The sequence below is a fragment of the Hirundo rustica genome, chromosome 1 (genome assembly GCF_015227805.2).
Source record: "Hirundo rustica isolate bHirRus1 chromosome 1, bHirRus1.pri.v3, whole genome shotgun sequence".
Taxonomy (NCBI): Eukaryota; Metazoa; Chordata; class Aves; order Passeriformes; family Hirundinidae; genus Hirundo; species Hirundo rustica.
This window is the reverse complement of record NC_053450.1, coordinates 47,872,364-47,944,452: the sequence shown is the minus strand read 5'-3', so window position 1 is coordinate 47,944,452 and position 72,089 is coordinate 47,872,364. Positions and strand designations below refer to the sequence as shown.

General features: G+C 38.7%; 1 protein-coding gene across 1 annotated transcript; it reads left to right on the top strand.

Moving 5' to 3' along the window:
- The first annotated feature begins 34,118 nt into the window (after positions 1–34,118).
- Positions 34,119–68,336, top strand: RBBP8 (RB binding protein 8, endonuclease). Its single transcript, XM_040062352.1, has 19 exons — positions 34,119–34,361; positions 36,986–37,206; positions 42,312–42,354; positions 44,713–44,808; positions 46,852–46,964; positions 48,490–48,565; positions 51,597–51,766; positions 53,160–53,261; positions 53,970–54,067; positions 54,695–54,822; positions 55,791–56,676; positions 56,761–56,887; positions 58,778–58,878; positions 59,272–59,386; positions 60,271–60,423; positions 61,017–61,086; positions 62,050–62,146; positions 65,737–65,878; positions 67,754–68,336. Exons 2-19 carry the CDS (start codon positions 37,095–37,097, stop codon positions 67,849–67,851), a joined length of 2,727 nt encoding a protein of 908 aa, XP_039918286.1. The 5' UTR covers positions 34,119–34,361; positions 36,986–37,094; the 3' UTR covers positions 67,852–68,336.
- The last annotated feature ends 3,753 nt before the right edge of the window (positions 68,337–72,089 follow it).

Here is a 72,089-nt window from a genome sequence, read left to right as displayed (position 1 = left end):
TAAAGATGCTATAATGAGAAAGATTTTTGATTTGAGTTCCTTGATCTTTTTTTTTTTTTTTTTTTCCTTGGGACTGTTTATCTCATGTCCTATTAGGAAATGTCTAAGTTTATATGCCCATATGCTGAGAGAATGAAATTCCAGCATGCCAGTGGAAAGTTTTTGTTCATGTGGACAATGTTTCAGTGATGGTGGCCTCTGCAGAAGATAGGGTCATATTTTTTTGACATACAATTGCTCAGCTGCCACCAGAGCATGAAACAATAATGAAATATTATATATTATGTATGGCAAAACAGCTTTTAGCCAGACACTGACTGAGTCACATGAAAATTTAGCTTAGAAGCAGTTTAGCATTCATTCTTTTGCCAGTAACATTTGAGAGAAATTAAAATGTTACTAAAAAGCATCAAAATTGTAAATAAGCTTGCAAATTTACACACAAACAAATTTGAGTACTCCCTTTTGTCACTATGAGTTTCTCTTAATCTCAAAAGATTTAATAAACATAAAAATGTGGAGAAAGAAATCACCTTGCCCCTCAATGCAAATATTTAAAGAATGTAAGACCAGGAACAGGATCATCAGTGAGTTTAACTCTTAATTTGAATTATTTTGTGAAGTCTTAGAAATCATATTACAGGAAAAGGCTTAGGAAAATGCTCATATTTTAATCCAGAGTCAAATTTGAATTCAAGTATTTTCACAGCTATGAGTTGCCAATCATTTCTAATAATACTGTCTTCTTTTCTTTTCCTCCTTTTCTGAATACCAAAAAAAAAAAAAAAAAAAAAAAAAAAAAAAAAAAAAAAAAAAAGAGTATTAAATTTGAACATGCCACTGGCAAACAAGGGATATTAACTATCAATTTAAATTTATGGTTCAAAAGTCATGTTTTCTTTTGTATTTTTTACACCCCTTCTACCAGCCTAACTTACATAATTAGCAGACATTAATTGCATGCAGAGTTTCACTACTGAATGTGGACCATTCATTGTTGGCAAACAGCAGATTAAGCGGGCAGATTCATGAAAAAGTTCAATAAATAATTTCAAATCTCCTAGAAGGGAGATGTCAATCTTAAAAACAGGTTTTCTCAAATTGCTTCCTCAGGTACACATGGGGGATTTCAGACAATGACAGCTGAGCACTGTGCTTCCCCTGTCGGTTTCCTATTGCCTTTTTTTGCTTTGATTATCAAGAAAACAGCTCTCAACTGCAAAAGATACAGTGTCTGATGGAGCCCAGCAGGGCACAGTCTTGTTGGACAACATGTAAAAGACACCAACCTTCTCACAGAAGGACCTTGACTTCTGTTCCTTCATGGGCACTTCATGGTAGAAGAACTCACTCCACATCTTCATAGAAACGTCAATGTGTTTATTTTGCTTCATTTCTCACTGACTGGTAATTCAATAAAATTCCATCTGTACATCAAATTGGATGTAATTAGCCAGAAATCCACTGTGTGCATCAAAGAAAGGCAAGTAACTGTAAAGTGCATTAAATTTCAAAGTAATGATTACATGCACTAAACCCAGATCTTCACCAGCAGAGCTCAACTGGTGACAATAATTGTTTGCTTTAAATGAAGATCAGAACCAGACCTGGGCTGATTTAACTCTTCAGGGTTCTGTTCAGTCCTAAAGTGGGTAACTGTGAGCGAGAGGCAAAGTAGACAAAGGGGCCAAGTCAGCTCCCTGTGGAAGTGGTGTAATAAATGTTTTCAACTGCAATGGTGAAAGGGTTAATGTTCCCCTGCTCATGTGCTATCAGTAATTTTATTAACTTGTTTTCATTCCTTTCTAATGTTTTTGTTCACTTTTGGATTCCATGGTTAATATTTTAAATTTAGTTTTAATATTCTCCACAGGAATTTAAAAACAAACTTCTCTTTAAAACTTAATTGTAGCATTTGTTGTGCCATAAAAATACATTTTACATTTTCAGAGCCAATTTTGTGAAGTAATTGGATAATAAATGAATAATAAGAACAACCAGACCCTTATTAAATTTTTAGTCATTTAAGTGACCTACCATTTTAGAAAGAACAATGACTTTTCCAATAATGTTCCAGAACAGTGATTATAATTACAGCGCACCAAAGCAAATGTATAAAATGATGCTGTCTTTCTTGGACGGTAGGATGGAAATTCGTAATTATTTACATTTTCCCCAAACAGCATAAATTACCAGCGTTTCTGTCCCAGAAGAACTGTGCCCCCTCCCTCTGTGAGGAACACAAACAGCCATCTAAACATTAACAAGTCTGATCCCTCAGCAGTGCTTCCAGTCAGTCTCCTTGCAATGAACCCCCTTCTCCTCTCCTGAGCAAGTGGATGAGGCACTGGTCAGTACTCTGGGCGCCTACCCTGGGGTCAGCCTGGGAAGAGCTGGTCAATCCAAACCCCCCACCCATTTCTGCTATTGGAATAAGGGCCCACAAAAGCTCAGGAGATGCCAGCAGCTCGGCTCTCAGCAGCGCCTTAGCGGCACCGCTGCACCAGGCACAAAGGGCAGCCTCCGCAGCTGCTCTGGCGCCAGCCCAGGATAAGAGGAGATGCCCAAAGTGATGCAGGACCTCCTCTAGCGCTTTCCTTCTAACAGAGATCCCCCACGCAGGGGCTTGGCCTGAGCAGGGTGCCTCAGAGGGCTGAGGCATGGCTGGGCTCAGCCGATACCGCGGGACGCCCGCGCCCCCTCCCACACACACCCCGGCGATCACACACCCTCGGGACCTCCCACACCTATTAGTACAGTTTGTTGTGATGGGTTTGGTGCTGGCTGGGGTCAGGAGAGCCTCACCCGGAGCAGAACAGAGCAGCCCTGCCTGGCAGTGGCTGTGCCACCGCATGTACCTGCAGAATGGCCGCATGTGATACCGGAGAACGTACTGCTGCGCGGTAAAGCCCAGCCTCAACACTGTGCAAAGCATCACTTTGGCACCTCACACTGCTTTACAGCTTATTCAGACCTGTCACTCCATCATCCCAATCACATAATGCTCTCTCCCTAATTAAAAATATCCAGGTGAAATCTGGAGAGCAAGAGACTTGAGCAGCTCTGTGGAGCCCCCAAATTATTCATAGCACCTTACAACCAAACATAAGTGGGTACTCTGACAAAGTGTTGACTAAACTTTTCCTGTCACCTAATCAGCTGGAAGTCTCCCAGTACAAAATATCTTCTGTCTGAGTAAGAGCTGTTTTTCAGTCCTCTCAAGCAGTCCATGAGGACTGGACTTCAGCCTGGTTTCTCATCCCAGTTCTCATCCTTCATGCTGCCAATGCAGTTCAGGAGGAGACTTTTAATGCATGCTAACCCTTAATCACGCCAGCAGAGCCTTTGAAGTCACAGAGGACTTAATTTCAAACACTTCTCTCCCACAGTTCTAAAATAGCCACTGATACAATAAGCAATGAATGACCACGGCGTTTCTCGAGCAGCACTGAGTACAGGGGTCGTGTCTCAGGCAACACAAACTTTGGAGAAGTTTGTTTTCAATGGGAGAAAGAGCACTGGCAAGAACAGCAGGACTTTGTTTTTTAGGATCAAGTAAATACAGTTCATCTCTTTCTTCGAAAAACAAAACAAAACAAACCCCACCAAAACAAACAAACAAACAAAAGCAGCAGTCATCCACGGGCTTTCCTTTTCATACTTAGGTACAGTAGGTTGAAAAGAGACAAAAAAGGACAGGTGACAACAATCTCAGCCCAGGACTATTGTGTTGGGCCCAGCTCTGCTGCCCTAGCCACAACACTTGGAGGAAGTGCCACACAAACAGAGGAAGCAGGACTCGGGCTGAGAAGGATTTAGTAACTGCATTACTACGCTCTCAGCACTGATGCCTGTAAAAGATAAAACCTGGGAAAAGACCTCGGGTTCCCACTCCTTATTGTTGCTGCCTGGGATTTAACTTGTATGTCTGAACTATGTACATATTTCACCGATTTAGGTGGGGCGCCATGAACATATTTATACGGGCTGAGACACTGACAGGACTGCTGATGTTTACAGTAACAGGTTAGAGAGGCTTTGCCAAAGCATTCTTAGTTTTTAAAAGGGTTGGTCCGACCCAGCCCCCTTCCCCCTCTCCATTGTTATTTTGTCTGCTGGATTTACGGAAGAAGGAAATGGTAAATTACAAGAAAAAAATAGCATTTATCTTGCCAGGACGTGTTGCTTTGAACTTGGATGATATTAACATATCAATCAGATTCAGTGATATGTTAAACAAGGTTGTCCCTGGTTTATGGTTCTCCAAAGCTGGGAGTTCAACCATAGCTTTGTCTGCATGGTGGGTAGGGAGCTTAACTGCACCCATCCAAATCCTTCATGCGGACGCACAGCACTGACACTGGGCACCGGGCACCATTTATTTCATCTGAGTTATGCTGACCCAAAATAAAGTCCAGTTCACTATTTAATTTGGACTGAAAATTTGCCCAGATGAAGCAATTACATAGCCATAAACGCAGTGACTATGGCTAAAACTCCTTGAAGGATAAAAACACAGAACATAATATAATGTTCTGGGAATAAAAAACTGGGAATGTAATGACAGACTACAATCACTCTGTTTAGAGTAGTCGTGTAAGAGGAAATATTTTTGGATGACATTTCCAGTTCCCAATCAGAGCTTGGCCAATTAGATGGAAAATTAATTCAGAAAGGAAACATTAATTAGGTCTTGATACAGATGCTAATTCCAACATTTTGTGAGGCTTCAAAGATTCATCTTCTCCCCTCCACCATTTCCTTACTATGGAATATTCATTATTTTATAATAACTCTTCAGGCTGGGGACAGCTTAATTTAACTACATTGCTTCCTTTGGGGACAACTAAGGACTTGCTATTTAAGTGTTAAGTGGCAGTACTGAACTGGATGCTGATTTGAACTGGACTGAATTGGATTTACCACACAAAGAAGCATGCCGAAGCAGCAACCAACCGACTACACGGAATTCACAAGAGAAGAAAGAACAAATTAAGCAATTCATACAATTAATAGCTTAAAGAAAGAAGTCTTACCCTCTCCTTTATTGCCTCTTGTAGAAAATAACAGACACTGAAATAAAGAAATATATATAAACAGTATTTAATCTTACTTGTTCCTGGTTTTCTGCCCATATGTAAGCCAAGAGCGAAAACAGATCTCAATAAATAAATGCTATAAGCCGAATAAATAATTTTATAAACAGTAAAAATGCTCCCAAAGTAAATTAAACCTCAGGGATTTAAATAAATACAGACAATTTAACTCAAATGTACAATTTTTTTTTCCTCAAGGAATTGTAAACCAAGAGCTATAGCAAAATCTTGATGTAACCATAACCATAGCATCTACTGTAAATAAGTTGCACACACACTATTGTTTGGAAAATTAAATCAGACCTTGGAAAAGTACTTTTACTTACTATGTTTACAGGCAGTAAAACTCTTCAGTTAATCAGCAGACAGACATCACAAATACATTTTGAATACTCAGACTTACTATCCACACTTTCACAATTAACTTTTACATTCATTAAGTATTACAAACTAATAGAAAAAGAGCTGCAGTTAAAAACATGAAAATGCTGTAAGTTCAATGCCCAGGATCATAGCACAGTAGTAATTCGTTGGAAGTGGAGAGAAGGGGAAACCCCAAATATTCTGATTTTAGAAAACAACTAGCTACAGAAAATGAAGTCCGATTTCCTGTGGCTTTGTGTCTTGTGGTTGAACTACCTTGCACCTAATAAGATGCAAACTCTGACTGAAACTTTTTCTGAGGTAGAGGCATCTAACAGCTCCTTTTCTCTCCCATGGAGATTTTTTTGATGTCCAGTAATAACATTTGGCTCATGATGAAGTCTTTCCCTCAGCAGAAAAATAAGTCAGGCCTCTCAACTCTGGTTGCCCACTAATTTTCACTTAACACAGAAGAAATTATTGTCAACTTCCCTACATCAAATAAACAGAAATTAGTCAGCACATTCAAGGATTGCACCAGGAGAGGCTCAGATTAGATATTAGTAAAAAAATTTCTCTGCAAGAACAGCTAGGCATTGGAATACACTGTCCAGGGAGGTGGCAGAGTCACCAGGTCCAGAAATGTTCAAGAGGCATCTGGATGTAGCCCCTGGGGATATAGCTTAGGGTTGATTATATCCCCCCTAGGGATATGGTTTGATTTTGATTATAGCTGTATCACCTTGATGGTTGGATTAGATGAATTTGAGGATCTCTTCCAACCTTGACAATTCTGTGATTCTGTGAGATTCAAATGTTACAGAGGCCTGAAAGGTAAGCACCTGAGCAGCATGACAATAATGCACCTCTTTAGGAAGCAGACTGAAAGTGAAAGTAATTTGGGTGCATTTGCTTTTGCCTCAGATCAAGCTTCCTCTCTATAAGTACTAAGTTTTTCCTCATATGACAATTTTATATAAACAAGGTGTAAGTTCTTTTTGTAAGTAAGAAAAACCACAGTAATAGTGAGAGAAAGGAATCCAGCAGAGGTACATCAAGAAAGGAGAGTAAAAGATCTGTGAAAATGCTACTCAGTACAGGTAATTCTGGTAATGAGGCTAAGAAAACATTTTTTAGAACATATTCTGATGTGGTTTAATACCATCAAAAATCAGGGCTCAAATAAGTAAATCTTAATTCTACACTCTTCCGCTCTTTTGTGCTTAAAGTAAACTCTCTTTAAGTGGAGAAAAAGGTTTCTAGGGCAATGCAAAAAAGGATAAAGGAGGACATTTAGCTTCAGCCTTCCTTATCTCTGTATTCAAAGCATCACTTTGGCATATTTGACTTGGAAAAAACTTCTTGCTCAGCTTTTGCCTAAAATGTAGTTGCATCCTTTATTGAGAAGAGCATGCAGAAAGATGAATGGCTATATTCAATTCTGAGAATGCTTTAATAAAACATCTCTACAGTAGGGGTAAAGACTGCACAGCCAAACTTTGCCAACAGCTCCTCTGCTGTTGCAGGGCAGCAGTGGCACTGCCCCTCCTGCCAGATCACCCAGAGGGTGAATATCAATTTACAGTTAAGTGTGGATGAGGCCTCAAAGACCTTCCATGACAAGTCAAAGCAACACCAGGGACTTATTTGCCTACTCAAAGAATAATTTAGTGTGTGCTTTTAAAACTAAAGTCATCTGATGAATTTAAAGATGTATTTCATCTGGTGAGACAAATTTTACAACAGGGCAGGATTAGCAAACTTGTAAGGATATCTCTTTGTCACAAAAATTTCCACTCTTGTCTAAGTCTGGCAGATTTTGGCTACGTTCCCCCAGAAAAAGCACCAGAGGTCATACATATTGCAACTATGGTTTACCTCAGCCAGTAAAACTAATTATTCTTTGCATCTCTCTCTTCACTTTTTCCTAGGGAGATCATTCCTTCTGGGACTGTTCACTCATGGCATCTGGCTGGGTTCTACAGATATATTTGGAAATTCTTTATATGAATCCTCAAGTCAGAATTAACTTACCCAGGGATGCAGAGGTAACCCACCAGATACAAAAAGCTTTAGTCATCAGCTCAGCTCTGTTGACAACACTTTTCCATCCAGCTTTCTTTGAGAAGAAGGAATCTGATGAGTTAAAGCACAAGTTTGAGATGAAGCTGCCACAACTTTGAGACCCAGGGTCCCAAAGTTGTACTCTGTTCCTGAATATGAGAAGCATACACAGGAACATACATTTAGGCATACAAGTCTTCTCTCTGATGAATCTCAGGTGGCACTTGGGTCTCCATTCAGGAACCTCTAAAACACATCTGTTACGGCATTTGATCCTTCCTGAGGCAACTACATCAGGTACCTTCAGTAGCGAAGACCAAATGGGATATTCTAAATACCACCTACTTAAATCTACTTGGCCTCAGTGGCACAGAAAGGTCATGAGTAAAACTTAAACCCTTCATATAATTTTTGTTTAGGTTTTGAAACCAGTTGTTGGAAATGGGCACCTGGAGGACTGTGCTTTTTATACGCAGTCTGCAAAGAACCAGCAAGTACCAATGACAACCTCCATAGTCTTTGATGGCTCTCATCTGACTGGAAGCCACCTCTTGGTCCACCTGGACTACCTAAACCATGAGAGGAATCAGCCAGCACAGATTCTCCATGTAATTCACCCAAGATTTTAATTACCAGCCAAACCAAACAGCGGAGGGTGCAGGAATCACACAATCCACTTGGGAATTCTCCACCTGCCTGGTTCAAAAAGCACACACACAAAACCACATTGTTTTATAGGTTTCAAAAAGAGAAGGAGGATGAAAAATAGTAAGCATTTGATTGCTTTTCTTCCAGAAAATCTCCTTTTCCAGAAAATTTCTCTTGTAGCTGGATTTTGACAGAACTACCATAGCAAAGTGAAACTGTTCAGTGGCCCAGACTCTAACTTTGGGTCCATCCTCTGCATTTTCCCAGAGATAAGACTGACAGAAACTTGATTTTTTTTTTTTTTCCCTGAGAATATAGTCCACACTGTGCAATTAAGGACTCTATGGGGAAAAAAAAACCAAAAACAAACATGTAAATGTCATGAACATGGAAGAGACAATGTAACAGAGACAACTTATTTCTGATATTTTGTTACTTTGTAGTGCTTGACTTGCAAGCTGAATAATGTAGGTTTTACATGCAATTCCATTAAAGGGAAAAAAAAAAAAAAAAAAAAGAGGGACAGAGTACTGGAAAACTTCATGAGTAGTCATCAGGTCCCAAAAGCTTAGATCCACAGCACAGCCTATGACTGTCCTAATCTGCTTGAGCATTTGGTGACACAGTAGAAGACTATTGTCTATGCCCAGCCACGGGAGGGAGATGAGACAGAACTTTAATGAGTATATTTCAAAGCTATTTGTTAGACAGCAAATGAAAGATGAAAGTTGGGAAAGCACAATTCAATCACAAAAGAAAAATGTATTTTCTTTTTGGAAAACTCTGCTGTTCTTTTTCTCCCTGGCTCCTCTCTCCATCCCCACATCTGTTCCCACTTACTCTGCGCCCATTTTCTCGCTGGGAAGCATCAGACAATCTTTACTGCAGGCACAAATATCCGTTCCAAGTGTCTTCGAGGGAATACATTCTTAGTCATGCTTCTACTCTACTGGGTGTCCTTACTTTACATGCAAGTCTGGGTCCACATGTGTCCCAGGCTTGGACTCAGCAAAATACTTATTCAGGGATCTCACAGTACAGAAGTGCTTAACCCCCCAAATGTCCAGCTTGCATTTAATTCTGAGAATTTGTTCCACTGAAGCTGGCAGAATGCAGTGTTTGTCACCGTCCTCTCCTAAACTGGAGCTTGAGACTTGCATATTGCACTTACTGTCAGTGACACTGACAGCCAAAAATGCATATTAATTATATGGCAAATGTAGTATTTCTGCCTTTTTTTTTTTTTTTTTTAAATGCAAGTTGGCAAGAAAGACTGTTATTTCCCCCACGCTTTCTCCGTATGAGTTCATAATTTTCTCCCTTATTTTGTTACACACTCAAAACACAGAGCAAGACTTTACTTGTCTGACCTGTGACACTGCTGTGAATTCTCTTGTGTCTCTTGTGTGTCTCCCCAAAAGAACCAACAAGCCTGTGGGGGGCTCCTTCTCACTCCTTCACTGACTTTCTCCCGCGGAAGGCTCCTTACCCTCAGCCCTCTAGGTGGCTCAGGTGTCCTTTACAGACAAAGCAGACCACAAACACTTGGAGGAAGGGCAGAAAGATGCCCCAAACCACAACACTCTTATTTGCCTGTTGCTTGTGGATAAACGATTGTGATCCACGGGAGGAATAGAGAACTGGCATGGACAGGGAAACAACATCGTAAGGCCAACAGGTTGCTATGCAAAATAATGACTAAATAGGCAATGTCTGTAAGCATTTGTTGTATTAAATAATTGCAATCAGCCTGTTTCAGCTACTAGGAAGATTTTAATTCAGTTAGAAATGCAAGTGTTCAGCATGCAGTGAAACCACTAAACATAGAAAATCATTGCTCAGAAAACCGTATCACTGCAGGAAAAGAACATTGTTGCCAGATCTTTTTTTAAATTTTTATTTTTATTATTTTTATTTTCACCAAGGAGAAAAGCAGCTGATACAACAGGGCAGGACATTTTCCACTCAGAAAACATGCATGCTCAGGCAGGCTGGAAGACTGTGTAAAACAGGCAGCTGTGGAGAGATGAGTAAGTCCCATCCATTCAGAGATAAAACAATTTTTTTTTTTTTTTTTTAACATAGGATAGTGTAATGTGGAAACTGCCAATCCTTCTCCTCTCACTACTTCTTTGATGTTCATTTGCTTTAAAATTTTTCCCTGTGATGAACAACAGAGATTGCCAGCAAGTATTTGCAAGCTCAGCAGCAAAGCAGAAGGAACTGAAGATTTGTTGCTCCAAATGAATCCTTGAAAACGACTGTCTACAGTCATTCTCCTCTGTTTGCTTCACTCACTAGTTATGGGATAAAAGGAAGCAAACAAAGTATGATGGCAATAGCTATAATGATAATAACAACTCAGTACTGTTTGTAAAACCCCTGTTGGAGGCATGTACGTGTGCAAAGTATCATTCTGATAGGGATGCTGAAGAAGGCATATTTATTTCCTCACAGGCTGCCTCTTTTTACTAATACATTTTGGGTTTTGATACCAGCACTGATTTTCGATAGCAAATTTCAATGCCATTAAAAAATACCACAAGAACAGTGAAAAGTGTACCTAAAGCATTACAGTGTCCTTGAGGGTGGGATGCTTTGGGAGGAGTGCAAGAACAGAGTTAGAATATTGGAAGGCGGCAAGTGTTTCCTCCAGACAGACTCTCCATCACAAACCATCCCTTCTGTCGCACACGATGAGCACAGAGAGCACAGCCTGCTCCTTCGGAAATCGGCCATTCTGGGAGCTCCCCTTGCCCGGTTTGTCTCTTGCCCGAAGCAGGAGGGTGGCTGGCGGCACTAGGTGGCACCGGCCGCCCTGCGGTTAAGGCAATTTTCGTGTTCTTTTGGGCTCTAAGCGCCATCTGGCGTTATTGGCGGCTTTTGCTTGAAAAGGCTGGTTATGGGACCCTGACACTGGCAACCTCCGCTTTTCATGCTTCACAATAAAAATACATAACTAGATATTAAAATATAGTACCGGCAAGGTGTTTTGTTTGGTTTTTTTTTGGTTTTTTTTTTTTTTTTTTTTTTTCTGAATGGATTAGTATTTCCCCTCCTTTCTTGTAATACTTTTGGAAAGGAGTTTCAATGTTCAATGCACTTATCAATTCTGATTTTTAGCCAAAAACATTTAATCAGAGAAGTTTTGGCTCTAAAGGCATGAACGTGCTGCCAGATGCACTCCTGCTTCTGGATGCAAGAGCGTTTCAATGCCCTTTCCTTCACAGCTCCTTGGCTTCTCCTCCTCTAGGCTTCCTCTTGAAAACTAAATCAAACAGGGAAGACAAATCAGAGAGGCTGCCATGGGAGGCAAGAGCACAAAGATCAAAAAGACAAAATCACACATCCGTTCCTCCAACTCCCATCCACCCTGCCCCCCTCACAAAAAGAAACACCGAACCAAAATAATGACAAAGGACTCGTCATTCACAAAGATCCCCAAAGCCTGGAATGTATCTAATCATCAGTCAAAATGCTGCACATGAATGCCAACCATCTAGTAAGGATTTTCTTCCATGCAAGTTTGTTGTAAATCTTCTCACTCCTGTCTCCATTCTTTACTTGTTTGGCCCGAAATGCTTTAGTAAAAATGCTTTAGTAACAACTCATTTTATATTCCCTAGAATATTCTTGCTGGATAGAAGAGTGTGTCATTTGTGTATGTAAAACCCGAGATTCTGCTTTGCCATTTCCTGGACAACATACAACCTATGCTGAAGGCAGTGTGCAACAGGTACACAATGAACTTCCAAAAGCAGGCATCTGTTTCACATTTTGAAAGACTCCTGCACTTTTGTAAAGGCTGGGTGGGCAGGGGGAGGCTGCTTCTCAGTCTTGCTCACGTTGAGGCTAACAAAGTTCCTTTCCATTTTTAGGAGCATACAGTGGATTTTGTCTTTTGCCACTACCTTGTAAACTGATGCTGTAAGAAGAAATTGCTGACACAGTGTGACAAGGAGAAAGAGCTCTGGCTCTAGGAGCTGGTGGGTGACAGACGCTGGGGTAGCAGCTGACGAAACCACTCCAGACGCTGTCTGCAGACAGGGCAGGGGACTCCACGGGCTCCACCTTGAAAGGCAGAAGGGCTAACTTGTTCTTCCTGGGATCACCAACACTGGCACACTAAAGCCAAAACTCAGATTACCTTTGTGTAACTTGCCAATAATTCATTGGCCCTGTTACTATCCAACATCCCATCACCTGGGGGCAAGGATGGAAGGGGGGTGGCAGGTAAACACCGGGGCATAGGGTGGGCACTTCTGCAAAGTGCCAGACCAAGCAGGTTAGCCAGGGGAATTCAGAAAGGAGCGTGAAAACAGTTGACCTACCTAAAAATGAATCCTCTCACAGACATAATGAAGACAGGATTTGCATTAGAAATTCATACAGCTGTTTGGAGAGGGGAATGTTGCCCTCAGGGACAAATCCACTCCCTAACACCCAGCCTCAGCGTCTCCCTCATGCCTGGCCAAGGTCCTCCCCCTCATGAGGAAGAATCCTGCCCCCGAGGCACCTAAGCAAAAGTGGAGCAATCCTGAGGAGGCTGCTTTATTAAATTAAATGTCCTCGTGGGAGGATGCAATTCAGGGATTTTTTTTTTAATTTTTTTTTTTTTTTCCCCTCAAATGAAGTTCCCTTCTCAGAGAAGAGAGTTTCATTGGGAAAAATGAATTCTTTGTGGCATGATTCAAACTGAACGTTGTCTCTTTGTTCCTTTTTTAAGGTCAAGTTGCATTAAAAGTAATACATTTCCAAAATCAGATTGTCTCCAACTCCAGATCTGATTACTTACTCCAAGTTCATCATTAGGATAGTGTAATGTGGACCCATGCTTTAAGCAGGACTCTCCGGTAAAAACAATGAGTGGTCTGCCTTCTGCCTAAATTAATAACACAACATGTCCCATAGAAAATAACTAAAAGATACATCAAGGGAAGTTAGTTTCATTTAGGCCAAATGCTGGAGTTTTGCTTTGAAGTAAGAACGTAGCAACTTGGTCTTGTTCTGTTCTAAAAGAAATTAATTCGAGAAATATATCCTAAATAATCAAGACAGGCAAGAATTTTGTATATAAATAACCAGGACTACATCCCTGAAATACAAATGAGGATTCTTTGCAGCTGTAATATCAGGTTTTCCATACAAAATACTCAGCATAAACTCTCAAATCCAATATTCCTCTTTGCTTTTCATAACCAGCTTTTTTTTTTTTTTTTTTTTTTTTAAATTTTAGTCAGTGTAACTCCTTAAGAACACACTCCTTTTGTTTATTTTGTACCATTCTGCTCATGACAGAAATAAAACAACATACAATATACAACATACAATATAAAACAATTGTGTAGAAGAAGCCTTGGAGGTCTGTACTTTTGTTAAGTATGTGCTTTACTTGGTGTATCTGTACCACAAATAAACAAAAGCAGGAGGTCACATCACTGTGCCCCTGTGTGGCTCCAGTAACAGGAGTTTGGACCACAGCCTACACAGGTGTGGGCACCACAATGGTCACTTTTAGGCTGCATTTCAAGCTGGTGCCCCAGCACATGTTTAAGCTCAAACTTGTTTCGTGTCCAAACGATTTCAATATTAACACTCAAAAGAGAGCTTCAAACAGAGATTTGGAGTCATACTACTCTTTAGTCCAGATTCAAACATGTTAACATGCAGCAAAATTACACAAGGCAGACAAGGCAGTGTGGGTGCCTTCTAAAAAGGCTGGTATCTGCCCCAGGGATAGGTAGGCTGCTGAACTGTGCTCCAGGGCCAGATGAGAAAGGGCATTTTGTTTCACAAAGCTTTCTGCCTTATGCTCTGTCCACAAGGGAAAGGGAGATGCAGCCCAATGTGGCCCACAATTTCCTGATTCTTCTTAGAAAAAAACCCAATTTGTTAAGTAAGTTCTGTTTTAACCTAATGGCCACCCCCACCTCTGCAAGACAGTCCCCATACTGAGATTCTCTTCACAGGACAGAAAAGACAATCAGGCTGTCAGAAGGGCTTTTCAGCTTACATTTGTTCATTGTATCTTTTCAGCTCTTGAAGGTGCTGAGCAATGTCTGTTGTGAGAAGAGAGAGTGTATAAAAATCAATGTGAACTTCTCTTCCTACCAGTCTGTTCTCACTACCTGTGTTCCACCGTCTTGCATTTATATTGTTCAGACATTTTACTCTTACCAGGGGATTTGTGTTGTTTTCATCTAATAATCTGCAAGACTTTCTGTATAGAACAACTTCACTTAGAGAAACTTCACCCAGCTGAGAGAGAGAGGCTCACAAATAAAATTTTCACTGCACTGTAGACTGGAAGAATGAAGGGAGGTAATGCCTCAACTACCCATGCTGTACTAAGTTCTTATTCAAGTAGGTATGGTCACTGACGTAGAGTGGGCTTTAAACAACTTGTTAAGAAGAAAATTAGTATCAGAAAAATAAAAATTACAAATTTCTTGACTCCAGCTTTGCTGAGACCCGCAACCCCTTTCTCATGCCCTTCTCCAAACAAAAAAGGTATCTTAACATTCTTTGTCGTGCAAAAATTTCATTTGTGTGACTCCAGTGACTTGTCTCACTGGCCTTTTAGGGCATAAATACCTCTTCTAAAAAGAAGAAAAAGGTCAGATTCGTTAAAGACTTCGGTCTACTCATGACTACCAGGCTATTGCAATGTAATGACTCCAGGAGATAGGTCTTCAGTCCTAGTGTTAAGGAATGCGATTTGAGCCCTTGCCGGTACAGACATGTCACTGATGCTACTAAAACAAAACTTGAGCTAAAATTTGTTTCAAGTCTTTACTTGCTTGCAATGGAAAGTTTGCTGGCAGCTGTTGTCATCATTAGCCTTGTGGCGATGTTTTTTTTCTGAAGTGTCTTGTGTCTTATTGAAGCTTAACGCTTGTTAAGTTGGGAGGGGACTTTGGGTGATCTGCCAGCAGCAGACAATAAAGTGCTCTTTTCTCCTGTTGTAACAGAGTCGTAAGTTTTGGGTTATGGATAATGGCAACTACACACAGCAAATTAAAACACACACAAAAGAGAGGAAAACATGAGGGCTTCTCTCTAAGTAGTCTATTTAGCCTATTACAGGCTCCCCTAGGGTTTTAAATGCAACCATAAAAACACTCTGATTTTTCACCATTAACTATTTTCTTTTATTAGTCAGCTAGGAGCAGGCATTTTTACAGCAATATCCCTCTCCAGGGAACCTAGCTTTACAAGCTTTGAGCTGTGGCTCCCTAGACATGCAGGGAAAGGTGTTGTGGAGAACACCCCTTTTTTCCTGCACAGCTCCATGGGAAGGAGCTGAAATTCATCTCCTGCTAGTACGCTGTCCTCTGGTTTTGGCTTCGCACTATGGATTGCTGGGTGGTCTAATTTTTAAATATGGATCAACTACATCGTCTTTATCCCTTAAACTGACACAGGGCTGTATCTCAGTTCATGCCAGGAAGCCCAGTAAAGAACAACTGAAGGAAACTGTGCAGCCCAAAGCAGACTCAAGTACATTGGTTCTATGCACTGAAGCCTCACATATGGCTTAGGGATGTCTGTCAGGGTCATGGGATCCACTGCAGGACATCTGGTAATTTGTTGGTATAAAACACCAAATGCACCAGAACCCCTTAACTTCACCAGCGTCAGTGCAGAGGCCCTGCAATGTGTTCTGCAAGCAGATGGGGAGGTATTATATCACTCTACAGAAACACACAGCAGCCTCAGACTGTTAGGTTCAAGTTTAGGTTCATTATTCTAAAACAGGTCCAGTGAAAGCGAATCAGATTAGGATAATTAAAAAAGCAACCAGGCACCTTCAGCAGAAAAAACAAGACTAGAAGTCCAAGCAAGGAGCAGCATGTTTTTGCCCATTGGTTGTGGTTTTCCTTGTTTGCTCAAGTTACCAGAGTCCTTGAAGTTACATGGAGCAAGCTTGGCCAGGTACCGGCATTGTTTTAGCAGTATGATGAAATTAAACTGGAAAGAAATCTCTAAGGTTTGTGCGATTTAACAGAGAGCTCTGTGGATAGGGCCTGGGCTGGAGACAGAGATTACGCGGGGAATTCGATTCCTTACAGTAACTCCAGCTCCTCGGGGCAACCTTGGACTTGTCACTTCAACCCTCTGTGTCTTTTCTCCTCCTTCACATTACGGCCACAACGATGACGCACAGCTGCCTTACCCTTTCCTGCCTCACCTCCTGGAGCAGGAGCTCCTCGGGAAGCAAATGGCTGGCGGCCGCTTGCAGGAGCACGGCCTGGCACAGCGGGGCCACCAGCGCGGATCTTCACGGCTCCACCAGCAGCAGGAGGGCGTGTGGCACTCGTGTGTCACCTCCAGAGCGCTCACAGCAAGGGTCACTGTCCCTGCCTCAGCGCGGGCACAAAGACAGCAGGCAATAACCACTCCCCGCACACTTCATAATTTAAAGGAGGTAATTGCCATACAGAACTTAAACCTTATGGGTAATTCAGGGAAGTGGAATTAATTAACTGTCTTGGCACTCGGTCTTGATTCTACTGCTAGGATGTATTATAAAACACATAAACATCGTGGAAGTGTAGTTCTATTTGTCATGCTGCGTAACAAACTGGGGGAAATACTACTGAATAGAAAGCCAACATCTTTCCTCACTGCCTTAAGTAATCATCTCTTCCAGCACAGATCTGAGGCAATAGCATTCCTGCCATTAGACATCTTCCAGTTACACAGGAATATGAAGTACAGCAATAAAATTCCACTTGTATTACATCTGCCTTTCCTGAGTGGCCAGTGCATATGTCTTGCCCAATTTAATTCTGAAATCTCAGATCCGGCCAGAAGCCAGCCTCCTCGAGGTCACTCACCTGGCAGTTTTTTGCCAAGTTCTTCACACTTACGTATTTTCCTAATTTTCTTTCATGGTGTTTGTGTATCTTTTGATCTTTCTGAATGATAAAAAAAGGTAAACAAAAAAAAAAAAAAAAAAAAAAAAAAAAAAAGAAAGGAAGAGAAAAGCCATTTTAATTTCTCTGGAAGGTTTGTAGTCTGATCTTGTAGAGGCAAACACCTCAGGTTGAGTCCTTTTTTTTTGTTGACCCAAACATTTGCAAAAAAATGGGCAGTTTTATCCCTTTTTTCCTCATAGAATCTAGATTTTTCAAAAAGAATATTTCACACATCAGTTTTCACTTAGGTATTGAGACAGCTGGCTGCCCAGATGGAAATGCAGGGATCCCAGCTGAGCTGAGTGTCCCCTCAAAGTAAAAGTAAGGTAATGGCTGCTCAAAATTAGGCAAGTGCCATGTTCTCAGTGGCAAAACTTTATAAAGAGACCAAACTAAACAGCTGTGCCGAGAGAGATGTTACGTCCTTTCACTTTTGAAGTGACCCTAAAGCTCAGGTTTAGGGACCAGGGTTTTTCTCAGGTGCTAGAGCTCTGTAAGCAGCAGCAGCATATGTATTTCAAACATCAGCCACTGCTGAAAGACAATGAACAAAGGGCATGCAAAGGGAGGAAAGAACTCTGAGCCAGATTCTCTCAGGTCACATACCAGGTGAGATGACACTAGTTTAGGCTGCTCACTTGTCCAAACGAGGCCCCACTGCCATCTGCCCACATATTTCTATCTTTCCGGTGTTGTTGCCACAGCAAGTCCTTCATTCTTTTGAAACAAAACAAAGGGAAAAAGGCCACCTGAACTATTGTATGTGTATTGATTTGGTTGATTTGCTGCCTGTGTAACTCAGAGCATCATTAATCTGATACAGAGAGCACAGTTTGAAAGGCTCTGACTACGTACAATATCAAGTGTCACCCTGGGCTTTAGAGTACAAAAAGTACAGATAGCACAAACAAAAGGGCCATATTCACCCTGGTTTAACTCTTCCAGCCCTGCTAGCAATTGCCATAATGTGGTTATTCTGGAGTTGAATCAAAGGAAAATCTGAGCCAGAATAGAAATGGGAGAAAGTTGCTTGGATAAAGATGTTTTCTTGATTTGTTAGGATGTTGCTTGATTGATATCACCGAAAATGCCATATGATTGGAAACATTCAGGTTACTGTTTTTCAGATGTTGGAATTGTCTGGCTTTTTGGATAGCAATATGCTTATCAAAGGTGCTAATGACTTCCTCCACATAAATAAGATTAATTTCTCTCCAGAAAATTAATATGCAGGTAGCCTCTGACGGGGACTGGTAAGCAGTTGGGAACACTAAAAACCCCTGCGAGTATATTTAGACAAAGTAGTAGCAGGCATTTTTTTTCACAAGAAGAAACCTTTCAAACTCAAATACACCTTGTGTTCTTGTCCAAATTCCTTCCCCTCACCTGGATTCTGGTCCATCCTTCTATTGCTGTGTCAGCTATCATCCTTGCTGTTCCCAAGTCCTCCTTCTCTTATTCTCAACAATTGCTCTCAGCTGCTGCCTTCTCCAACAAGACTTCACAACCACAGCACACAGGGCTGCTGTACAGGCTTCAGGTCACCAGCCAAGCACCCCTGGAGTATGCTCTGTGATCCCACAGGGATTTTCAGTATATTTCCCCTGTTCCTACAACCACATATATGCATCCAGAAGAGGAGGTAGACTATTTCATTATGCTACCTGGGAAAAAAAAAAACAAAAAACAAAAAACAAAAGAAGCCAAATCTCCAGTGCAATAGGGCTGTCATAAGCCTGAAGCAAAACAAAACTCAGCACCCTGTCCAGCCCTCCTGCCTTGATCATTCACGATATTACTCACCCTTGGGGTTTCAGTCTAACCTTTATGTCATGCCTGTGGCAGACAGAAACTCCTACAGTTTTACTGAAGCTAAGTATTATTTGAATTTTCAGTCATTCAGGTGTTCCCTAAAAGAAATTTTGCAACGCAATTCAATGACTTGGCCTTTGTCCTACCAATACCATCCTTTTTATGTTGAAAAGGGTATTTTGCTGTGAATGACAGAGGCGGATCCTGCTTTGTTTTCAAGCCAACAAGGTGGTGGAGGCCAGGGCACACCTCAGCTTCCAGGTTCTTGTACAGTCCAGAAATGGGCAAAACATGATCCAGAAACTTTAAATAAGGTGAGAGGGGCAAACCAAAGCAACTGCGTGCAGTTTTTAAACCAGCTCTAGTACCAGTTCCAGTACCAGCCTTGAAATTCACTGAGACCAGAACGTCTTCTTTTTTGTGTGTGTGTGTGTGAGCTGTTCCTCTGGCTTAGTGCTGCGAAAACGTAAAAAAGAAAAAAATTATTTTCTAAAGAAACTGATGTTGTTGCTGACCGGGGTAGAGTACCTATGACAAAAAACCAACTTCTCTCTGTCACTGAATTATTGTTTCTCACTGACGTTAAGAAAACAAGCTGGAGATAAGCCATTGATAAATGGTTTCTATTTCCCCCAAGGTAAGTGTCCCGTTTTACGCTGCAGCGTAGACAATCGAGCCTATGTCAGCTTGTCAGTAACGCGTGACAGTGGTTTCCTGTAACAAACAGGCCATGCTCCACTCTGCACATTCCAAGTCCATTAATCCTTGTGCTACTTTGTGTTTAAAATATAAGCAGCACGATTGGAAAAACAATAAAGATATAATCTGAGAAGTAACTATTATATAAGGGAGCAGAATTCTTAGAAAACAGCATTGCTGACACTGGACTGTCCCTGGGCTTCTCAGCACCTAGGGGAGGTGAGATCTTGACACCCTAAGAACAGGTAATTCACATGTGCTGACAAAACTCAGGAACTGAGGGTTTAACCCCTGCTGCTGCAGTGAAGAAAGCAGAAGCAACAGATGATTACTCCTGCAAAGAGCAATCACCCCTCCTTCCACTCTGCCCTCACCCCGGCACAGTCACCATTCATCTTTTTGGCCAGCCTTTTACCGAGGAGCAGCTGGATAGCTGGCTGCACAGAGGATGCAGATGTCAGCACAGGCATTCAGGCAGCAGAATCCTTGCTAGCCCAGTTTATGGAACAGGGGAACTCCTTTCATTTCTTGGTTCTGTGTGCCCCCACAGACTTAAATAGAGACAAGTCTTTGAAGAGTCCTAAAACACAAAACCTAAAGAGCAGCAAATTAGTGAAAGGAGAAAGCACGACTGGACGATTTACTCGCTCACTCACACTGAGATCATCCGTTTCAGGATGAAAAATTACATTTTGCACTCCCTTAATGAAATAACAATCCCTTAATTTCTAACACGGAAGCCTGCTTTAACAGAAGCAGAGCCTAGATCAATATCTTAGATGTGGTTTAACACTTTCTGCTTTTGTTTCGCTGCCTTTTAAAGCATAACTCAAAAACAAGTCCTTGATATTTGTTCTTAGAATTAATTCTAGTCCTGTGTTTGCTTGAATGCAAGCCAGAAAGCAATGAACTACAGACCTGAGTGTCAGAAAAAATATATGATCGAAGGTACAGATACACTATGCACTATTCCATACATTCTTTAAATTGCTGGCGTGGGTAAAAGTGCTCTCCCATTTAGCTCACACATTTTCATTTACTGAATTAAAGAGGCATTTGTTGGTCAGTATTCTTTGCTTTCTTTTAGGTTCCTAGTTGCTGCCATTTTACAGAGCAACTGTCTGGTCCTGACTGCATATGAGTCAGCCCAGTTTTCAGAAGGTAGGTGGAGAATTAGTGTTTGGGCCAGGTGAGGAGAGTGATAGCTGTTTCCCAGGTAGTTTTGACTAGAAGTAGTTTGTTGGGGAGCATGGGGTGGGCGTCCTCAGAAATGGAATTGTGTTAATTCTAGAGGGTGCATCAGAGGGATTTTTCTAGGTGTTTTCTAGGTGTTGTGACCAGGAAAGAATGGTTTCACCACTGTGTTCTGATTTTGCATTTCTGGATGCTTGCATAAGAAAACCACCTTGCTGATTTGCAAACAGAAACATTCAAGGCCTCCTCACTGTACGAGTAAGTAGGGTTTTTTTAACTCTAGATCAAATTCCAATTATTTTACTTTCAAAAAAGCATCTGTTGAAATGAAAATGAAAAGCATTCATTTCCTAAAGAAGACCATACTGCAAGAACCTGCACAAAGGATGATCAGGACAATTCCTTTTAGAAAACTGAATTACACAGCACCCAATTAAATTACATGCTTTACCTGTACAAGCACCAATTCAGATGACATGCTCCAGGTCAGCCTTACTGACTTTGCTGCCCACTTTTTGCCAGTCATGGGGGAATACAAACTAATCTCATGAGTGGGAGATGAGCAAGCTTCAGTAGATTAAGTACCAGCTATAAAAGGTAACCACTGCCAAAACAACTAGGGAACAACATCAGAATTCAGTAGGATTTTGACAGTAGGATACACTGACACTTGCTACAAGTGCTGTTAAGAAGGGACTAGGGCAAGGTAGCCAGTGTGTAAATTCACAGCTTACTTCTGCCTAATCTCCTTATGTCAGACACAGTGATGAAATACAAGATTTTAAACTGATTACACTGAGCAAATCCAAAAAGTTGTCTAATCACTGAAGTTCACATTCAAACCCAGACCTCCTGTCTTAGCTTAGCTGATTTGGAATAGAAGTCAAAGTAGCTGCAGACGAACTCAGTCTAGTTAAGTGAATCATCCGAAAAACTCTTCTGCACTAAAATCCTGTAGTATCTGTTTTCTCAGACAACATGACTCAATCCTGAGCTATCAGCTGGATTCTGAGCTTGCCTTAGGTGGAGGCTTGGATAAAGGTGACCTGTGCCATCAGTCCTGACAATCCTGCCTTCTGTCAGGAGCTTATGGAAGCACGAGAAAAAATACACTTTCCTTAAGGCAAATTACCATTTCCCTTGGAATTTTCAGCAGCTCACCAGTACTTAAGGAAACAACAATACTTAGATTGTGTCTATATTATACAGCGCTTTTTTTTTTTTTTTTTTTTTTAATCACTAGAGCATTGAAAAAGCTGTGGTGTTATGCACAGCTCAGTAAACATAGAGCAAAACAAAATTTGACTGGCATCATGTAACAAAGAATCACTTCAAAGTTTATATCTTTCCTGTGCAGGTGAAGAGTTTATGTTTTAGCCATGCAGTTTTCCTGAGGGAAGAAAATAACTAATACAAAAGACACTGTTAAATCACAATTACTTTTTCTGTGTTTGTTTGTGTTTTTTCAGTTGATCCCATCTCTTTAGTGATAAAGCAGTTGGAAATGAGGAAAATGTATAGTATCATTTCTAAACTTGGTCCAGTAATATGCTCACACTGTACTTGTCAATTCATTATACAGTTTCCTCATGAAATTTTAAGGCCCTTAACAGCATTCATATTGTATTAAGTAAAGTTTTGGTCACTGTGCATATGCCAGTTTCCCAAAAGTTTGATCTCTTTCATATGTTGAAAAGTCTGGAGCATGTACCCCTCAGACACGCTACCACTGCTTTGTTTCAAAATGAAACACATTTGGTTTTAAAAAATAATCCTGTGAGCCCACCACTTTTGCCTGCCAAGGTTTGCTGGTACCTCAGCTATCCTGATACGGATTTTGTGGGGCTGTGCTATTATATTTATTTAATAATTACGGTTTAAAAAAATCTTTTTGCTTAAGCATAAATTTTTTAAACCAGAGTATTTCACTGATACCCTCCACCAAGAAAGCCCACCAATACTTTAATCAGAATATTTTGGAGACAATGGCAAAGTTGGCTTCTGGATCAATCAAGAAGGTGAGTGACAGCCTCTTTGCCATTTGTGAATGTCAGGGCTTCAGATGTGTGTCTCAGAGGAAGGTGGACAGAAGCTCTGCAGAGAGCTGTGCTAGGGAAAGGCACTGCCACACATTTCCCACTTCTCACTGCCCTTCCCCTCCTTCTGCCACAAGACACCTACTCCTGGGATTTCCCAGAGGTAGCTAATCTGAAACCGGATAAAGAAATACTGAATGAGGCATAAAACAAGCCACTCTGTCCATCCAATTTCCATAATGCTGCAAGACTGGTGTGAACTTTTTCCTTTTAAAGTCCTAAGAGAGCTGACAACAGGTTAAACAGTGTGACTGTTGTAGCTGCTGAATATTAACAACTGTTCATAGATGACAGAAGTTGAGGTGAGAGAGGGAGAGGATGTAGAGCTAGTGATCTGCTGGGTGATGCCCTGAACTGATACCAGCATACTTATGGTTTAAGTCACAGGCTGAAGGTCAAAGGTGGTGGTCAAAGGTCTTGATTTTCTGTTTTTATCATGCATGGCCAGGAAGGGAATCTTGAGTCACAATAAAGCATGGTTCTGCATACTGTGTATGGACTAGCACCATAGAGAAATGGCTGCCTAAGTTTATCTTTCCCCCTAGCTTCGAAAAGTGAGTAGCTCCCCTAATAGCTCAAGCCAGAAACAAATACTGGAACAATAATTTTTTTCCAAATTATTTTGTCATACAAGAAAGATAACATAAGAGAATTAAAAATCTGGCTTTGGTAAAGTCATTAGCAAAGCTCCTTCTAAGTTTAGAAGCTGGGAATTTTCTGTGAAAGACATTAATTGCAAAAGTCAAAAGCTTTGCTTTTGAAAAGTTGGAACACACATTTACATCCATCTCTCATTTTCCCAATACCCTCTTCCTCTTGCCGTTTCTAAGTACAAGAACCAGGAGAAACCAATGAAGCTTTAGGTACTGGAAGAGAAAATTCTGCAACAGGACTGCTGAATGAAGTAATGGAATGTAAGAGTGGTTGGATTTCCTTTAATGCTCTGAATTCTGAAAATGCTTAATACCAATGTGGCATTTTAAGTTTCTAACAAAAGATATTGTCTCACTAACATTAGATTTCAAAACAAAAATATATTTTCTCACTGATACTCAATGAACCAGAAAGCAACAAATAATACATTCTTTTTAAAAAACAGACTTATTGAAAATTTTAGTGAGTCTTTCTTCAGTAATAGCTTGATTTAACAATTATTTCATTTTTCAATATGAGACACAAAGAGAAATCCAATGTGCTAAGAATAGCACGTTAGAATGTGCTACAATAGAAAACTGTAAATCCTTAACAAAACTATCTGGTGTATTAGTAAAACAGAGGACAAATGAGTAGTAGAAAATCTACTCAGATTTTTTAAGGTCTGACCAAGGCCCGCAGAGAATACTATAAGTACAGATTAAGGGATGGGAAAGTAGTCCTCATATTTAAAATAACTGAAGGCCTAGATGATAAAACAGAAAAATAAAGTATCTAATTTCAGCATGTGAAAAGAAAACTGTGAGGTCCATGATATCCCATGCTTCCATGTCTTCATACAGAAAGCCTGTTCCTTAATACAGTTTCATCTGAAAAAGAAGACAAATAACAAAAGAAGTATTTATTATTCAGACACCCAATGACAGCAATGACTCTTCTGCTTCCTGCTTTATAACTCTCTTTACAGCAAATACTCATTCTTCTCTAATGATTAATCTCCATGAAAAAAAAAGGCAAAGCAACCCTAAATGTCAGTAAGACACCAAAAAATAATAGCATTTCAAGGTTTTTTCCTCTCACAGAAAAATAGCAAGCTTTTGTATCAGGCTTACTTTTATAGTAAGAATAGTGATAATTCTCTTGTAATTACTTTTTTATATTCTGCTGTCTCAGACAAGGTAAAGGAGAAACTGTTGTCATCAACAAATTAGCTGCAACAAGTTCTAAACCTGTTTTTGCTCACGAAAACATCAAAAATGCTTTAGGTTGCATCCCCTGGCTCACTTCAAGGCATTTTTCTCTAGTTAGCCTCTAGGTCAGAAATTAACTGCTGCTACCTCTCTTCCTTTTCCAAGGTCGGATTTGGTGAACTTTTCATTATGCCTTTTATGAACCAACAGTCTCCTGCCCTTAGACTGCCACACGAATTGTCAAGGGGAAAGAAATGTTGCCTAACTGTGATAGGGGGTGGGGGCATGTGTGTTATCTGAATTTGATTGTGAATGTGCTGAACAGCTTTTGATAGCTACGGGGAGGTATGTTGTAAACTCTCTGTAATGAATACTTGTAGACATGAATGTTTGTGCATACCTTCACTATAAGAACAAGTTGAAGCCTGCACCATTTACATTGTCTTACTTTTCAGAATTGCACCTCTCTGAGACTTCTCTCCTGAAGAAGATTTTATGGGATCACTGTATAAATTGGTAGAGTTCACAGATAAGCATTACAGAGATGACAAACAACTTATACCTTATTCTCAGCTGGAAAAGCGTGCAACAGTAGGTTTGATTTTGAAGAGAATTCATTTGTGAAATCTATTTAATGCAAATTATATTTGAAATAAGAGAGAAATAGTTCCTTCAGATAATTATACTGCTTTTTACAGGAGGAAAAAGGCTCTCTCTCCCAGAGAATTCCAAGCAAGCCTGATACTACAATATTTGTCTGTGGTAAGTCTACATTTAGAACTGTTATGAGTTATGAGGCTGAGGACAAGAGTAAAATGATGTCAAAACATGTGCTGATACATACAATAACTTCTGTGTCTTATACTTTCACCTTTTACTTATGAAAAATTAAATTTCTGTAACTTGTGGAAATTAATATAAAAGTATAACTTAAAATCTCAATCCTGACAGCAGCTCTGTACGAGAAGCTCTAACTAAGGAAAAGCCTCTGCTGAATCTCTAAGGTGTGTACATGGTGGGTTTTCTTTGGGGGGAACAAGAGTCTGGAAAGAACAAGCTCCTTTAAGCTCTGAAGTGAAAGGAAGAGGTAGTAAACATCCATTTTATACCTAGGCTTGTCAGAGTCCAGTAAAGAGTTCAATGGCAAGTATAATGCCTTCAAAGACCCACCATCAGGCTCACTATAAGACTCCAAGTTTAATGATGAGCTCAGGATGCAGAAAGGAACATTTCAGACAGTATCTTTTAAGAGACCTGCTGACATAGTTGGAAGTAGACCAGCTTTGAAGCACACCAGCCCTCCTTAAGTCTAGTACATGAGTAGAACCTTTGCCACATTGCACAGTCTTACAGCTATTTTGGGTGGTAATTTACTTGCGTTAATCAGTTGCACAGTTCATCTAATTAAGCGACACTCATAAAACTCAAATCGTAGGCAGACACGGTACATTCACATTGGATAGGGATTTACAGTTCAAGATTAAGTGCTTGTGGAAAGGGCTCTGGAGTCCTTAAAAACTTCCATTTAATATGGCACCAAGACTGGGGCATACCCAGAACCCAATGTCTCCATCACACTTGGCAGGGATGCCCGATTATTCAGGATAGCCTCCTGAATCACCAAAGCCACTTCCTGCAGCAGACTTTCTGTAAATGCCTTATCCAAGTACTGACCTAGCCCAGCCCTGCTTAGCCACATGCAATCATAGCCTAAGGTGGTGTGACTGCAAGCACAAACAGCATACATCTGGCATTTCAGCTCAGTTAGCTGTCTTCTTCAGAAAAGAGCCTTCCTTTCAATGCAGTTTTATAGGAAGGGTTACTTTCCTGTAGTAAAATCATCTGAGTATATTCAAATATTAGCTTGTCTTTCATATTCAGGTCAATGGCAAAAACACTGCCTATGCCACACGACACCGTTTGAATTTGGTGTTAACTTCCTGTTCTGTTCACAGGTTGTCTAGTAACTATTATTAAAATTGGTAAGTAAGAAAAGATTATCTAAAAAATTATAAATATCACTGTAGGATCATTTTATGAACAAACACAGCTTTCTATAGTTACTCACAGGCTTTGACATCATTCAATACAGCAAAACTTTTCAAGCCCGAGTGTTTAAATTTTAAGTGCCTAAACAAAAAAATAAGCACAGGTTTAGCAGACTGATTGTATATGTACCCATAATTACATTTCAAAAAGTGTTAATTACAGCTTTTACTGATTTTACTCAACATCTCCGAGAATCACAGCAGGAGATCTGAAAATTATGGCCTATATTTGTATCTGGGGAAAAAAGAAAAAAAGAAAAAAAAAAAAGTAAAAGAAAAAAAAAAGTACTAAGTTTACACAGATGCAGGCTTCTGTTGGGGCATATGCTGATCTCTGCCTACAGCCTGAATAACTATGCAATATGCAGGACTGCTCTGCAACTATTCTTGCCCCACAGCTACGAACAAGAAGCAGCGCAGCTGCCATTGCAGCCCATATGCTATTGCAGCAGGGCAACTGCTGCGGTTCCTCACAGTTATGGAAGCATGGCCTACGTTCTCTGACCTGTTTCACCTTGAAACAGGCTGTGCAGTAATTCAGGGTCAGCTTGCACAGACCTAGGGCTCCACCAAAGTCACAAGGTGGATATTCCACGCGCAAGCTCCCAGTGTGCTGTCACTCGTGTGGTAACAAAGACATTCTGAATCCTATGCACACAGTAAATATACTTTGCGCTGGAAAAAAATCTGAATTAGTGCATAATTTCAGGGGCTTTTAGCTGGTCACACTAAAGATTTGGTGTCACTCCATTATAATAAGTCTGTACTGTTAGCGTTCTTAAAAAAACGCATTTTCTTCTCTGTTTCTCTTTGCACTTACGCTGGGCAGACCTCTAGCCCAGTTCATCTGCATAAAAAAAAAATGAAACAACATTTACGACAATAAGATCTTGCTACACTTCACAAGGATGTGTCACTCCCCCACCCCTCGGCGAATTATTTTGCCCCGAGGCTACATCATTCTCTCGGAGCAGTGTATTGGGAGTTGACAGAGGCGTGAATAATTCGCGGCGTAGAAGCCTCGGCAGCCGAGCTGAGCTGCAGCATGTTGGGCCGGCCTTTGATGCAGACTGGTTGGGCAGGTTCCTGGGTGCCCCGGGAACCGGTCTGACGGGCCTGTTGTGCCAACAAATTCTGGTATGATTCCATGCTCGCCAGAATGCAGAAACCTGCCCAGCCAGTTAAATGAAAGGCATATTAGGTTATCCATTGCACATTGTATATATCTTAGGTGCAGCAGATCTCCTCTCGGCATTCTCTAGTGTGGTCCACGGTGGCTTCCTCATCTCACTTACACTTGAGGTTTATAGCTGGAGGGGAAGCCAATAGTAAATATTTATCACCCCGACCAAGAACAGAACTTTTCACAATTCAAACAGAAGGGTGAGTTTTGACAATCTTTCTTTAAAATTAATTTAAGATAACCTTAAGCAAAAAATTTTCTCTGATGCTTGAAGTGGTATAGTGGCTATGTCCTTAATATGTGTGAGCACTGCCAGTCTCTATGGCACTTGTTGAGAGGATTTTGATAATTGCAGCTGTTTGAGCCTTCTGTGTGCAGCTCATCATCTGCTCTGTCTGCAGAGTATTTACTGCAGAGACAGTTCAATGAACCTAGCACGGGAGGGAGAGACAGAAACTCCACAGCCAATGACTTGGTATTTTGAGCAGTTCACTTAAGTATTGCTTATTGGTCTTCTCTTTTATACAGTGTTTTTATAAGCCCTGTCACATAACAGCAGTGTTGTTATAAAGCATAGTGCCATTACAGTAAGATGTGTGGTTACTAATTCTTGCCAGACTAAATTTTCAATTGTTCAGTTTTACAGAGTGAGCCTCTTAAGTCTAGATTTACCTATTTCATGGTAAGATAGGAAACTTACTTGTCATTCTTACTGCTTTCTTTCTACATACTAATTAGAAATTTATCTGTTTAGAATGAGTAATGGTGGTGGTCATGGCAATAAAAAACAGTGGTAATCATAAAGACTATGACCTGAAAGTTGTACCTGTATCTGCAGCTGAATCCATTCACAGGTTCTGTGTCAAATAAGAAAAATTAAACAGTGTAAAAACAAAAGCTGTGGAATCTGGTAACTGATTAACTACTGGAGCACAGAACTACTTGCTGAGCTGAACAGAAAGGAATGAAGACAGGTTTTGTCATGCCTGTTAGGACAAAATAACTCTTTAACTTAAGTAAATGTGAATCTTTTCAATATCTGTGTAGCTACATTTTTAAAAACCACCACATAGCTACTTCCGTCTCCCAGGAACTCCTGATTTTGTCTATCTTTAAGCAAAACAACTACCATTCTCTTTTGTGATGTGAAAAAAACCTGTATCAGAATCAGTGGATACAAACCACTAGATACAAAATATCTATGCAGGATTATGTAAGACTTTATGGTAGTCACACAACAGGAAGCTTCAATTATGTTTACTGCCAGCTATTTCCAGGTTGATACTAAAATTAATATTATTCTTTTGTAGAGTGCCAAGAAAAAGGCCTCCCGACTCTCTTAAAAAAAAAAAAATCAATGAAGTCGAATCACCTTCTCATTAGCAGCATTGTATCTGTGTGTAAATTTTTTTCTTCGAAGTGTGGATAAATGGAAGAGAACATAGGAAAAATTTGTCAGAAGTTGATAATATCCATCAGGAAAAAAAGTTTAATTTTCTTATATTCTCAGTTGATTCTGCTATCAAATATGTAAGGAAAAATTGCTAAGGGATAAACCATTCTCCAAAGAAAAATTACAGCTGGCTGAACTGTAGGGTTTGCACAAGAACTTTGTGTAGAGCCTATAAAATGCTGCAAAAGAGCTTTGATTTCTAAAGCTATAGGATTTTAATACAGAATGTGTTGAATATATTTAAAATTCAAACTAAATAAACCATTTTTTCAAAATGCTGCTTGCATCCTCTCTACAGTTTATGTGTTCTGTTTTCCTCATCTGCCTTTCTTTTTTAGGGGGCTGGAAGCACAGGGGCTATTGTTTGGGGATTTCTCTTTCCCAAATGGTAAGTAAAATATTACTTCCTATTTGTTGTTTCTTTTCTGTCCCTGAATTCATGTTGTTCACTACAGTAAAAAGTAGGTGGCACAATTTTTTTGCACAGATCTGTTAACTTTTACTTCAGCCTTCCAAAGCTGAGATAAACATGCGTAACTACTCAAACTGGTCATGTTACCCTGAGAAACACCAGTACGAGCAAAACATTTCCGTATGCAGCTAACACAAATAGGTGCTGCCGATTAGAGCCGGAAGACCAGGAACGCTGCACTGGGGACCTGCAACAGCATCCCTCATGTTCTTTTTTTGTTTTTTCCCCCCTCCAACAAGACTTCCTAAGAGCCCTGCCAGTTTCTGACTATAGACAAGGAGCAGTGAAAGCACTTCAAAGAAGAGGGTTTCTTAAAATGAACAGTGTTACTGGCATCGGGGAGTTTGAGCTTGGCTCACTTTCAAACGTGGCTACGCAAGCAGCTTGAGAAGAATCAAATTCAACTAGTGGGGTGATGGAGTGGCTCCTCCCTATTTTTCCAGAGAAAGCAACCACCTGTGACAGACAGGAGTGGTGGTGTCTGTTGTCTGTGTGCCCTCCCAGCTGTAAGAAATCATGCTACTTAGAGCACTTCCAGTTCCTACACTTTCAGTTCCAATCCTATTTAGGTAGCAGCTGAACTGTGCCACATACTCGGCATCTGAAGTTGGGCTCCTTTGATGTCCTTGTTGGCAATTGCAACATAAAGTGCATTAAATGAACATGACAAAAGAGTGAAACAATAATATATTTATACTTCATTTGCAGATCTGCAAGTCGAGGAGGTTGTGAACACATTGGCCATGTATATGTATACGAAATGATGTATTTCATTCTTTTTCATAAGAATGAAATAGCTACCTCTGTGCATAAAGCAAATAAAATATTTAAATTGGACTTCCTAATGCAATTCAAATCTGGTTTTAACCTTTGTATCTAAATTTGAAGTAACAGCAACAACAAAAAAAGTAAGCTTTCTGTTAATGTATTTTAGCCCTACTTTGTATGCATATGCAGTGAACTAGGCCATCTGCTGCTACTTAAATGGTTAGAAACATTGATGCAGCCTCTGTACTACCCCTCAAAAAGGGAGGAGAGGGGGTGTGTGTGTGTGGGTGTGTGTGTGTGTGTGAATTAAAGGCTATTTTTAATTTTATCTGTGCTGCAACATTGCAGTACTATTACAATAGGATTTCAGTTATTAGCTGATTTGCTGGTAAATAGTCCAGTCATCAAGAAGAAAGGCATTGCCACTAAATTATAACTGTACTATTATAGGATTAAACATTTCAGACCATCCAGGTCTAAAGTGGGTTAGAACAAAATAAAAAACCCTTTTTGCAGATTTGCTCGTGGATAAGTGTTCTGTCACCTCATTCAATGTGTCACAGCAAGGGTTATTTTGAAACCTGGACATGAGCCATGACACCACAGGAAGTTTTGTATCTGTTCAAGCGCAGCAACGGTGAAGCATTTTTCCCACAGTTTTATTGTCTAGGTGTGTGTGTTTACTCTTACAAGGTGAATGAGATGCAGTTCCAGTTAGACTAGTCATCCTAAGACACCCAGTGTGTGAATGTGGAATATCAGACTCTCCAGTAGTTCTCTAGCACATTCAACGAGCCAGGAATCTATTCAGTGGCCAACTATGTGATTATGGAGTGTATAAAATCAAATAAATCTGGAAGGGAGATAAAAGCAAAGTTCAACCGTTAGCGTTACTCTGTTTTCATTTACTGTGTAGTAGATAAGGATAACACTGTAGAAGTCAGTGGACTTGTATTGATGTAAAGACCAACATGAGAGAATACGAAAACAAACAGCTCAGAGTTTATTGGGAAATAAAAGGGATGACATAATTGCCGGAGTGCTTCCTATAAATAGTACGAAAGGTACAGTTTATGGTAAAATATCTCATCAATCAGCAAGATGGCTATTTTATTGCTACTTATCAGATCTGTGCTTAGATTTAAGACCTCTGCTTCTCTTAACATAAGGAAATTATTGCTTGCCTACATCACAAAATTTAGATCACAGAAGTTTCAAAAGCAGAATGAAAAGCTGCCAACAAGCATTATTTAGAAAGACCAGAGTGTCTATCATAACCCATTATGACATGACAGCTTCTTCCAAAACATGCAGCTAATTTTAGTTCCACCATGTCTACTGCTCTGATAATTGATCAAACTTACAATTCGATTTTACAATAAGTAATCTGCTGTTGAGCTCCTGAACAACATTTTCATTTTATTTAAGTTGAAAAATAAGTGGTTAAACAATGATGAGAAATGAGCAGAAAAGTTAAGCGCAAGATTTTTTTGAAATACTTCAGAATTCATGTACTTGATGGGAAACCAGTAGTATTTTCAACAATGGGGAACAACAGATTTGAAGCTTGAATCATTGCCATCTCTTGTTTTACAGTATTTCAAAACACCTCAAAAATGTTGAAATAGCATTTCAGATACAGTTTTATTTATGTTTTTTTATGATGTTTTCTTGAGACCTGAGTGATCTGAGTAAGGTAAAAAGAATTATATGGAACAGCTACTAACAATTATGAAACTCCTGAAGATTTATCTTTTAACATATTGCTATCAAAAATCCAGAAAGTATACGTTTGCAGAACTCTCCCTTCCAAACTGATCACTATTATGTCTTCTAGTCACGCCACCAAGCTGTCTCTGCAAGAGTTCCTTTACATACCAAAATGGTCCAGAGGAATCATGTGAAGGCAGAATAGTAATAGTGAAAAACTGCTTTGTTTCTATTCTATCACTAAGAACTACCTAAAATCAAGGGCTCTATCTCATTGTGGACAGCAGAGCTGGTCCCAATGATTGAACTGCAATTTGGGCAAAAAAACCTCCAAAACATTGAGAAGTGACAAAAAAGTTCAGCAGCCTTATATATAGTAGGCACCCTATATAGTAGGCACTAATTATTCGTGCTTACTGGTTTTCATACTCACATAAAACACAAAAATATGCCTAGGCTGCTCTGTTGTACAGTAAAATGATGAGCCATGGAAAATGTTAAGATCAAGGGGATGGGGGGAAGCTGTCCCCCCCCATACTTCTGTGTGTAAGCCCCAGGGACCAGATAACAAATCCTGGGGCACAGATAGATTTAACAGCATAGCCTTAAAGGCAAGGCCACTTCTGGCACAGTTGTATACCCCAATGATCCTCTTTACATCTAAGCCATCAAGAACTTCTTTCAGGAAGGCAGGGACAGCATTTGTTTCAATGCAGGCTCTCACATACACCCTTCCTTTTCCAGAGTGTTCTGTGCCTGCTGTCACATTGACCTGTGGCACCAGCCAGGGCCTGGCTTGTCCCCTTGGTTTTCCTCTGGCAGCTCTCTATGAAACCCCAAGTACTGGGCCAGAGCAGGAGAGGGCTGAGACATCTGGTGACCTCAATGAACGAACGTGAGCCAGCAGTGTGCCCAGGTGGCCAAGAAGGCCAACGTCAGAAATAGTGTGGCCAGCAGGACCCCGTACTCGACACTGGCGAGGCCGTGAGGTTCAGGCCCCTCAGTTCAGGAAGGACATTCGGGTGCTGAAATGTGTCCAGAGAAGGGCAGCAAAGCTGTTAAAAGGGTCTGGAGCACATGTCCCATGAGGAGCGGCTGAGGGAGCTGGGGGTGTTTAGCCTGGAGGAGGCTCCGATGAGACCTTATCGCTCTCCACAACCACCAGAAACGAGGCTGTAGCCAAGTGGGGGTCAATCGTTTCTCCCAGGCAACAAGTGACAGGACAAAAAGAAGTGGCCTCAAGTTGCTCTAGAGGAGGCTTAGGTTGGACATTAGGAAGAGTTTCTTCACAGAAAGGGTGATTAGACACTGGAACAGACTGCCCAGGGAGGTGGTAGAGTCACTCTCCCTGGCGGCGTTTAAGGAAAGACTGCATGTGGCACTTAGTGCCGTGGTCTAGTTGACCCGGTGGTGTTTGGTCAAAGGCTGGACTCGATGATCTCAGCGTCCCAGCTAACCCTGTGATGCTGCGCTTCTCTCACCCCCGCCTCCTGAACGCCCCGCGGCCGCCCGGGCGCGGGGCACAGACCCGCACGTTGCCGTCGTCTCGCGAGATCAGCGCGGAAGCCTCGCGAGAGCTGCCCGCGCCCCGCCTCCCTGGGCCGGGCTGCCGCTCGCTGCAGTTTTTCCTTTTTTCCCGCCGCTGGCGCGCGGAGCCGCCGGGAGCCAACCAGGTAACGGCGCGCGCTCCGCTCGTTCTCCATCGGGGAGCGACCGCGAGCGCACCGCCCCCGCCCCGCCCCGGGGACGGACCCGCCACAGCCCCTCCGGGCCCGGGCCCGGGTCGCCGGCGGGCGCTTCTCAGGCACTGCCCGAGGGAACCCCGTTCTCTCCGTCTGGGAGGCTCCCGCCGCTCGGGAGAAGCGGCGTGTGGGACATGCCATACCGCTCCTCTGGCGTCCCGGCTGCGGGGTGTGACCCAAGCCTGGCGGGAAGTTCCCGGGTGCCGGTCATGGCAGGATTTCCCAGAGCATCCCGGCGTGTCTTTCGAGTGAGTTTTCTGTGCGGTGTTCGTGCAAGAGGGAAAGGAGAAGAAAGTTCACCGCCGGGAAGTACAGGAGAGTTGAGTTTGTAGGAGCAGCCGATTGTTTTCGGTGGGGATCGAGGCGCCGTGTGCTTCCCGGAATCCCGGAGGGGCGGCGTGTCCCTGGTGGAGAGGTATCGACACCGATAAGCAGCCTCGGCGCGTTTGTCGGTGCTGATGGATTCCTGGAGGCAATCATTGATGAAGCCTTGGAAGGATTTACGGTGCCGGGGGGAGCTGGTTTGGGGAAGAAGAGGGAGATGGAAGCTTTTAGGTGGTTCCTTGAAAGCATCAGTCGGCGGGGTAGCAGCAAAGCAGGACATCGGGGAGAGGGGCTGGCACTGTGCTTCCACTCCCATCCCCAAGCAGCTTCCAGTGCTGTCTCTGCCTGCAAGTGTCCGTACATCCAGCTCTGGCGTTTTTTTCCCCCTAAAGACTGGAAAGCGCTTTCTTAGGGCTGGAGACTGCGCCATCTCTTTTACACCTGTGCAGCTGCCCAGGCCTGTCAAAGTCTAGACTTGAGCACTTTCTTGCGGGCCCTGTGTTTTAAGGGAGGTCGAACACCTGTAGGAAGCAATGTATCGTTTTGGGATCTTGGAGCAGATGAAGCTTGGGAAAACGCCTTGCTCCTTTTTTCCTATTTGTAGTCGGTTGATGTACTAATAATTTGCAGAAACTCTGAGCGGGTTTTGTGCATTTTTTCGTTGCAGTTATCTTGGGGAGGAAAAAACCCCAAACAAACACTACGGACACCATTTACTAATTTCCATGGAAATTAGTCATCTGACATACTTAAATCTGAAAAAGTAAGGGAAAGCAAACGTGTGGTTTTCACTGCCCTAGTGCTTGATAGAGAAAAAGCTTGGGCCTGAAACATCTGTTGAAGGTGCAGAGCGAGAGTTTAAAAGCCATTCCTAATGTCACTAGGCAATTGGTTCCACAAAGAGGCGTTGTAAGATGGCTTAATGTGGCTGCACACAAAGTGAAGCATTTCAGCAGCAAAGATGCAAGCAAATTACTGTTCAACTTCTGTTGAAGGCTTGTAGGCATTGCTAATTTCAAAGGGTAATTTTGTTTTCTATTAAGGATATCTCTGAAGATAACATTTGCTAACTTGAAGCCATATCCTGAAATAGGCACTGAGTTTGCTATGGACAGAGCAGGTTAAAGCAACTGTGGAACTGCTGGCTGCGTTATTGTAACATTTAAGTATCCTTATACTATAGAAAACATACAGTTCAGGTGTTTCTGTTAAGAATAATGTTTTGTTCCATTAATTTTATTCCATTGTAAAGACAGCCAGACTGAAAAAAAGTGACTTAAAATAGTGCACCAAGAGGTGAGACAGGAGAGTGGAACCAAAGCCTCCAGGCCCTACATTTGGTTGCTGACCACTGGAGTAAACATTTGATTGTGGTGGAATCTGGGGGACCAGCTAAACCAGTAGCTGCATTCAGATAACTCTTAAGTTGTTTGAAGGTTCTCGAGATAGGAATTGCAGCTTCTTGACTAATCATAGACCTTGTATCATCTGAACCATAACTTAAACCTCAAAAATTGGAGAGCAAATTGTTCCTTCCATTTGGCAGTATAGGCATGGTGGTTCGCTTGCTTAAGTTGCTGATTTAGGAATAGTACAAAATACCTATTTTTTTTTTTTTTTCCCCCTTACTGCATTTTATATTACAAAGTCGTAGAGATAGCTACATCCATCTGGTAATGACAGTCCCTGTTCAAAAGTGTTTGTTTAAAATTGACTGCATAAAAATGGGGCAAACTTAGAATGTCCAGTTTCACACAGAGGGAACTGAAGGACAGAGATTGCAGGAGTGTCGTGATACTAAACACCCAGTGCTAATAGAATTGTCTCGTACCTTGGCTCAGAGCCAGATCTGAGTACCAGGCTTCCCCTGTAGTTTGCCTGAGGACATCATCTCTGTAAGAAACCCTTCAAAACAAGTGAGAATTGTGAATAAGATTATCCTAAGTTTTGTAGGCAGTCAAGCTTCTAAGAGTGAGCTATCTGACCTTTATAGTTCTTCTCAAATATTAATGGTTTTAAGATTTATCGATTTTTAGTAATTACTCTCCAATTTTATTTTTTTGAATCAGGAAATAGGAAAAATTTTAATATAGAATTATGAAGACTTCAAGGAGATGTGAGCTTTTCTTTGCAAAAGGGTGTCATTTGAATCCAACATTATATAAAGGATGTATATAGACAAATCCATCTGTGATAAAACTTTTGACAAATGCTTTTGCTGGCAGCCAAATTTTGGTGCTATGGCTTACTTTTGGAAAACAGGAATTTGGTTTGACAGTATTTTTAGGTAGGAAAAAAATAAAGACTCCAAAGTATTTTAATCTAAGTTTAAGTTGATAGGTTTTGAAGGGGAGGAAAATTCTGCTAGTTTGTAATTACCTGCAGCAAAATATTTATCATTGTCCAAGCTTTCAGGGTGACTGTCAGTATGAAAGTATATAAATATATATCCTCAACAAGGATAGACAGTGAACTTTACATTTCATCCATGGCTACAAGTTATGCTCTGATAAATTTAAATGGAAGTGTTATCATTCTCTTGTTACAGATGTATACCTCTCTTCAGAAACAGTTTCATAGCTATGTAATTTAAAATAGAAAGTTTGAGAGTGAGCAAGTTCTGCAAGTCAAAGAAGCTGGGAGCAGAAAAAAGCAAGATGAATGCATCTGGAGGAAGCTGTGGGAGCCCTAGTTCTGCAGAACCTACAGGAGATTTCTTCAAAGAACTGTGGTCCAAACTGAAAGAATGTCATGATAAAGAAGTACAAGGTAAATCATTGAAGGTTGGATTTGTTAGGTTAAAATTGGTGTTTGTCAGTTGCCACAGGAAAACTTTGAACCAAAATACTCTGTGTTGGAACTAAGTAGATTTTTAATGTTTTCAGTTATGCAGAAAGTTGGACCCAATGATTACAAATGGTCCTTAGAGTTTGACCACCTAAGCCTGGTTTAACAGGATTAAACAATGACATGTATCAATGATTTGCTAGGTCAGTGAAGAAAAAGTAACACAATGTTCTATGGAGCCTCTGCTTGCCTACAAAATATTTATGTGTTACTTTACATTTAATGGATTATGATTCAAATTTCCAAACCGTGCCATTCAATGGATTCTTTTCTTTTGCTTTTGGCTTCAGTTGCTTCAGATACATTAAAATTATTTGCCTTGTTTATTTCCCCTACTTGTGCAGAATCACACTGCAGATTAATGTTACTGAAGTGAAAATTATTTCTTCAGATTTTAGTGTTCTAAATTTTCTCAGTAAAATTTATGATGTTTTTATAACATGATTATTCTTACATTATGTGACTTGTAATAACAGTTTTACTACAGATTGGCTGTTAATGTCTGTTCACTCTTCAGTAATTCAGAAAAGATGAATTATTGCACCATATGTATTGTTACTGTAATATTGTTTTACAAGGAGTATTCATAAGGGTTTTTTGCTAAAAACACAAAATAACATTTTGTTCTGCTGGTTTAAAGTCGCATGATCCATTCTTTTGGATGGAATTAAAACATTATTGCACTGTATCTTCTAACAAGTTTATCCTTGTGTATGAAATAGTATTTATATTAGGCTGCAATAAAAGTGGGTGAGGTTTTGTGACATAAGAGCTTTAGTCATGTAAGCGGGTCTTTACCCAGACCGTTTCAGTGACCTTGGTTGTTTCTACTCAAAACAGTTTCAGATCTGTCCATTTCGGCCCAATTATACCATCGCTTCTTGGTTTCAAAAACTCTTGGAGATTGTTTTATAACTAATAGATGTTACAGGCCTCCTACTGAAAGTCTTGATTAAATAATATGCAGCACTGGTCCGTGACTCTTTGTTGATTATTAAAAAAACCCCAGACCAAACAAGCAACCAAAAAGCATATACCAATATGGCAACTGGAAAGAAAACTATAGCAGACACTAGCATTTCTTTATATTAACATAGGAACTACAGTTTAATATTGTGTTCCAAAACACACAAAAAATTAACTTTTTAAATAATTCTTTTTTTAATCGTTTATGGTTCTTTTTGGAGTGGGTGTGATGTCAAGTACAGATAAACGCGGAAGTACTGGCAATCTATGGCATGTCTGAACAACAGAGCCTTAACAAACAAAAAGCTCTGATGTACAGACTTATGTTGAGTGACCCTTTCTCTAGTTTCTTGGGGTGTGCAGCACGTGATTTTCAAGTTTGGGTTTTCTTTATGCAAGCGAGAATGCATGCAGGGTGTGGCCAGGTAATTTTGCCACCAGGCAGTCTTTTTCATGCCTATCCCTTCGTCAGTATGTCCCACACCGTGTTAGGTAAAATTAGGCCTTCCACGATAACATCAAAGGCATGCCTGAAGGATAGTTAATTTTTTCAGGAGGTGGGGATCCTCTTAGAGAAAATGGCACTGGAAGATATTTTAGAAACATCAAACACAGACTTGCCTAGACTTTGCTTGTTTCTGAAGTCTATAAATAAGAATTAAAATTGACTCATGAGTTTCCAATCTGAATGTCAGCAAAAATTATTTTAAAGGTGGTGGAAGGTGGATTAAGGGAAAGTTAGTAGTTGTTGAAGAACTTTGACTGTGCAGCATACTGAACATGGAAATGGTGGAATTCTTTTTATTTAAAATCCATGAAAATAGCATTTATAACATGTTGGGGAGGATGAAGTCTACAGCAGAGAGAAGCAATTTCTACAATAACACATGAACTTGACATGATCAGACATGTTATACAAGTTATACCTATAGAATGTAGACTGAAGAGTATTTTAAACTCAGGCAGTTTGAAAGGGATTTTATTGATTTTCAATATTACTATATTGTAAAGGGTGTGTTTTCCCACTGTTATGTAAAGAAAACCAGCTTCTTGTTCTTTTAAATTAATTACTTCCAAAAAAAATCCAAGTTTTGGCCTTCTTCAGCCAAAATAGCTATTATTTAACTTAAATTCATTATGAGATAAGGGGTAGGACACCTACATCCAATTTTCCAAAGATGTGGGGTATGGTCAGTGACAATTGACTTTTCATGGAGTTCAGAAATGCTCAACAGCTCAGAATAATAGTAATTAAAACTATTTGCTTTTACTTTCTATCTATAGAATGTGTGGGATACTTGCATAGTGCCCAGAAGATTCAAAGGAATTTAATAATGCTTTTTATAAACTGAGTTATTTCTACAGGTGGTAATTCTTACCTCTTGTTTGTAATAATTATATAATTTTGCTGCGTGTGGATCTTATCAAGATGGTTTCTGAGGATTAATTTGTATCTAAAACTGTCTACTAAAAATATGCATCAGCATAGAAATGTGAGCAGTGTTTTATGTACAAGAAATAACCTAGTTTTTTTAATTATTGCTTTCCTCTGAAAAGCAGAAGATACCAATAGAGAAAAAACTGTACTCATAGAAGGAGAGAAGCTTATGAGGAAAGCAATCTCATTGATGGATTGCTGTAGGAAAGGAAGTGGCTGGAAGTTCCTCAAAAGTAAATAATCATAGAAAATGGAGCTGGGAGGGATTTTAGAAGGTCATCTAGTCCATCTCTGTACCCTTGAGGTAGGATTATGTCTGCGTCATTGCTGACAGTAGCTTGTCCAACTTGTTTCAAGAAATCTTCAGTGATAAAGATTCTGCAGTTGTCCCAGGTGCTGTCAGTTTTAAGGAAGTGCATTTAATGTATTTGAAAATTCATCAGAACAGGAATTATCATAGCCATTAACTTAAATGTTACAGCTATGTAGTCTAATCAAATAGCAAGTTTCATAAAACAGTGTTTAATTAATCTGCCTAATGATAGTTTAAAGGAGGTCTCCATTGTTTTAATAGGCATAGAGTGTCATTTACTGATGCACTTAGAAGCTTTAGGTAATGCAGATTTATGTAGTCTGCAGCTTGTCTATTCCGTAAAAATATTGTGCAAATATAAAATTGAATTGAGAAGGCGCATAGTGCAGTTCCACAGAGTTTTATGTGCTCCCTATATTGAATAAAGAAACTTGAAAAAGCAAAGCTCCTTAAATGAGCCTGCTTAAAAACTCTCAATGCTCTGGAAAAGCAAAAGGAAGAGACTGCAGCAGATGTAGTAATTCAAGGCTTTTGGATAAATGTAACAGGCTGGTTTCCTGCCTTCTCATTTGAACTAAGAAAAAATGCAACCTTTAAGTAACTAGTTTAGTTCCTCCTGAATTCAGGTGAGAGGGGAGATAGTGTTACCTGCAGCACAGTGCTGGGCCTTTTGAGCCCTGCCTCTTCAATTGGTCGCTCAGGTTGCCAAAGTTACAATCCTAAATACTTGCTGAACAGACTACCTGTTCATACAGGAGATGCATTGTTGTGCAGCTTCATTCCTTCCGATGGGCGTGGAGCGGCTTTAAAGCAAGCTTTATAGGGGTTCTAATTGCAGATGCCTAATTGACTTGATGAATAGCAAGTACTTAAAAAAATAAACCCTCTTTCTGTGCTGATCTGCATGATAGAACATAAAGCCTCACAGGTGCTGAACGCTTGGAGATAAAAGAAATCTTGCTATATTTCCTAAGATTTTTTTTTTTAAAGTAGTTTGTCTGCATTTTTAACTCATTGTCTCACTGGCATCTTGTAGCGAGTATGGGTTCACTGAGTCTGTGGCTGGCTTGACATTTTATGTGGCCTGAAGAATGAACCTTCTCAAGCAATTAATTTTCCCCTTAGAGCTGTTCCTAGTTGTGTGTAGTATGGGAGGAAAAATAGTCTGTGAGCTGCCTTAATCTACATTTTCTATGGTAAGACGTAGTATCAGCTATATATTTAGGCTTAAATTCAAAGTAGTCTGAAGTTTTCTTACTAGTGTTCTGGTTTTTTGAGTTTATCCTGCTATCCTAAATGCATAATGCTTTTGCAAGAGAGCTTACAAGACACCTGATGTTCAACCTGAAGTTGTTAGCAGCCTTTCATGGCTAGAAGAAAATAACTATGCTAGGAAATATTATGTAATTTTCTGATGTGATCTGAAAATTTCTCTTGGATTTCTGCTTAAGAAGCTGTTCTATCATTGGGGTCTGATTATTTGGAATAGGAATGGCCAGCTTGTGTGTTGGTAATATCACATAAATTTCCACAGCACTGTGTCCTGCTTGTTAAACTGTTTTGTACATAAATATCTTCTTGTCTCTGTGCACATACAAATGCACCCAAGACCTTGCAAGCAGATTGGCTGGACAGTGTTCTGTCCTCTGGACTGTCAGCTGGCCACTCTTGCTGAGAACATCAGTTGCATTTGCAAACCTTTTTACTTCTGCTCAGAATATATAGTTAGGAGTGTGAGAGAAGGGCCACAGATGAAATATCATTCCCCAGTTCACCTTCGGATATTCCAAGGAAGCTTTGACTGAGCACATCTCCAAAGAAAGATGTTGTCCTTCTGTGCTTTAAAGCCTTGAATCACGTATTTTAAATGCTTCCTTTATGCAAGTACACTGTAAAGCATTTCTCAGTTCAGTGATCAGATGCTTCATTTTGAGTGTAGTATTATGAATATATGTGCACACAGACCATATTTTATGCTACTTACATGGGCATAGTCAATGAAAATAAATTGACAGTGCTGGCTATTCATGTGTGGTTATTTCACAAAGGTGTTTGTTTACTTGTGTAAGTGGAAATCTGTGTGTTTGTTTAAGAAGTCCTTATTTCCTGGAGATCACAATGCCTATATTTGTTTTGAAGATCCTGTAGAACACACTCAAAAAGTCCAGAAGGATCCTTTTTCTCTCCAGATTAATTATAATTTGTCTCTCTTTACAGATGATAGTGGCAAAGGTGGACTTAATTTATTGTCTCACTCATTTTTTAAAATCAGAATTCTGTAACATGTAATTTCTTCTTTCTACTTTTCAGGCTTACAGCTGAAAATATCTAAGTTGAAAAAGGAAAGATGCTTGTAAGTACTCATCCTAATGATCTAATTTATTAAAGGAGAGTCAGAGTCCCCTTAATGAGCTGCAATTCTTGTAAGACCATTTAAGGTTTCACGGATCCTTCCATGTGTAAAAGACTCTGCTTACTTTAATAATTTAGCTGAAGTCATCTGAAGATGTACAGAGCTCTTTACAGGGTGTGTTATTTCTTAAGTATAATTTATAAATTAAGTAGTTGATCATTTTTACTCTGAAATGATGAAATTATCTCTTGCTTTTGATGTTTGCCTGGTGTATCATAAGTTGCTTCCATGTTCTGAAATCTTCAATTGATCAGTCTGTTTTCTAGATGAGAAATATTATCAGTGCTGTGACTGAACAAATACCAGATAGGTTAATCATTATTTGTTGGAATCTTTCTACAACTGCCACATTGTAGTTACAGTGCTGTTACATAGGAGGTCTTGTTCTCCTTGCTGCATCGGAATACCTGGGGTTTAGTATTTCAAACTTGGTAATCAGCTGACAATGAGCACCTTATTTTGTATCCCACTCCAGCATTGGAGCTAATGACTTGTAAACCCTAGGTCAGAGACTGGCCATTATGCAGTGCCTTCATAGCCAAAAATGTCTGTCACGTATATCAGGTGCACTAGGATTTTAAGGAAAAAAACCCCCAACCAGCAGCCTAGTTCCTTCTGTCATTTTTCTGTCTTCATAGGGCATTTTACAGGGTTTAGGTGAGACGCATGTAGTGTTAGTGTACATTAATGTCTTACTTATTTATTGCAAACGACTTAATGCCAAAGAATGACTTAGAATTAGCTAGAAAGAATTTTTAAATTTTCTATTTTAAGCCTCCTGTGAGTGGCATAAACAGAAAAAAATGAGGGGATTTTTTTCAGTTTTAGTTTTTTATTAGAGGGATTTTTTAATGTCCTAAACATCAGAAAAATACAGCCTGCTTTTGTCAGGCTTCAAATTTTGCCATGGCTTGGCTGCACTTGGTTAGTGAACTGAGCTAACAACTTGAATATTTTGTCCTTCCTAAGTAAAAGTATAAGCCTTAAATGGTCCCTCATGCTGTTTGCATAACTGTTTCATAGGTTGACTATGCAGTTGGAATGGCCTATGTGGGTCTGTAGTGCAGAAAAACAAAGCATCTGTACTTAAATTTAAAGGATGAATAGAATATGCTTGTGATTGTACACCGCAGAAGCTTCCAGCTGTCCCATTCACTTCATGACCCAAGAATGCTTGTTTCTTGTACTACCATAATGCCAGCAATATGAAAATGTGGTTGGTTAAACATATGTTAAAGGGATAGTGCTAATTTAAAAGTATGTTTGTGTAGAACGGTATCAACAAGTTCCTAAATATGTTTCCATTTCCTGGGGGGTGTGTGTGTGTGCTTAACAGTTTTTCATGAGCCAATTTCATGACTTCCACAAATAATCCATCTCAGGCCCCTGAAAACAAACAACTGCTTTTATCCAAACAATGGATATATACAAAGGATTCCATGGTAGAAAGAAGAGCTGAAAATTTATCAGAAGTTAGTTCATTGTCATGTTACACAGATTCAGGCACTTAGCTTTTGCTGAACATTAATTTCCCTGTAAAAAATAATTGTGTGCTTGTCACTCATACCTTGTTTGCATCTTGAAGAGGTGTTGTGATCTGATAATAAAAACTGAAAGGGAGCTAAAATTGGGAAACTATTCCTTAGCTCTTTTAAGGAGAAAATATTCTTTGTTAATTAATTAGTTCTGGTTTTTAGAGAAGGTGTTTTCCACAAAATCATCTGCTTCCGAGGGTTTTGGAAAGAGACTTCTCTTGTCTTTATTCATATTGTGGGAATACATGCTCTATTAGAGAATTTCTTCTTGAGGAAGTAAACCTCTAATGGATCTAAAGACTTTTCAGAGATTTCCAAACCTAATGTGGTTTGCTACACTGCAGAATTTACCCACTGATAAGACAAGACCAAAATGACCTGATTGTGAAAGCTCCCATTAGATTTCCAACAGCTCCACAACACAGTAAAGTGTAAGAGAAGATTTCAGTTTGTTCTCTGAAATTGTTGCTGGAACATTGTTAGCTTTTATGTCGACCGTCATCAGTTCTAGTTTTGACCTGAACAGAAACCAGGCATAACAGATCACATGCATTATGAATTAGAAACTAGCTGCATCTTTTCTCTGTCATTTGTAAATTATTATCAGAAACACTACCCTTGTTTACCTTCAGCTTAATATTTGTGCTGATGATAATCACATTTCCCAGTGATATGAATGAAACATGCCAGAGAAAATTTTCTAGTGAAAAAGTAATTGCTGCAATTTAAAGCTAGAACTAATTTTTCATCTTTTTCTTTTCAGGGATGCAGAGAGGCTTGAAGAGTTCTATACCAAGAACCAACAGCTCAGAGAACAGCAAAAAGCGCTTCATGACACTATCAAGGTTTTAGAAGACAGGTGAAGTAGTGTCTTCTGACTTTTGAATTTGCTGTATTTTACTCTTACAGAGTAGTTCTGGATTCTTAGCAAGTTGAGTTTATTGTGTTTGATGTGGGATTATTGATTTTTTTTTTTTTTTTTAAGTAAGCCAGTCCTTTTCTACTGCAATCCAAATAGTGCATTATAGAGAAAGGTGTAGAATTGGCATTTTTCTGACTGAAGGACAATAAATAAATATATAACATATATATTTATTTATCTATCTCACCTATATAACTAAACATAAATAATGTATATAAATAAATAACAATTTCTGTTATATGGTTACTTTCAAAGTACTTACCTTGTTTAGTTAAGATCAACAAAAGTTAGAGCTGCTTGGGAGGGAAACAGACATTTTAAGGTTCATTCTTTTGTATCCATCTTTGTATAGTTAAATTTTATATTGATCAAGATGTAATACATGTACAAAACCCAAAGGCTATAACATGTTGTGAAACTAATGAAATAACTCACTAGGAAATGTTTCAGATTTGAGGGGGTCTATTTTACCAATTGCCTGTTTTACCTAAATTTGATCACAGGTTCCATCTGTTATCTTCTTTTGTCTTAGGTTTTCTCCTCACTTTTTGATCCATTCTGCCTTTTCCTTATTTGTTCCTGTTTAATCTGGTGTAGCAAAACAAAACTACTAGGCATGAAATTACAGAAATTATTTCATATTTAAAAACTACCTGTTTTGGAAAGTGTATGTTAAATTTGCTGTTCGTAAGTTCTCAGAAGCTTTCTGGGCACAGGAGATCATTACACTGGTTTTCCTCTATTCCTGTGTTAACTCAGTTTTTAAAGCTGTGATGTTCTGCTTCTACTTCCAGCTCCATTTCTCTGTGAAAGGCATTAGGGATAAGCTTGTAGCCATGCAGGTAATAAACTTTTATACCATGTAAGTAGAGAGGCATTCATGGTGTGGATGGACTTCTCTAATCCCTTAGCAGATGAATTACATTGTGAAAACCAAAAGAAGTATTTCAACTGATTTAATACAAACAGATTGTAATGCTCTGTTACACATTCAGATTGACTAGTATGAAGAGACATTTCACTGTTTTACTCTTGCCAAAATTCCACAATATTAAAACACCAATAAAGCAGTATGTCTTTTACTTCCAATATTCGGCTGTGAAATTAGAAACTTACATAGTTTGTTTAGTGGGGGTTTTTTAATACTTGATGTGGTAGCAGTAGCAATGCAGAACTTTTGACTGGTTTCTTATTTAGCAGGTAGTAGAGAGTATCGTTTTCACTTTGGTGATAGTTAGCTTTTTGCTGTGTACCAGAAATAAATACATTCCATTTATCACCTATAAAATGAACACATATTTCATTGCATGAATGAATGTGTCAGGTAAGTTGGAGTGAGTCTAACCAGTCCTTTTCTCATCGTGGATGGGTTTTAAGCAGCTGATCTAAACCATTAGAGACAGTGGAGTCAACACCTCTCATGAACTTTTGGGTCCGCTTCAAATTATTGGTGCTTAGAGAAAGGGTTTCACATTTGCTTGGCAGTTGTCACGGAGTGAAATTACTGTTTGTCCTTTTTATTTGATTATTTTGCTTAATGACAGTATGTATCCTTCTTAGATGAAGTAGTAATTCTATTTACTGAAGTGATTTGCTTATTTGTATTTTCTTGAATGAACTTTACTTAAAATGAATGGTTATTTATATCTGACAGTATTCTTAGTAGGATGCCTCACAAAGGATTTCAGTGACAAGGTGTAGCATGCTCCACTTTATTAAATAAAGTAATGCATGTTGTTTTAGAAGTATTCAGTACCTACAATCATGTATGCAAATGTTAGAGCATGTAGTATTAGGTCGTTTAGAAATCTCAAAACATTGCTATGTGAACATATAAAACCACAGTACTTAGTGGTGTTCTGCATAGCTGTCTCAAGTTTTCTGGTTTTCATTATTCAAAAGGTCTGTTAAACTGTATCTGCTTCGTGCATGGCAATATTTTTTTAACAGAGGGACCTTTTTCTCTTCATTTTATTGTAGATTAAGAGCGGGGTTATGCGATCGTTGTGCTGTAACCGAAGAACATATGAGAAAAAAGCAGCAAGAGTTTGAAAATATCCGGCAGCAGAATCTCAAACTTATCACTGAGCTTAGTGAGTTTTATCCCCAAGTCTGAAGACAAAACATGCTATTTTGTAAACTAGTTCTCCAGTAATTCCTGTAACTTGATATAATTTATATGTGGTGTGTTTAGTAAGCCCAAAAAGTTCAGTCAGGGGATACTTAACTGTACAGTCTGAAAATATGTAACATACCAGTGACTAGTCATTTGACCCACCTTCTTAGATTGAAGTGCTGATACTGAAAGTGAACTGACGTGGAAAATCTTACACTGTAAAGTAGCTACTTTAGATAAAATGTGACTGCTTCTGTTTATTCCTACAGCTAGAATGATTGCCAGCTTTCCTAAGAAAACCCTGACTTCAAAAGGAACTGGTGATTGCGAAGTATCAAGTTCAGACAGAACTTGGTCCAGCTTGTGTCCTGTAGTTGGTCTTCATCTTTAGCTGCAGTAAACCCATAACTGTCACATAACCAACTGAGGCCACAAAAAAATAGCTTTATACCAGGCAGCTTGTAGCCAGCTCATTTTGAAATCGAGAAATAGAACATGTGAGACAAATTAAACTATTTGTTCCAGGTGACACAAGCAGGACACAAATAAGTTCATAAAGAAAGTTTGGAAAGATTGGTTGTATAAAGCATAGAATAGTACAGGACAGAATTTTAAGATGTTAATGGTATTTTTGCCATTAATTATTTTGTATCATTTAGTTGTCTTGCTTGGTGAAGAACAAGCAGACATTAAGTGAGACTTAAAATACAGGAAATGCCAGACAAAAAACAGCTTTTTGGTACTTAGTTAAATTATGGAAAAATTCGGTTCTGTTCTAATACAAAACACATCAGTGTTTCAAGGACTTCTAGTATTGGGCACTTACATAAAAGTATTCTGAGTTTAATGATGAACAGCAAACAGGGTACAGCCAGTCTCTCTCTATAGCTCTGAACTTTAAAAATCAAGGTGACGCCTATTGGGTACAAATTTTGAACTGTGACACAACAGTAGGCTCCCATGGATTTGGGCTGAGATCTATATAACAATGAAAAAGATCAGCTGAGGAATCTAGAGGCAAACTAACAACAAAATAAAATCAAGAACATAAAAATTAAATTGAACAGAAGAACTGGGAGCTATCACTACATTAGTTTGAGACAGCATGGAAGAAAGGCTTAATAGTTGCTTTAGTGGCTAAAACCAAATTCAAATTGCTTTGTATTTCAGAGGTTACCTTTAGCCTAAGGAAGCAATTTTGTCCATGGAGAGAAGCGAGCAATTCACTCATCTTTACAACACAGTCTCGCTTGTGTATACGTGGACAAAAGTAATTAATGATTGTGTAGGACTAGCGTAGTGATACAGTAATTGTGCCACCTCTGCCTTTTCTAACATGTCATTTTGCTACTTTTTTAATGACTAGCTTGAAACTTCATTTTTGTAAACCATAGAGAATGGTATAACATTTTACAATTGTTTCTGTTTCCTTAAAGGACCTGACAAGATTATCATGTTAACATGTATGCATGGATTTTTAATTTTTTTTCTATAAATTTCAGTGAATGAAAAAAACAACTTACAGGATGAGAATAAAAAGTTGACTGAACAGTTCCAGCAATTGCAGAAGGAGCTAGAGTAAGTTTTGAGTTGTTTTGGATATTTCCCCATTCCTCAGTAGAAATGTCTGGGAATATAATTGTCAGCTTTTAAGTCTTTTAATCTTGTTTCCGCTTTCTGATATAGACTATGAAAAGGTAGCCTACTGCCACTATAACAACCTAAGCCAAATTTCCTTCTATTGTGCTGATTTTTATTTTCTTTTAACTGTGTGTGTCTAGTTTTAAACTGGGAGAAGTAAATTTATCATAGAAATTTTTCTTGATTCCTGTTCACAGGGTATAGCAAAGCCTTACATCTCAGACTTTTATTCCTTGGTAGCCTCTTTACTATCTGTTTCCTCCTAGGCTAAGGCTTCAGGAAAGTAGTTATTTAGATAGTCAAAAAGTCCCAGGATCTTGCAATAAATTTTTAAAATAACCTTATTATAATTTTGCAATTTAAAAAGAAAAAGACTATAGTAAGTTTTGAAAACAAGACATAAAAATAATGACCTACAAATTGACTGTGAAATTTTAATCTGAAATAGTAAGAATGTGCCATATAATGTTGTGGTTAATATGTGACTGTGGTGTACTATGGAAGGTGGTGTTCCTTTCTTGTGGTCTGACATCATCTGGAACTTACCTCACTTTTGCTGATCTGTGACTAAGTTGTGTACATGGCTGGGAGAAATGGGACAGGATGTGCAGACTTGATAGGGAAGGTTTTTTATGCATGTGGTTTATTTCTTGACTCTGTGAGAATTCAACATTGTTAGAGAGTAAAACAACTAGAGTTCAGTTGAGAATGACTGTACTCCTATTCCTTTGTATTTCTTGGTTTGTCTCCCATCTTTGCATCTTCATTTGTCCTTTCTTTTTTCTGTTTGCATTTAATCTTCTCTGGGTAACATACTTCATGACCCCAGCTTCCACTAACAATTTCTGGCCAGTGTAGGAAAGCTGACAATGACCAATGTAACAATAAGTTATTTGCTCTGAATGTTAGGTGATCATTCAAATAAGTGTGGAGTTGGGTGGATAAACAGTAATTTACAAGGATGGTATTGCTGTTTTAATACACTCACTCCATTTGGTTGTTTTGGTTGAGCTAGTCATGGTATTTTATTTAGAATTAGCAACTTAGATCGATATATTATCATCACATTGTAGGTGCAGAGTAGCAGATTGTTTCTAGTGCATGATATGAAATCAGATTTTTGCAGTCTTGTGTATTTTGTAACCAAATTATAATATTAGGAATAAAAATCAGGGAATTCTCCATAGAAGTGAAATCAGTGAAAGTGTAGAAGAATTGTATTATCTGATCCTTTATGACATCGACATTTCATTATACATGGATGGAAACAGCAAGGAAATTTCTGCAAAAACCTTTTCTGGGGTCTCAGATAAATCCATGATTCAGAAGTTATTTATTACATAGTTATGATGTACAATATGTATGGCAGCTGCTTCATTTGATTTTTTTTTTTCTGTGATGTTATGTAGAAATTACCTCTGGATTTGTATAGAAATAATTTGCAGAAAAATGTATTTTTAGGAGGTTAATTTGTCAAACAAGGCCACGTGTGTCAGTAAATTTAAAGAGAACTCTAACAGCTTACTTAAATTTGCAAAGTAAATTGATGAATATATTGCTCTGTTGTTTATTTTTTTGTGTCTTAAGATATTGCTAGTAGATAATACAGCTTTCCAGTGCCTTCTTTGTAAGTGTGCTAGAAAAGGAATTGTGAAATCATGCAATAGGATTCATCAAGACTTGAGAACATCACTGTATCAATATTTGTAATTAAGTGTTCAAAGTTAGCAGTGGTAAAAAGCCTAGCTGCAAAAATGCTTTTTGTCTCAAGCCAGACAGCTTTTTAAAGTTTTCCATTATCTTATTTTATATAAGATTTTGTAGTTCAGCTTCAATGCAAGCAAAAAATTATCTGTATTTCCGCTTCTTCCCTTGGACCATAACTTTATATCCTTCTCTTTATAGTTAGGAAATTATATTTTGGCCCATGTTTTCTCTTGAGAATTGTAAGGGAAAGTAAAACTGCAGGAAGATGACCGAGTAGGCCAAGTTAGATTTCCGTGTGCTTTTCTTTTACTGCCTCTTCCACATCTCACTGCCACCACCATAGGGGAGATAGTCCCTTATGAAGTACTTAACAAATTATTTAAATTCGAAGATCCAAGAATCTTGTTATTTTCTTGCTATGTCTAAATAGAGTTTTTGGAGAGAAAAGACCTAGTTATTTATTACACTAATTTTTACATACTGACTTTCCAACAGGCTGCTAGAGCTGACAGTGTGAAGGTAAACTTCGTAACTCATCCTGTATTTTACATTACTTGTTTTACATGTTTTTTTTACATTATTCCCTGAAGACCTTTTTGAGTTGAGTTTGAGGTAACCTCAATGCTTTGGAAAGGGATTGCTTTGAATACAGTGCTATTCATTACTATTTAAAATTGTCCAAAAGATTTTCTTTTGTATTTAAGACAGTATTTCCAGATCACTGAATATATTCAGAATTGGAAAGGACCCAAGAAGGATCATCAAGTCCAACTGTTAAGTGAATGGTCCATTCAGGGATTGAACTCAGAGTCTTGGTGTTATCCAGCACCATGCTTTAACCAACTCAGCCAATCTCAGGGTCATAAACTGTGATGATATACAGGGGGAGAGACATTGATCCATCCATTTTGGCGTTCTTTTGTTTAAGAAGCACCTGCTTCAGAGGACAAGCCATAACCTCTACAGTACCTAGCTTCTTCCAGGAAAAAGGGTTTCCATGGTGCAGTTGTGTGTTGACTTCAAATGTGAAGAGCTAGGCTTGTATGCTGTTCTTGGGCTTGATGTGGCAATGGTTAATCTTTTGTTAGATGTATCTGAAAACTGGGTTGCATATTACTTTTTTACAGTGTAATGTTACTGAGGTGGCTGTATTTGTGGAATTATTGCGTTCTTAAACTGTGTGATTGTCCTGCTTGCTGGAGTGAAAACTCTTCATCTTGCTAATTTGGGCTTTTATTTGACCACCTGATTTGGTCTTCAGGGTGCAAAAGCAGCAAGCAGTGGAGGTAGAAGAAGGAGTCATTCCAGATTCTCCAGTTGTAACATCTTCATTTTCTGTGGTTAATCGTATGAGAAGGAAAAAAGAGAACAGGCATGTCCGATATTCAGAGCATACAGCCCCAGATTTGGAACTTAGGGAAAGCAACAGTGGTAAGAGGATTTTTTTATGTAATTAATTAAGGACTAAAGAGGAAGATGGTGTATAAACTTGATTGCAAAGGGCAAAATCTAAAAAGAAAAACAACAACCTTGTGCTTTTTTTTTTTTTTTGCTTTGCCTTTTCTCTTTTTGTGTGATAATGCTTGAGTCCAGGGAAGAAAATCTATAGCAGTCACTGTTATATCAGTGATATGCTCAGAACTTATCTCAGCCTTCTACTTTTATTCATCCACGTGCACATGCAAATGTAACAGTTTTCCAGCCTGTATTTCTTCTCTACATGCAGACTGGCTGAAAAAGCATCTGTTCAGGTTTGACTTGTGCATGCAGCAATGTCACCACCTAGTGGAGAGGGAAACAGATGTTCTGCCACATTCTGAAATTATTCTGCAGTTGTAGTAATTTTACTGAAACTGGTAGATATCTACATAACCTCTCTTTGTCTGTATTCTACACTGTTTGCATTTGGTTTATGTCTTAAATTCAGAAGTATTATGTGTATTTAATTTCCAGACTTTGTTCTGTAGTGTCATAGAAATAACTCTAAAATATTTTGTCTACAAAAATATTTTTGTGAAATAAGGCACTTTGTGCTTGTATTTTATTGATACACAGGAAATATCATCCAGGTCAATTTATCTTGTTGCATTAAAAAAAGGTATTTTAGGTATGAATACATCTAAATATTAGTCTTGACTAAAAGCCTCTTCCCAAGAACAAAAGTAAGATAACTATGGGATAAAAAGGATGAGCTGGTTATTCGTGCCTTTTATTTTGCATTTGAAATTTTTCGTGCTGTGAGTAGTTTCTCCTTTCTAAGTATCTATCCATATCCTGTATTAAAAACTTGAACTACTAAATAAATCCAAAGTTTAGTATATAAGAAATGGTGTAAATACCCTTCACACTTAAAGGCTGTGAAAAGCTATTGATCATCAAGGTAGAAAGGACTACATGGCAAATGCTTGTCATAATTCAGATCTCAGGTTTTTCACCTTTTTATTACCTTAGCTGATGCAGAACATTGTTGCCTGGGAGGGTTTACTCTTCCACAGTTTTATTGTCCTATTAACAGGTCAAATACAGCTTGAATAACTATTTCTGTGTGGTCAGACTCGGTGGTGGTGTCATTTTGTGTTAGTATTGTTTTAGGGCTGACTGGATGAAGATCATACTTGTGAGAAAAACGATTAATCTAAAATATTTATCACTTTATTTTTATTCTGACATATCGCTGTCACAAATTACCAGATGTGCTTAGACTGCTGGATCTACTGACATGTTAAATTTCGCATTCAAGTGCTTTTGAGATCAGGGTTATTGTCTGTAGCTACACAAAATTAACACAACAAGATACCTAATTTCACGTTTCCTTGTCTCCTAGAGTTTGGAAAAATTCCACTCTTTTCCACACAAGTGAACACTCACCATGGAGGAGAGATATTAGTGGCAGACACTTATGATCCACAACTGTCTCCTGTGCCAAGTAAGTGTATAAATAGATTTAGTTTTAATTCCATTCTAAATCAGGCAAAAAACTGTAAAAACAAGGCTTCATGTCTTTAACCTTTTTTTTAACACAGAAACCTAATAAAGCACAAACCTTTTAAAATTCTTTAATGACTGTGAGAATCAGAATGGAATTATTCATTCAAGTCAGCGTTGTGGTGGTTGCTGTTCTTTTACTTTTCAATCTTATTATCTTGCCCCAGTTTAATGAAGTGAGTAATGTTAAACCCCACAAAGAAGGGAAACTCATCTCTTTGTTTTCCTTAAAAAAAACCCAAGCAAACAAAAAAAAAACCCATGAAAAATAATGGCAACTGTCAGGAAATATGCAAGAGAAGCATTGTATTATAAATACACATTCTCTCTGTTCTGTATGTTTTTATCAGACTATTTGTGTCCTGGACTGGAAGTGTGCAAAGCAACTTTTACATTGATTTTTAATTTTGGGGAGCTGTATTCAAACTGAACACATATCCCTCTGTGCTGATATGGCAGTTTGCTCTCATGGAAATTCTTTTGCCACTTACCAGTTCCAAATATGGTTTTTATCTGACAGAGATCAAACTGTTTCCATAAATGATAATTTTAATTTGTGATCTTTTTAGTTCTGTATTTCTAGCATCTCTGAGTCGAGCAAGGTACTATAATGCATGTGTAACTTACTGTAATCTTTCTACTCACAAAGATAAACCAAGGGTGGGAGGATTCCCTGTTCCAAAGCCATCTTTTAACTTGGCTGCAGTTGTCGCAGAAACAATTGGACTTAGTGTTGAAGAGGAACCTGTAAGTATTCCCAAATTTCTTAGATAACCAGCTTTTTGGGCCAGTTGTTTCCAAAACCAGTATTTTTCTCTTATGCATTAAAATTCTGCAAAAGTATTCTGAGCTCCATAAGCTCACTTTGGTTTTCTTTTGCTTAGTCTTTATTGACTTGCTTTAGCAAGGAGAGATATAACTGCTGACCTGTCTTGGGGGGGTTGAGGAGGAGGGTATAGACATGGTTCCTCCTTTCAAATTTTGTTAGTGCAGTGATCTAAATCCTTGGGTCTGCTAAATTCCCTTTGTGCAGTAATCAAATCTAAGACATTGAAAAATATTTCTTGGCACTGAGACTGATTGGTGACTCAGGTGAGATTATTTGATGGTTTTGGTTGGTAACTACCGTGAAAATTACAGTATGCAGAATATTTTTGTGCCCAGGCCTGTGAAAGAATTTTTCTTTTTCCATAAGGTTTCTTTAAAGCTGCTGGCCCTAATTTCATCTCTTAGCTTTTATTGTTTTTCAGAGTTTTGAATGTTCTGATTTGAATGGGTCTTTGGAGTATTTGTGTGTCAACCAAGCATATTTCTAATTTTAAATCCAGTATCTTCTCACACTCCTTTTCTTTGTTTTCCTTCACCGCTTGCAAGGAGTCCCAGAGTGTACTGAATCTTCCCCTCACTAATACAGTTATGAGCCAGGCCTCAGAGAGCATGCAGTCTGAAGACTCAAGAAAACATCCAGCTTCTGAATCAAGAAATGATGACAACAATTTAGGGTGTGTTTCCTCTGAGTTATAATAGTATTGTTTTAAGCAGGCTTATAGAAGTTTGGGTCTTCGTAGAATTTCAAACCATGCAGCATTTTGCTTTAAAGGTATAGAAATGAAAATAGGTATTTTTGTATCCGAGGGGTTTCTTTCAGGTAAATAACGTGAGAAGCAAAGAAACTGATAGAATGCAAAACTGTAGACTTTTACTTAATTCACAAACTTTTGGTTTGGGTCTCTTGTGTACACAGAAGAAGCTTGGAAAAGAAAAGAAAGGGCATCTTTTCTAACTTCTCATTATTGCAAGGTATCTTCTGAGGCCGCTAACCCTGTGGCTAGTGGGCCTGGAGCTGGAATGCAAGAAGGATCCTATTGCTCTGATTAGGTGTCAAACCAGTTGACTGTTGCCCTTCCCACTTTCCTCAGGATATTGTGGTCTAAACTGAATTATTTTTTTGTCCCTATTTGTCATCTTGAATCTATGTTTTGTTGGTGACAGGTAAAAAAACAGTACCTGAAAGGAGCTTGCACTTTTTTCCTTCACTTACAGAAGCTTAGAGAATCTAAGTTGTGGTTTTAAGATCTATACAAGAACCTAAATAGGCTCCTATAGCAACCATTCTCACTTTCTTCCTTTTCATTGCACTGAAAGGCAGGGAGTCCTTGGATAGAGAAGATACTTAGGCATGCTTAACTTTGTCCTTGGTTCTCAGTTGAACGTGGAACAGAATTTCACACCACACACCAAAATGAAGGACGAGATCTGTATTTTGTTCGCCTTCTACAGCTCTTAAGTGCAACAGTACCTATCCCTAGAACAGGTTGTTTTGTTTTTTCTTCTGTTTTGAGTTATTGCTAGCAGCCCCACACAACTTTAAAGCAGATCAGCAATAGGAAACATTATATTTTTTTTCAGTATCACTTTCTCTCCTTCCATCTGTACGCCAGAAAAATCCCTCATGTCTCATTGTATTCAGTATTTCAGATCCATCTCATATCACTCCACCACAGGATGACTGGGATTCTCGGGTAGCTTCTCCTGTATTTGGAGCTTCTAGCAGCATGAAGAGCAACTCAAGTACAGTTCATGCTCCTTGTATTTTAGATTCAGGACTGAAGCCTCATCTCAAAACCAACCTCTTCAACAATCCATCCAATTCCAGATCTCATAAAAGTAGATCAAAATCTGAAGATGTTGCTTTTGTTGCACCGCTGAATCTTGGGACGGAAGTCAACTCAGTTATCAGCCAGGCCTCTGCCCATAGACAAATGGTCATGAAGAAGAATTCTGATGAGGCTATAACCTGTGTTGGAAACACCTGCACAGCTAAAAATGAGGTGATCAAGAGTGATGTCCTCCCAGTATACCAGAAACAGCTAGAAGGCAGGTGTGCTAAGAGAAAGAAAGCTGAAGATGATCATGCAGTTAGCTGTGAGAAAACTTCATTCAGCAAAGAGAACTCTGTGCCCTTTCGATCTGATGTTCAGCAGGTGAATGGGGAGCACACAGGTGATAAACCCTTGGATCTGTCTGACCGCTTCTCTGGAGTTCGTGGTCAAGAGAAAAAACAAGGCAGTGAGGAGACATATAAAAATAGACTGAAGCAAGTGACCCTGCATGACATTTTTTCTCACGTAGGGAAGACCGTTCCTGAAGGTTCATCGGCCATTCAAAATGCCAACAGTGAGAGCTGTTTGTTTGGCAGAGATTTACAAGAGGAATCCTTTGTACAAGAGGCAGTGCTGGGAAAAACATTCCCTGACAGGAAGAACCAGATCCCAGTGAAAGAAGAAGTTCCTCCCTTCAAATTTGCACCACTGCCGAGTTCTGCAGAGACAGAAGAACTTTTTGATGATGTGAAGGTATGCTTTTCTGACTCTTTCTCTTCTCTTTTGATGTATTTTGCTTAAGTTTTGGGAAATAGTAAAATTGCAATATGTTGTTAGGTTGCCAGTGGCCATGTACCAAATAGAAAGAAAACAAGGACAGGACATGGAGAGTCTGAACCAGCATCTGTACTTCAGCCAAACCCTTGTAGACTATCAAAAAGTAAAGCACAGCAAAATGAGCAAGGTAACTTGATGAAAATGTTCCTTTTACTGCCTCCCTACCCCCGAGCCTGTCCTCTGATCAAATAGAATTTTTCCTATCTTCCTTTCTTCCACTTTAATCCCTTTGTTCTGCTCCTAAGTCACATTTTATTTGGGTTATCTCAAGTCCACCCCAACATTTACAAGTCTGTGTCTTCCTGGCATACTTTTGCCACTGTATAGTAAATATATCATTAGTATTCAGGTGTACATTCAAGAGGCTAGGAATCTTGTTCTTTCTTGTTTGTTTAGCATTGTTATTTGTTGCAGTATAATAATAAAAGCTCATCACATCTGTGTTTAAGCTATCTATATGAAATACTTGAAAACTGCTCAAGTGTAAGCATAAGTAATTTTGTTAATATTTTTTGTTATTCCTAATGATCTGGTAAAGAAATTTGTACCTTTAGTGATAATGAACACAGGCTGTCATATATTCTTTCTAGAACATGTATCTTCTTTCCTTTTAAGTGCTCCCAGTTGGAAAACTAACTTTTTTGAACTAGCATTGTAGAATCACAGCTTCTGTACTCCTCAGCCAAGCTGTTACACTGCATACTTTATTTAGAAATATTTGCATTATGAATTTAAAAGATAGTTGTCAGTAGTTGGTGTGGCCATGTAGCTTGGAATCTAAATATTCTGTTCAGAGATAAACTGAAGGGAATCTTTGGAACAACAACCAGACACTTTTGTGCTCTTTGCTTACACCGGACACTTGTATTGTCATTGATCTAACTTCAGTAGTGAACCAGCTAGGGAAGGCTGGACCTGGACCTGGTTTTGGTGAGCAGAGAAGGACTGCTAGGTAACGTGATGGTTGGGGGCCCTCTTCAGTATGACAGTCACAAAATGGTGGAGTTTTGCATTCTCAGCGAAGAAGTAAGAAGTGTGAGGTAGGAGAAGTGCTACCTTGAACTTTTGAGGGCAGACTTTGGCCTGTTTAGGAGACCAGTTGACAGTCCTCCCTTTGGAGGCAGTCCTGAAGGGCAGAGGAGTCCCAGAAGTATGGCCATTCTTGAAGAAAGAAATCTTAAAGGTGTAGGAGCTGCAAGGTGAGCTAATGGGAAGGAAGGCCAGCCTGACTGGACAGAGTGCATTGGCAAGAAGTCAGAGATAAAGGAAGAGTTTATGACCTTTGGAAGAGGGGACAGGCAGCTTCAGGAGAACTACAAGGATGTTGTGAGGTTACCCAGGATGAAAGTAAGAATGGCCAAAGCCTAATTAGAGCTTAATCTGGCTACTGTCATAAAAGACAATCAAAAATGTTTCTGTAAATCCATCAGCAGCAAAAGGAGGGCTAAGGAGAATATTCTTGCTTTATTGGATGTGGGGGAAACATAGGGATAAAGGATGAGGAAAAGGCTGAGGTACTTAAGGCATATTTGCCTAAATCTTTAACAGTAAGATAGGTTGTTCTAAGGGTACCCTGCCCCTGATCTGGAAGACTGGAATAGGGAGCGGAATGAAGCCCACATAATCCAAGGGGAAATTGTCTGTGGCCTCCTGCACCACTTGGACACACACACAGGTCTGTGGGGCCAGATGGGATCCACGTGAGGGTACTGAGGGAGCTGGCAGAGGTGCTCAACGAGCCACTTTCAATCACTTATCAGCAGTCTGGGATAACCAGGGAGGTCCCAGACGACTGGAGAAGAGCAAATGTGACACTCATCCACAAGGAGGGCTGGAGTGAGGATCCAGGGAACTACAGGCCTGTCAGCCTGACCCAGCTGACCAGGAAGGTTATGGAGCAGATCACCTTGAGTGCCATCATAAAGCACATACAGAACAACCAGGGGAATAAGATGCTTCTGGCAGAGTTTGATTCTGATTATTTGTCTTTTTTTTTTCTCATATTCTATGCATACAGACCTGAAAGATAAACCCTCTTTAGAAAACTTCCAGTGGAGCGTAGACCCAGGAGCTGACCTTTCACAGTACAAAATGGACATTACTGTGATTGATACAAAGGTGAAATTTTATAATAAGTCTGCATGTTTTGTGATCTTGAAAAAGCCTGCAAAGTTGTATCAGGAACATTGTTCTGGGCAGACAAAACCCACTTTGTAACAAAATTCTGAATTTGGCTCATTTGATATTTGTCCATGCTACAGTTACCCTACCTAAAGCATTTTCACTGTTCAGTTGTACTTCATAAAGTCAGCAGGCCTATTCTCAGTATGAAAGTAGACAAATGGTTGTGAGAAGGAAGTCTAATGAGGCTGTAACCTTCAGGAAAATACGTCAATCAGTGTCCAAAGAGAAGTCAGTAACTGGTTTGAAAGTGTTTCAGATACACAGCACTGACACTGACTACACCAGTTGCTTCTGGATGCCATTGTCATGTTTGCTTTTTTTTCCTAGGGTGGTTCTCAGACCAGAGTTGGAGGGGAAGTTGTTGATATGGATTATACATATGTTAGTGAGAGTGTGCTATTAAAAATGAAAAATCAAGAACAAAGTCAGGAAAGCAGTCCACGTAAGATTTTTTTCTCTCTCTCTCTCTCTCTTTTCTTCACTTGGGTTTGCTTTTTTGTGGTGTGGTGGAGTTTTGGGGATTTGTTGGAGTTTTTTTGTTTGGTTGGTTTTAGGAGGAGGAAAGAGTAAAAGGGCACTTTTTTTTTTCTGTATGGCTAGATAGTAGAAAATGCCTTGCAGTAAAAAAACTGTGATGTATTCTTATAGGTTGCACAGATCAGTCTATTTTCCACAGAACTGGTGGTGGATTTTGAGGGGTTTTTTTTAACCTAGGTTAAAAAGACAGGATTTGTGCTGAGAGCCAATAGCTATTCCTTAACAGTGCTTAACTATATAACAGTTCTGATATCATCTGCAGTGAACAGCTTTGGAAGTTTTTTTATGTAGTCATATCAGACTTTGTATGAGAAGACAAATTTCATTTTTAATGACATATAGATAGAACTATTATGTTTAAAATAAATCCAAATATGTTTATATCACTTTAAACATATGGTATGTGGTAAATCATGGCTGCAGGGCAGTGACTGTTTCCTACCCACAAAATGTATTTCCTTCTGCTTGGATTAGTCCATAATTACAACAACAACAACAAAAAATTCACATATCCAGTATTAAGGTTAAAGGTACCTCACAGTGATTTAGCAGTTAATCAGATTTTAGAAATGGTACCAAGGTATCTGAAAAAGAAATGAGCATTGGCCACATATAAAAGATTGACAGAGAAGCTGCAGCAAGAATAAAGGTATAGCTGTTTTTGAGTTAATTGGTACTGGAGCAGTAAGTAAATGTCAATTCTTTTGATACACATTTAGTCAAAATATAATTTCTTGACTACAATAGTTGAGACACTGATTTGGATGTTCTTTGTGCTTTTAATAACAGAAGGAGAAATAACAGATATGTTTGATCAGACAAGCCATGAAGAATATGAATCCTGCCTACCAGAAGATAGTCCTCCTGCATGTGATGAAAAAGAAACTCTTCATGATGAAGAGCAGGATAAGGGAATAACAGCAACAAGCAAGAAACTAAAGGGTAGGATATAAGTTGGTTTTGTCTTTATTAGCTTATTTAAACTACAAGAGTTCATTTGAAATCAGACTCTGTTCTTTAGGAACAAATATGCCAAATTAAGCACCAGTTGTTTTTGCATAAACTTGTGGTAAAGTTAATTACTTGTAAGGACATAACATAAAGCAGTATGAATTTTTTTTTTGGTACTCTATTTATCACCACACAAGTGTGGAATGTGTAGTGGAAGTTGGCACAGCAGCACAACACCAAAGCAACTCTTAAAGGAAACACCAAGTTTTGGCTACAGTTATTTACTTCCTTTCTTCTCAGTATTCTAGGTTCTATTGAAGATTTTACAGTCTTTTGTATTTTAAGCAGCCTTTCCTTTCTTGTTCTTCTTGTCTTTTTTGCTTGTCTTACTGCTGTTTTCCTTCTGCTCCAGTAATGCTTTTTGATTGCTGGTTCTATTGATTCTGTATTATTTTTAGTATCTATTTGAATTTGTCTCAGACTGAAATGTACATGACATTTTTATATTTCTTAACAGTTGGTTAATAATTTTGCAGAAGTTTCTGCAGGCAGTCTGGTAACCTTATATTCATGTCTATTTACAGAACACGAGGATAAACAAGATAAAGCCAAGCAGAAAGCTTTTGTGGAGCCTTATTTCAAAAGTGATGAGAGGTAATTTAGTTTGTTTTATATGGGCATTTTAAGGCTGTTTGTATCTTCCCTATAGGGAACTTGTTCCTCCATAAAATAAATATGTTTGTGTGTAAGAGACTAGCAGTTGAAGATGCAGAGGTAGAGGATCTACTACATTAGATGAAAGAATTTAGATAAAAACTGAGGTAGGGGAAGAAAATGTTGAGATGCCTATTACATTTGCTGAAGGGAAGGGATTGCCTCTTCTGCTTTTTATAATTTAGTGAATGCAGTGTTTTGTAATCCGTGTGGTTTCTTAAAGGCATGTGGTCATGCCTGAATTTATGATCCAAGAACCTGTGGGGTGCTTGTACAAATGAAAACCTTTCCTTCTCTGGTATTTTTGCCCCTTGCTCTCTAGGCAATAAATGAATAGTGTTCAACAATGGCACCTCTTAGTGCCTCCTCTGTTGCCTTCCAGTGTAATCATAATTGGAAGTCTTAATCTTCATTTCATAATGATACCAAGCCCTTCAGTTAGCTTATATTTTACCTCAGTGCCTGTTTTCTTTGTAGAGGAAAACTTGTTTACTGTTTTGAGAGCAGTTAAGTTGAAAAGAACCTACTGACCTTGAACCCCAACATATGTTCCTCTCATGGAAATCATTGCAAGCACAACTCTGTCTTGGACAAAAATAAATAATCTATAGAAGATCTATATTTGAATAATTTCTATATAGTAATTACTTTTACATGGCAAAAAGCCATAATAATGAAACACACCTCTGGTTATGTAAAAGTTCATATTACATTTGAAAACGGTTTTATTTATAAAAATTGTCCTATTCAGCTATGAAAAGCAATATGATTTGGGTTTTGTAGACAATTTCTGAATTATTTTTTTACCTTTGTCATCCATCATTGTGTTCTAAAAAAATGGAAATTTCCAGTCATGTAGAAGAAATAAAAGTACTATTATGTGAAAACATTTTTGTTTTTCAGAAAGAATACTGTGTTAGATTTTCCTCATATTGAGGTTATTAGAAAAAAAGAAGAAAGAAGAAAATTACTTGGCCACACTTGTAAGGAATGTGAAATAGTAAGTAGTGCTTTAAAATTTGTCAGTCTTCCATTCTCCTAACTCAAAACAGTATCTTGGTGCTGAAGTGCTGTTTTTAATTATTAATCTGGTTGCATCATCATCATCATCATTACCTACAGTAGCTGATAGGTAAGTGTTTACCAAAGCTGGGTAACCAAGCTTGCAGGTGGTTGGTTTGTTTTTAGTGGAGTAGCTGCATTTAGCATGGAAAGTCTTGGGTTTAATTTTTTTGTGTGTATCTGTATGATAGAAGAGCTTCTTACATCATGGTTCCAGTAAGATCACCGTTAATAAAAAATACATTAGCTGGTCAAAGAACTATTAACAGGTTTCCAAACTTTGAATCAAAAGCTCTACTGAATTTTACAGGTCCTGGAATAAGTAAGTTCTGTATCCTGTTGTACCTGTATATAGAAAGACAGGTCTCATTTTGGTTTGGTTGATTTTTTTCTTTGTCTTCTGGGTTAATTTTTTCAGATAATTGCACCAGCATAGGCAACAATGTGTATATTTATGTCAATGCACGTAAAAATGTTTTAAGTTACTTATTAAAAAGTATGAAATTTTAGGTTTCACATTTTCTATTCACTAAACTGCTTTCAGATACTTGGTGTAGAGGTAAAATATTGATGCAATTTCATGTATAATAAGAACATATTTTATTTGGCCATTAGTAGCCTTCATGATCTAAAAAAATGATGACTCAGTAGAAGTGTGGATTGATGACTGAACAATGGTGGATTTTCTGGAATCTTTCTACTTAATTTCCACATGTATATAGAACCAAGATTCTTCAGAGATTCTCCTGCTATTCCCTTTATAGTCAAGTGTCATTTACTTAGCTGAAGAAATTTATTAGAGTATGTTTTAAATGAAAATATTTTCTAAAAAAATAGTTTTGATAAAACTGATTAAATATAAATACTTATTTCTTACACTCAATTAGAAATACCATTTTAAAAAATATGTGTGATTTACAGAGTTTGAAAGAAAACAAAACAACGCCCAATTTTCAGTCTGTTCCATGGTTCTGGAGCCATGTGTTAAGCATTTTAATTTCCTGTTTCTGTAAGCTACATATCTTCCTTCTGCAAATCCAGTTCTTGTTGCTTTCTCTCAAGTTGGAGTGATAACTGTGGTATCTGGAAACATTCACAGCTCCAGTTTTGTACCAGTAGGTTTCTACATTAAATGCTAGGAAAGTTTGGGGTTGTTGGTTTTGGCTGTTTTTGGACTTTTTTTCTTAAGTCTGCACCATTTCAAGATTAATGTTTTGGAATGTGTGGAATGCTTGACTCTGTCATTGCACAATAATAAAACTAGCTTTGAATTAAATGCCTGTGGAAGAAGGGAGTATCGGATAAAGCATAAATGATGCTTTGGAAAAGCCTTGGCTTGCTGATTAGCCATATGGGTTTGAAAAGCTGCCAAAGGCTAAGGGAACATTTAGGCAGTGTGTAGAGATCAGTAAATTGATTCTGGCCCTGTACTGCAAGTGGTGTGAGTGGGGTCAGTTACTGTCACTCTGAGAAGACCTGAGATTCAACTTCTGCACGTGCCACAGCAGGCTGATGTTAAAGTCCTTTGTAAGTGCTTATCTTAAGGCTTTGTTAAGGAAGCATCTCATTCACTTTATGGTGTAGAAATTTTGATAAGATGTCTTGGTGTTTTGGTTTGTTTTTTTTTATGACCTTGTGATGCTATCAGAGAAAGATTGTGGGCAGAAGTTAGTGGTAGCTTGTAAAATTAACATTTGTTAGTGTGGTTGTTAAGTGTAGCTACACTTAAGTGAGTAGGAGAATCACTCAGATGTTTTTATATGCATTTAGATTATAGGAATTATTCTATAAATTTTTGCTAAACTAATGGGAGGAATGTTTTTAGGGTTTGTTCCCTTTCTGAAACTGCAAATTTTAGAGTTCTATAAACAATTATTTTACAGGGAAGACAGGATGAGATTGCAGTATCTTCACACATGGAAAAGCCTAGCTCGAATGTTTTGTGTGGATTAAAAATGCTGTGGACAGTGGGATCAATCTAGAAAACAGCTGAGAGTTCTTTTTGCTGTTTAGCTGACATACATAACTCTCATTCTCTGTCAGCCCTAATAGATTTTTAAACAAGCCAAAGAAGAAAAGTTTCTTTCTAATTTATTTTTAAAACAGGCTTATCTTGATTTTTGATTGTTCTTTTCTGTTCCTAGTAAACTGTAACGTATTTTTTCATTGTTGGATCCGTAATTATTCCTTACTAATCATAATTTTTTTTAATTAAGAAAATGCAACACACTACCAACTTTTAGTTGATGAATTTCCAAAATTTCAGGGTATTTACAGGACAAAATAAGGATCACTGCTAATTATCCCTAAATAAAACTCAGCAGTGTTTGTCTTACACAGAATTATAGGATTCATATAGTTAATTCTGTTGACTTAACACCTTGTTCTTAACTTTTGTCAGTAAAAATTGAATGAGCATACTTTACAATTCCAAGTAGGTTTTCTGAAATCCTGCCAGTACCTGGGAGCATGAAATAATTTCTGTTGATAGAGGTATCCCGTTCTTTTCCTGATCTCCCCAGTCTAGGTTACTTTTCATCTGACTGAAGGAGCTATAAACTTTAATTTGCCTTTTTGAATTGTAACACTGCCATTTCAATAGAATTGTTTTACCATTTTCACAAGGGTCGGGTTTCTTGTGTGGCTGTGACTGTTGACTTACCACTTGAATCAAACAATGCATTCACTTTGAAAATATTTTGACCTTCTATGTGCTCTAAGGTCCAGATTTTTATTTTTAGGAGATACAACTAGAATTACAAATTAAAACAGTAGAAAACTGCATGGAAAAAAATATACCCTAACTTTTTATGATGCTACTCAGGGGAACACCCAGCAAAAAGGTTTGGAGAGAGTATATACTTTTCTCACCCCTATCAGTACAGCTGATATACAATTTACTATAGAGAATGCTCAGCTGGCAGATAATTTCCTGGCAGATCATTTCTGGAGTCCCAGTGTCAGTCAGCTACTTAAACTAACTTTTTATTTACTTCTGTTTTGAGGGTGAGTAAGTAGGAAGCATTTTGACTTAAGTTTGCAGTTACTACTGTAAATTTGGATACTGGAAATAATTCTGCAGTATCAGCTTTGTAGTGGAGTTTTTTTATTTTCCCTTTTTTTTTTTTTTTTTTTAAATTTGTAAATGCAAGCTGACAATAAAATAAAAAATTCCTATCTCTTTCAACACCTGTGCTACTTAGCTGTGTAAAATCAGTCAGTAAACTGTTGACATAAGTAACTGTACACATGCCTAAACCTTGTTACTTACGGTATGTTAAAAGATAGAAGGATAACAAATTTGCCATGATAAAGTTATACTTAGTCTGTAAATTCAGTGAGCTTTTAGGATAATGGCCAGGTGTTTGTCACTTGCATAACGAATCTCTACTCTGGCTGTCCTCACCATTGTTTTTAGATAACTGTGTTAATAAACACAGTGATTGATATTGTCAATTGTGTAAAGCAGTCACTCTATTATGTATTAATTTGTTAATTGGGATTTCCCCCCCCGCCCCTTTCATTCAGTATTATGCAGACATTCCAGAAGAAGAGAGAGAGAAGAAACTAGCTTCCTGTTCAAGACACAGATTTCGCTACATTCCTCCAAATACTCCTGAAAATTTCTGGGAGGTTGGATTTCCTTCCACCCAAACCTGTGTGGAAAGAGGTTTGTGCAAAAAAAAAAAAATCTTTTTAAAGCTCTTCCCCCTCCACTGAAATTATCTCTAGTTCATATAGCTGCCTTCCTCACCAGGTCCTGATGAGGTCTGTTTATCAGCAGCCATTATTTTTAATAAAAATTGTCTGGGTTTAGAGGTTCCTGTACTACTAAGAAAGGAATATAAGGACAATTTCTTAGAGCCTAGATAGAGAAGGCAGAAATAATTGAGATTTTCATAGAACTTAATGTAAACCCTACATATTTTTTGACCATAAGCAAGAACTTGATTTTCAGAGGCAAAGGCAAAGAGATTGTACTTACTTAGGAGAGACAGGCAGCACTATTAATGTCCTTTGTCAGTGTTTTTAGAGCTTCATAATATCAGGTGATAATGGAAATGTTGCAGGTAAGGTGTAGTTAAACAGTTTTTCATACATAGACCCTGCTTGTTAGTGACAATGAGAAGATATGGTGTTTGGTTTGGGTGGTTTTTTTTTAACTCCTCTTCACATAGAAGTTGGTTCTTTCTAAATAATTTTTCAAAATCTTAGAGCCTGGTGTAAAAATGAGTTTGTAAAAACTATGTTAAAACAAGGTGAGTGTGTAGTGTACTGTATGTACAATTCTTCAGAAGTGATGAAATGCAGGGGTGAGGAGCCCTGTAGGAACTCTCTGAGTTACTTATGTCTTTACTTGTGCAGTAGCTGTGAAACATTAATCTTTGCTTTTATCTGTTCCTGTAACAGTGTCAGGTCAGGCATAGGAAAATGTAGCCAGAGTTATGTATGTGCATCCAAACCTAATCCTTCTGAAACAGGGAGCCTTGATTTTTATGAACCATACAATTCGTTACTACCCATGTGGAATCTGCCTGCAGCCTCATTAAAAATTAGCTTCTTGGCTGTCTCCTTGTTCTGCTGGAGTAAGAGCTGTCCAGTTTTTAATGGTCCTCAATAGCATATCAGAGGCAGACTTTAGATCAGCCTTCCCATGGAAAATATTTTATAGCAGTGTAGCAAGAGAACTAAAACACGAGAGTTCCCACTATGAGCAATTGCTCTTGCCACTCCAAAGTAGTGGGTTATAACACAGGTATTTTCTACTCCTTACTGGTATCTTGAACAACACAAACATCTGTTTGTGTTGGTTTTTTGCGGGTTTCTTTTGTTTTTTTTTTTTAATAACTGAGTTGCATAGACAGAATTTTCCGGCTATGGAGTAGAAATCTACTATTCTCCTTTTGGTGGATGTAGTTGCTGATAAATGGTAAGGAATTGACAAAAGCCAGGTGCTGAAAGTGACTTGCATAAAATGTCTGTTCACTGTCAGTGTTAGCTAAGTTGAACATGTTATAGAAATTTTCTATACACTCCTTATCGGAGAGCTTTCAAGGTGTGTTTGATCCATAGGCTTATGTTTGGCTTTTTCCAGTCTTTAATAAATCTGGGTGCTCTTAAAACAGAGGGAGGTACTGTTTAAACCTACAAAACACGTGTGCCTGGAGTTTCCTCTGTATGACTAGGATTTACATTTTTAAAAGTGATTTTTATTAGCGAATTGAATTAGCAGTTCTCGCAAAGAAAATGAAAAGTGCAGTTTTGTTTTGAATAGATGTACAGTTCATAGATTCCATTCTCTTCTTCATTGTCAACACTGTATTGCATTACTGTGCAGTCACCTACTAGAAAGCAGCTCTGTATTTTAATGAATGATATTTGCACACTGGGATCTCAAAACTTTTACGTGAAGTCAGAACCAGTTGCCCCAAAAGAAAAGAAAAGAAAAAATTACAAGTTATTTTTTGAGGCTAAACACATGTTAAAGCTAAAGTTGTGCCTGTTTTTATATTATATTTCTTACCTCAGGTTTGTTCTTTTTAAGGCTACATTAAAGAGGATCTTGCTCCCTGTCAGCGTCCAAAAAGGCGGCAGCCTTATGCTGTAATGTTTTCTCCAAAAGCCAAAGAGCAGAAGACATAAAGGATGGGGAAGTAAGGAGTGCCAGCCTGAAGTGCATCTCTCCTGTCTGTAGATATTTATAGTTAATATAAACTTGAAATAAAGAACTGTTTTACACAATGATAGATAAATGTTTTAATTGAATATGTAAGTTTTATAAAATTCATTTGCAAGTCTGATGTTCCAGGAAACAAAACTATTTAATGTATGTTTGTTTCATATTGTGTTAATACATTTTGTATTCGTTTTTGCACCTGTCAGACAAGTCTCCTGCTTTTTTTTTTTTTTTTTTTCCTTTAAGGCCAGCAGCTGAAATTCCAGCAATCTGTCTAAACTTTGTGTCAGTGTGTAATTGCTTTGCAGTCACTGAAATCAGTTGTTCTTGGAAGGCTAAATGTCTGTCAACAGGAACAGAAATTACAATTTTCTAGGGTGCTTTTATTTTGCTCTGGACTTTCTTGTATTTCTTTTCTCTTGTTGCAAAAATGGTTATATCTACTTGGAATAAAGCTGTATTAAATATGAAACGTGTCTACTGTTCTTAGTTTGGAGGTGTGAAAACCAGGAAGTCTAAGTGTCTTTCTTCAGTTCTGATGTTAAATGTATAGCACCATGTTTTTCTCGGTGTTAAAATTAGAATATCCAATATTCCTTTTATTTTTTCCTTGAAATCTCTTTGCATATATGTGTCTCATTTATTGATAGAGATAAGCATTATTATTTCTAAATATGGGTGACAGCTCTGCCCAGAGTTCTCCTAGTGGACAGCAATAGTCATCACCTAGATTACAAAGGATTCTCCAGAGATATTTTAAATTAATCTTTTGTAGCTGGGGTTATATTTCCGTGCTTGCATTGGGAAACTAAGATCATAGAGTATCACAGAGGCAGGGTAATACCTAAATCAGTAAGCAAGCCAAAGATCACCATAAGATCCTTAGGAATAAAGAAGCTACAGGCTTGGGTTCAACCAGGGAGAAGTCTTTTAAAAAGAGATCATAAAGCAAGCAACTATTGAAATGCCTTAAGTAAATATAAAGTAATAGAAAGTACAGATACATCTGGGGCTTTATCGGTATATATCTATATATATAAATGTAACATATTAATATATATTATTTAAGATATATATATTTTATATATATATATATAAATTTAAATTCATCTGCATTTATATGGGGGTGGTGGTAGTTCTGCTGGTGGAGAGGTTGTAGCATAGGCAGGCCCAAGAACAAATGTGATCGATTTTACACTAAGTGACAAAATCCTGTTAGGTTGAAATTACGGACTTTGCAAAAAAGTAGAAGGTGTAACAGTAGGCGCTGTCCCATCCTACCTGCTTAGTTGGTTTACTTACTTCAGAATTTCACAGGGGTATCCTGTGGATCCTAAGGAATGCCAAAGGCTTAAAGCCAAAAAACAATGAAAGCCTTTAGTCATTCCCATATGTACTGATACATGCTGACAATAAATGTTTACAACGCTGTAAAATCATTTCTTAGAGCAGGCAGTCAAAGAGCCCATGCCAAAGTAAGTCTGGTTTCCTGAATTTTTTTTTTTTTTAAATTGAAAAAAATTAACAGGTGCTGCCAAAAAGTGGAATTCTTGCCAGGTATCTTGAAAACTGTTTTAGAACAACTACTACATGCTCTGAATAAATATTTATCCATTAAAAAAAGTTTTTAACAAAATAAGTAGGGTAGGAGACTTCACACAGTAGAAGCCATATCAACCAAAAGAAGGATAGAAGCACATTGCAACTTATCAAATATAAATTTTGCTATGAAGTAGGCTGTTTGAGAAAGTTTCTGAAAGAAATAACTATAAATCCTATTTTAAGAACTATCAGAACAAACTTCATCAGTAGAAGTGAAAGGTGAAGTAAAAAAATCGAGCAGTGGGAACATTTCAAGGTAAGATGACAAGAAAAGATGGGATTTTTACAGTGATGTTCATTATGGAAGTGCCTGGGAACCGTTCTTTGCCGGGTGGGTGGGCAGAGCTGTTGGGAACGGAGATGGCAGGAAAGGTTGATGATGAGGGTGTTGGCAAGTGGACAGGATTGGAACCTGCTCCCATGGGTTGGAGGGTGAGAGAAGAAGCTACTTAGTCCCTCACTGTAGCTGGAACATGACACTCAAACTGGCTATGGTGATCGAGGAGAACAAACAATTCTGCCTTGAGGCTTTAAAGAAGATTCCAAGGAGATCAGTGGAGCTGCAACCTGATGAGTTTTATGGAGTCATGGGAACGGGGCTAATTGATATGAGTATAACCAGCAAGTTTTTCAGACCTTTAGAAATACAATGTAAAAAGATAACATTTTACAGCTGCCATTCTGATGGCCTTTTAGATACTTTGAAGGTGTTGAAGTATGATTTATCTGACAGCTCGCAACTTGTCATGGTGCAAAAGTTTTCTCCTAGAGGATGGCTGTTTAAAGGTACATAAGATCCCACATTACAGTGGGATTCTGCAAAGTACCATTTTATTCAGCCTATTTGTGTTCTGAGAAAGGGTGGAGGGAGAAGTCTGTTAAAGTATTCACAGAGCAAGTGGAACTGGGATGTAGAAGAGGGAGGAAATCGCAGAACAGAACCCCTTCACACACAAGAGGGGATGTGATGGATGCTGATAAAGTCATTAGGTGTGGAAATAGCAAGGATTGCTCTCCAAGGGCAGCAGGTTTAGTTACAAGAAGAAAGGAGCAGATAGTGTCTATGAGGATATTGCTGTTCCACTAGAGGACAGTAAGGAACTGCCTTTGAGCTTAAAACTGTAAGAATTACTCTTTCTTACCCTTTGATAGCTGGCCAATTTTATAAGTTTCAAATTGATTTTAAAATTGTAGATCTCTTGCCTACCTCTTCTAATGCCAGAAAAACTATTTCACTGCATCTTGAAAAGCAAAAGATCAATTGCAAAAATCTAGAAATGAGAATAGAAACAGATTGATTTCTCCTCCAAAAATAAGAATAAATACCAGAAGTCTAAGCAACATTTGTGTACCAAAAAGATTATTGAAATTTATAATTTTTTAAAAATATAGTTAAATATTTCTATTCACAGATGTTTCTAATTATGACTTACCTGCATTTTTAGCACACTCTTGGAATAATATGTATCTTTTGCCCAAATAGAATGGAAGGAAAAAAGGGGAGCCAATCAGAGCCAGCAAGAAAAGTCTGCTAAAAAAAACCACTTTAATATTGTTATTTGATACATATCGGCTATCTTTGACCTCTTTATGGCATGGTAGCACATTGTAATTGCAATTAGCTGCACTGTCAAAAGGAGTTGACTGTTCTTTGAGATTTTTGGGGCTTTCCATGTCCATTGGCAGTGGAAAAAGAAATCGGATAAAAACCATAAGCTGAAGTCGGTTTCTGTCTTTGGAGGAGATCGGGACTAAAACCAATGTTTGTGAGCCAAATATTCAATGGTTTCGTACCTGAAGGCATTACTCAGAAGTTGAGAGTGGGAGAAATTTCTTCAGGTGTATTGAAGTCTGAGCATCCCAATGGGACTCTGAACAGCAGTGCCTATAGAGTCATGCATCCACCACCTGGCAGAACATCCAGGACAGCCACAGCTGCCTTCTAGTTTCCTGTCCTTGTCTGGGACTGTATCTTAAGATTCATGCTGCCTCTTCTCATTTGATAAGGGAACACTTAGTATTTGATGCTAGGATTTGTGCATCTTGCAGTTATGTATATGAATACTGATGCAAGATTAGTCATGACTGGAAGAGATTGAAGACTTGACATTCATGTAGTAGGTACCCCCAAAGAAACAGTAATATCTAGGAATTCATCCATTAGACAGCATCGAAAAGAACCCTCCCTGGAATGGGTTGAAAACTGGAATGGGCTTCTGAAAGTCAGTTTTTCTGAACTCAGATCAAGGTAAACCTTTGGGGTTCCAGCTGAGCTTATGGCCTGCTGGAGTACAGCACATTCCTAGTGATTCTTAGCATATATTCCAGCCTGTGACATTCAGACACTGGTGGGACCCAACAATTGTACAACTTCAAGTTGGTGGCTTGGGGTCATTCCTAAAAACATAAACATGGCAAAGTCGTGGCTTTAGCACTTCCAAAATGTTATCTGTCCACTCTGCAAACAGTCTCATCCTGAGAAGGAAGCCCTTGATCAAAAAAATTGTTATTTTTGACTGCTTGGAGCACAGAAGTCAGATGGTTGGTAAAATGCCCACAGGCAAGCCGTGTTTCCTGCACTGCCTATGAGGTCAGCTTGGTC

Coding starts and splice junctions, on each gene's coding strand:
- RBBP8 (XM_040062352.1), top strand. CDS start 37,095: ATGAATGCATCTGGAGGAAGCTGTGGGAGCCCTAGTTCTGCAGAACCT. Junction 48,566..51,596: donor CAATTGCAGAAGGAGCTAGA/GTAAGTTTTGAG, acceptor TTTGGTCTTCAG/GGTGCAAAAGCAGCAAGCAG. Junction 51,767..53,159: donor ACTTAGGGAAAGCAACAGTG/GTAAGAGGATTT, acceptor CTTGTCTCCTAG/AGTTTGGAAAAATTCCACTC.